Raw genomic sequence first — 70,122 nt, 5'->3', positions numbered from 1 at the left:
AGTTATAGCAAGTGCCCTCTTCCCGGGACCTCCACACATAATTCGAGCAAGTCTTGTCATTTACACAAGGCATATGTTAACTCTCAACATCTCTTCCCCCTTCTTGATTTCCTGAACAAATTTAACCCGTTTATTACATAAGCGATCTCATGTCTTTTTGCAGTTTAATCTTTACACTGGGTTTAACATAAATCTTAATAAACAATATCATATTCATAGTTTCTCACAATCCCCCCTTTTTCTTTTTGTCCTATTATTGTTTATTAGACGTTACTTTCACTTTCGGTACTGTAAGCCAAACTTTTCTCATAATCCCAACATTTATCATAACATTCACAAGGTAATACTTTACAATTACAATATGTATAGTTTTCACGTGGCATAACGTTTTCACAACAATCTTCATCCTCATTAATAGGTACACTCTTATATTTTGCCCCAGACCTCGTAGTTAAAATAAGCAGTTTAGCCATGTCTAACCGTTCTTTAATAAAGTGTAAAATATAGCGTAATATAAAAGGCCCAAATACAAGTCCCAAAATCAACATAATAAGCAGTCCTGCTAAAGCAGACAACAAAGTGGTTAGCCAAGGTGAAACATTAAACCAGTTTTCATACCATGATTTGTTCGCTTCGCGATCCTTTTTACGTTTGTCCAATCTTTTTCGGAGTTCAGACATGGTGTCCTGGACTACTCCCGTGTGATCAGCAAAAGAACAACACTCTTCATTGAGAGCTACACATAACCCTCCCTCCTTTAAAAACAATAGATCTAATCCTCTTCTATTTTGCAGCACTACCTCTGATAAAGATTTTACTGAAGTGGCTAAATTTTGGATAGATTGTTCTATTTTTGCTAAATCCTCATCTACAGCCATCTGCAAACTTTGTAATTCCTGGCCTTTTACTAGGGAGGCTATGCCTGTACCTGCTCCAACTCCGCCCGCTATCAGCAGTGTAGCCAGGGTTACCACTGTAATTGGCTCTCGTTTTTGTCTATTCAGGTCTCCTTCAAAGTGGCGTAGCACTTCCTCAGAGGTATGATAGATCAGACGAGGAACAATAATCACCTGTATGCAAAACTGAGATTGATTAAACACGTTTAGGGATAGGCAGGGCGTTACTCCAATGTCTGAACAAACCCATTTAGCTCCTGGTGTCGGGATAGCCCATTTGTCCCTTTGATTCTTATGTTTCTCTATGTTGGTGTTAGTGACTGTTCGGTTGCACAAAGGCTGGTACTTTTTGGGCACTGTACCTATACATTTTCCTTGGCCTGTTACTAACTGAATAGTGATTCCTTGCGTATGATTCTTCCGGTCATCCCATGGACATTCTCGTGGGTTTGAACCATTAGACCATTGAATCTTACCTGGTTTTCCAATTGCCTCAAAATATGGTGGTCTAACATTATAACATAACCAGCATTCCTTAGTTAAATTTGGTTTGCTTTCATTAAGGGCACAATAAGAGGCTTGCATTAGATTCCATAAGGGGTCTTTGGATTCTGACAACTCTAGATCCCTGGATAAGGAGAATTCAGTCACAGTATCATTAGTTGTTTCCGAAAGAGAGTCTGGAGAAGGGGTTACAACAATTACGGGGGCAACTTTTTCTTCAGAAGAAGTGGGTGGATTCAGGACCAGATTTGGTCCTATCGACAAAGGATCATGAGGAAGTTTTTCTTTAACTATTCTAAAGTAACTTCCCCTATCCGTTCCGTGTTCCCAATATCTAATTCCCCAGATACGGCCAATTAACCATGTGTCATCTTGGGGTTTTTTTATGGTGATTTCCATTCTTTTACAGGACACTTCGACACAGGGTTTTATAGGGTCTCCACTAAAATCATGTGTTGGGGGAGTGCAGCCTGGGGGTCCCCAAGTTACATCTATATATTTATCTCCCTGCGTTTTCCAATTTGAAGCAATAGTTTCACAACCCCAATAGCCACAGTAAAAATGACCTGGATAATTACAATAACTTTTGCCAGGGTTACTTGCTGGACATATATAAAATGCCTTGCATTGGACTTGAAGCATTGCTGTATCTCGGGGGCCCCCTTCTATAGGTATCAGGGAATATAGATGCACGGAGAAGTTCCACTTTCCTGGACCGATCTGAGTTTGAATTAATTTTGATTCTGGTAAATTATATAATTTCCAGGCCATAGGTTCATGAGGGTTTCCATTTGCTTGGGTCATTATCAATAACCAAACTAATGGTATACCAGGAAAAAGGGTGTCTGTCAATTTTGTCAATTTAAGTTTATTTTTACCAGTCCTGGGGAAGTTCGACCATTGCTGCTTTTGTGTCCCATTGTTTTGGTTCTTTTCTCCACAGTTTGTTCCTCCTCTGCCTTGCCCGTCGACTCGGTTGCTTCGAGCCACGGGGTATATCATCTTCTCGGCAGCAAGGGAATTCTTCAGGAGAACAGCTGTTTGGGGCTTTCTGCCTGTTTACATAGGCTTCCCACCTTGCAGCTTTGACTAATGGGACAAAGCAAGACACAGTTAGTATTTCCCTTCTGCACTTTATAGCCAAGATTTCAGCTACAAAGGGGACTGGTTTGTTGGAATGGTAACAATAATATTGTGGGTTTATTCCTTTAGCAAAAAAAATTTTCCACCATTCATGGGATTTTCAAATAATTTCTTGTTTAGACTCTAATTGTTTTAGTTTCCATTCAGTGAGAGTTCTTTGGATTTTTCCAACACTGTGTGCAAACTCCTATAGGAGGGTATTCATATTCACAGTGTGTCCACCATTTATTCTGGCATACCTTACACCTGAAACAAGCAAATGGATAATAATTACAGTTCAAATTATTACACCTAATTCATATATCTAGAGTGCTCAAATTATTTACATTTGTGTATATTCAATATTGTATGGTTGCATAGGTTTAGCAATTTCCTTTAGCACACTTTGTATGTTTCCATATATAGTAGATAAAAAAAGAAGTAATTATAGCAAATATAAACAGCAATATACACTTTACACTAAAAGGTAATGCGGCAAAATAATCAAATAAAGTCTCTATCATGACGTTATCTTTTCAGGGTTATCTTGGTGTCACCTGGAGTACTGATTACCTTCCAGTGGGGTCTCGTCACTGGGCCTTTAATGCGACTAGCATGAGTCCATCCACGTTCAGCAGTCCGGACAGCTGTTTCTGTTGTAAGCAAAACAAGATAAGGTCCCTCCCAATTGGGTTTTAGGGTTTCTTCTTTCCACGTTTTAACCAATATCCAGTCCCCAGGTTTAAAATTGTGAATTTTTAAGTCCAACGGAGGTCGTTGCACAATCAGTCCATGTTCCCAAAGCTTGTTACGATGTTCTGCTAATTGTGAAACATATTCATTAATCACACGATCTCGAATCAAAACATTTGTTTGTGGACTTTCAATTCTATAGGGCATCCCATACACCATTTCAAACGCTGATATTCCTACATCTGCTCGGGGTCTGGTTCTGAGAATTAATAGTGCCATGGGTAGGCACTTAATCCATGATAATTTAGTTTCTATCATTAATTTAGTCAAAATAGTTTTGATTTCCCCATTCATCCTTTCAACTTTTCCCGAACTTTGTGGATGCCATGGCGTATGGTATTCCCACTTAATACCTAAGCTTTCTGTTAGATCTCTAACAATTTTTGACACAAAGTGTGTTCCTCTGTCTGAGTCAATTACATCAGGTACACCATATCGAGGTATAATGTATTCAAGTAATACCTTAGTAACTTGGTTAGCAGTTGCCTTGGAGGTAGGAAAAGCCTCAACATAATGTGTTAAATGATCCACCATTACCAATAAATATTTGTAATGCCCCACCCTGGGTAGTTCAGTAAAATCCACTTGTATGTGTGAAAAAGGTCTGTATGCTGGGGAACGTCCTCCAAGAGGTTTTTGTCTCATGTTGTTTCGATTAACCTTTTGACAGGTCTCGCAGGCTGTCGTGACTGTCTTTGCTATGTTATATACGCCTATACAGGCAAACTGTTGATTGAAATGATCAACTAACGCCTGGGTTCCCCAGTGTGTTTTGCTGTGTATTTTTGAAAATATTTCAAGTGCTATGCCCTTCGGCAAGACTTCTCTCCCATCTGGCAATATGTACTTACCATCCTGTTCCTTAGCTCCCATTTGCTCTAATTTTTCCTTTTCTGCAGACTCAAAGCTCAAATTTTTACTAACAGGTATTTGTTGCATAGTCAAAATCGTATTATAATTGCCTGCCACTCGTTTTGCTTCTGTATCAGCTGCATTATTTCCCCTAACTTGATAACTTGTACCTCGCTGGTGTCCCTTTATATGTACAACTGCTATTTTATTCGGCATTTTCAATGCCCCCAGAACTCGCCGAATTAATCCCGGGTGTATCAGTTCTTTTCCCTGTGAGTTAATAAATCCTCTTTCCTCCCATATTTTTCCAAAGGTATGTACCACTCCAAACGCATAGCGTGAGTCTGTATATATAGTTCCATCCTTTCCCTTCAGTGACACTAATGCTTTCCACAATGCATACAGCTCACAGGCTTGAGCCGACCAGCTGGCACTCAGGGGGCCTGATTCTATTGTTTTAAATTCTCCTTTTTCCAATTTAACGATGGCATATCCGGATAATCGTTTACCTTCCACTATTCGTGATGACCCATCTATAAATAATACTTCTCCACATTGTAGTTCTTCTTCTTCTAAGTCTGGCGTAATGCGTGTCTGCTGTTCAATTGTTTGAAAACAATTGTGCAATAGTTCATTGCCTTCTCCTGGGTATAAAAATTCAGCGGGATTAACTGCTCCAATAGTTTTTAAAGATAGTTTAGGGGATTCTATAAGTATTCCTTCATACTTTAATAATCGGCTATCTGTAAGCCACTTTTCTGCTTTTTGTTGTAGCACTCCCCTGATGTTATGAGGTGTATATAAGACAACTTCTCCATTAAAGGCAATGCGATTCGTTTCCTCAAGTAATAAGGCAGCAGCAACAATGATTTGTAAACAACTTGGCCAACCCCTGCTGACAGGATCCAACAGCTTTGATAAGTATGCCACCGGTTTCTTTTGTCCGGCCCATTCCTGAGTTAATACTCCGAATGCCGTTCCTTCATGTATGTTAACGAATAAATGGAATGGCCGCTTTAAATCTGGGAGGCTTAAAACCGGTGCTTGACTTAGCTCCCTTTTGAGACTGGCAAACTGCTCTTGATCCTGAGGGGTCCACTTGGGTATTTTGTCTTTAGACAGTTGTTCATATAAAAATTTAACTTTAAAACTGTAGTTCTCTATCCATTGTCTACAATACCCAAATAGCCCTAATGCCTGCCGAATTTGCCTCTTAGTGACAGGCATAGGTAATTCTAAAATTCCTTTAATGCGCTCTGGATCTAATATCTTCTTGCCGTTAAACAAATAATGCCCCAAATATTTCACTTTTTCCTCCACAAATTGCAACTTTTCTTGTGATACCCGCAGTCCCTTTTGTACAAGAAAGTTTAGGAGTCGAATGCTTTCTTTTCTTACATCCTCCTTATTATTCCCTGCTATGAGCAGATCATCTACATACTGTAACAGTACGTTTCCTGTTTGTACCTGGTATTCTTTTAAGAGCTCTTCCAGGGCTTGTCCAAACAGATTAGGGGATTCAGTGAACCCTTGGGGGAGCACGGTCCATCTCAATTGCTGTCTACGGCCTGTCTCTATGTCTTCCCATTCAAATGCAAAATAATCACGGCATTCTTCTGCCAGTGGACAGGCCCAAAAAGCATCCTTTAAATCAATCACACTATACCAGGAGTTATGGGGTCCTAGCTTGCTTAGCAGTGTGTATGGATTTGCTACTACAGGGAACCGGGTGATAGTTCTTTTGTTTATTTCCCTTAAATCATGTACAAGCCGATATTTCCCATTTGGTTTCCTTACAGGCAAAATAGGGGTGTTAAAGGGTGACATACAAGGCTCTAAGATTCCTTGTGCTAACAATCGATCAATTTCTGGTTTTAATCCTCTCCGTCCTTCTAGGGATATGGGATATTGCCTCACCCTCACAGGTATGTGGGGTTCGGAGATTTGAATTTTAATCGGTGGGATTTCCAGTTTACTTATTGTGTCCGGAGAGTACCAGACATCAGAGTTAATTTGTTTTTGATCGTCCACAGTTAAAGGATAAGCTGCCACCATTAGCTCTTGGTTTTTTGCTTTAATTTCTAATTGTAATTCGACAATTAAATCCCGTCCTAACAGATTAAATTCTGCTTCAGGGACGAGCAAGAGTTCACCCATTCCAAATTTATTTTCAGTTTCGAACACCACATTTTTGATTTTGCTTACTTTAAAGGGTTCCCCTTTTGCTCCAATTACTTGTACTTTTTCAGGGGAAACTTTACATCCCTCAGGTATTTGCCTAATAGTCGATTTCTCAGCCCCAGTGTCTACTAAAAAGGTGAACTCTTGTTTATGGGGACCTATTTTTAATTTTATCAAGGGCTCATGATGACTCCGGTCCCCTAAGATATAGAGCCCCTGACTCTCCTATTCTGTTTTCAATATTTCCTCATCCCTGATCCTTTCTCTGCAATTCTTCTTTATATGTCCCTTCTTTCCACAGTAAAAACAACATCTCTGTTCCTTCCTTACTACTATGTTCCCTTGTTTCGTTTCAGCAGATTTATGTTCACCGATCTGCCCTTTGCGACCCTCTCTAACCGCTGCTACCATCATTTTTACTTGTCGCTTGCTGCTCTCTTCTTCCCGCCTTACGTAGATTTTCTGAGCTTCCCTTAATAATTCATCCAACCCTCTATTCTGCCAGTCTTCTAACTTTTCAATTTTCTTTCTGATATCTTCCCATGATTTTGCCACAAACTGAGTTTTGAGGAGCGCTTGTCCTAAAGGGTCGTCTGGATTTACCCCAGAGTACAGCTGAAGGGCTTTCCTCAGTCGTTCTAGCCACTCAGTAGGGCTCTCATCTTTCTTTTGCATTTCATTAAATGCTTTATTGATATTCTGGCCACGGGGTACTGCTTCTCTAATCCCCTGAATTACTATAGTTCTCAGGTCCTGCATATGAGTTCTATGCACCGGATCCTGATTATCCCAATTAGGTCTTTGGAGTGGCCATTTAATATCTGCTTGGGGTCCCTGGGCATGCTGAGCATCCCACAGTCTCATTCCTGCTCGTCTAATCATATCTCTTTCCTCGGTAGTAAATAATTGACCAAGGATAGATTGCATCTCATCCCAAGTATAAAGGTTTGGTCCCAAAAATTGATCTAATCTTTCTGCCACTCCGAGTGGGTCCTCAATTAAGTTTCCCATCTCGGTTCTTTTAAAATCTCGCAGGTCAGCCGAGCTTAGGGGTACAGAAATATATCCAATCACAGGTTGAGGTCCCCCCATGGGCATTTCCCTTAGAGGATATATCTGAGCTGCCCCTTTTTGGCTCCTAGTCACACGTCTAGGAGGAAGGGGGGACCCTTGTTCCGACTCTGGTTGGGGAGTGGGCGCTCTGGGGACCTCTGGAGGGGCTGCGGGAGCAGGAGGAGGAATGTAAGGGGGGGGTTAGAAGGGTTTCATCTAACTCTTCCTTCTTTTTCTTTTGTTTAGTTTTTACTTCATTCAGTGGGTAAAGTCTAGCTCCCGGTCTTTCTAGCCACACTTCCGCATACTGACTCTCCTCCGGGTTAAGGGGTTTTTTATTATTAACCCAGAGGTTTAATTGCTGTCTTACCCAATCTTCTTCTGACCCATAGACTGGCCAAAAGACATTTTTAGAAATCTTCTTCCCTCCCCATACCTTAGTACAATATTCTATCATTTTCTGCTTATCTTTCCCTAATGTTCCAGGGAAATATCTCCAATTGTCTAAGATATATGCCAGAGGGGTATTCTTAGGTACAGTGGGTACCCTTCCCATGGGAGTCGAAGGCTTGCTGCCCTTCGCCCCCATCTTCTGGATTATCCACACACACACACTCACTCGCTCCCCTTGTTCCTGGCCCAGTCCCTCGCGGGAGATGGGAAACGCAGTACTTAAGAGTCCACACTCGCTTGGTTCAGTATATCGAACCTCTCATTTGTTATAATCCAGGAAACCCAATCCCGCCCGAACGGCAAACCCGCGAACAAATTCGCAATATACTTACGCGTCCTGCGTCTTCGTCCGGACTCCCGTGCACAGAATTTTTATGGGATTTTACCGGTTTCTCCTTTGCTCACTATTCTAGAATTTAGGTTCGTCGGTAAGGTTGAGGAAGGCTGTCGGTCACGGGGCCGCGGATTGCCGCGGGGCGCCTCCCCGGAGGACAGAAGCCCACCGTTCCTTATCCGAGTCACGGCACCAAGAATTGTCATAAATTGCAACCACAAGGGATCATAATCCAATTAAAATTTTATTAATTATAGCAAGTAGAATATGAGCAAATACAGCGCTGGACGGCAGGGGAGTCTGCGCTCCACCAACTGCCGTAACTTTTGGTTACAGTTACATTCCTTATATACATTTCATGTACCCTTTTCTTGTAAGTCTCCGCCTTGTCCTGTTTCTTCTTTCTTCACTGGTGTAAGTCTGTTACCATGCAGATTCGGTAGATGTTCTCAAGGATGACTGTCCTTTGATATGGAATGTCTTTTGATGTGGAGAAATGCAGCTGTTGTTCTTCCTTTCCTTATCTAGGGAGTCATAGCCATTACTTTTTCCCCCTTATCTAGTAAGTTATAGCAAGTGCCCTCTTCCCGGGACCTCCACACATAATTCGAGCAAGTCTTGTCATTTACACAAGGCATATGTTAACTCTCAACATCTCTTCCCCCTTCTTGATTTCCTGAACAAATTTAACCCGTTTGTTACATAAGCGATCTCATGTCTTTTTGCAGTTTAATCTTTACACTGGGTTTAACATAAATCTTAATAAACAGTATCATATTCATAGTTTCTCACAGTAGCTCGAGACATTTTTGTTCTCCTGTAGAGAAATCTCTCAACTCCGACAGGCACCTGAGACTCCTCCCAGGCATCTCCCACAGTCTTCTGTCCTCTGCTTTACCAACCTAAGGGGTCAGGTAGAAGCCCTAGACTCCTCCAAGGAAGCTACCGTTGAGGTTTTTTTCTTTTTTTCGAGGAGCCTCTGACCTCCGGGATTCCCTGTGATTCCTTCCAGACGTCTCCTAGCGTCTTTTGGGCTTTTCTTATAAGGACCGGAGATCCCAGGTAGCAGCCCCAGACTTGTCTAATGAGGCTACCCTAGATGATTCTTCTCTTTTGCAGGAAGCTCTCTTCTCTGGGATCGACCCAAGACTCCTCCCAGGCGTCATCCCAGAATGTTTTGACCTCTGCGTTTGGGACCGGAGATCCCATCTACCTGCCCCAGACTCCTCCAAGTAAGTAGCTCGAGACATTTTTGTTCTCCTGTAGAGAAATCTCTCAACTCCGACAGGCACCTGAGACTCCTCCCAGGCAGCTCCCACAGTCTTCTGTCCTCTGCTTTACCTACCTAAGGGGTCAGGTAGAAGCCCCAGACTCCTCCAAGGAAGCTACCGTTGAGGCTTTTTTCTTTTTTGGAGGAACCTCTGCCCTCCGGGATTCCCTGTGATTCCTTCCAGACGTCTCCTAGAGTCTTTTGGCCTTTTCTTATAAGGACCGGAGATCGCAGGTAGCAGCCCCAGAATTGTTTAATGAGGCTACCCTAGATGATTCTTCTCTTTTGCAGGAAGCTCTCTTCTCCGGGATCGACCCAAGACTCCTCCCAGGCGTCATCCCAGAATGTTTTGACCTCTGCGTTATGGACCGGAGATCCCAGCTACCTGCCCCAGACTCCTCCAAGTAAGTAGTGTCATAAATTGCAACCACAAGGGATCATAATCCAATTAAAATTTTATTAATTATAGCAAGTAGAATATGAGCAAATACAGCGCTGGACGGCAGGGGAGTCTGCGCTCCACCAACTGCCGTAACTTTTGGTTACAGTTACATTCCTTATATACATTTCATGTACCCTTTTCTTGTAAGTCTCCGCCTTGTCCTGTTTCTTCTTTCTTCACTGGTGTAAGTCTGTTACCATGGAGATTCGGTAGATGTTCTCAAGGATGACTGTCCTTTGATATGGAATGTCTTTTGATGTGGAGAAATGCAGCTGTTGTTCTTCCTTTCCTTATCTAGGGAGTCATAGCCATTACTTTTTCCCCCTTATCTAGTAAGTTATAGCAAGTGCCCTCTTCCCGGGACCTCCACACATAATTCGAGCAAGTCTTGTCATTTACACAAGGCATATGTTAACTCTCAACATCTCTTCCCCCTTCTTGATTTCCTGAACAAATTTAACCCGTTTATTACATAAGCGATCTCATGTCTTTTTGCAGTTTAATCTTTACACTGGGTTTAACATAAATCTTAATAAACAATATCATATTCATAGTTTCTCACAATCCCCCCTTTTTCTTTTTGTCCTATTATTGTTTATTAGACGTTACTTTCACTTTCGGTACTGTAAGCCAAACTTTTCTCATAATCCCAACATTTATCATAACATTCACAAGGTAATACTTTACAATTACAATATGTATAGTTTTCACGTGGCATAACGTTTTCACAACAATCTTCATCCTCATTAATAGGTACACTCTTATATTTTGCCCCAGACCTCGTAGTTAAAATAAGCAGTTTAGCCATGTCTAACCGTTCTTTAATAAAGTGTAAAATATAGCGTAATATAAAAGGCCCAAATACAAGTCCCAAAATCAACATAATAAGCGGTCCTGCTAAAGCAGACAACAAAGTGGTTAGCCAAGGTGAAACATTAAACCAGTTTTCATACCATGATTTGTTCGCTTCGCGATCCTTTTTACGTTTGTCCAATCTTTTTCGGAGTTCAGACATGGTGTCCTGGACTACTCCCGTGTGATCAGCAAAAGAACAACACTCTTCATTGAGAGCTACACATAACCCTCCCTCCTTTAAAAACAATAGATCTAATCCTCTTCTATTTTGCAGCACTACCTCTGATAAAGATTTTACTGAAGTGGCTAAATTTTGGATAGATTGTTCTATTTTTGCTAAATCCTCATCTACAGCCATCTGCAAACTTTGTAATTCCTGGCCTTTTACTAGGGAGGCTATGCCTGTACCTGCTCCAACTCCGCCCGCTATCAGCAGTGTAGCCAGGGTTACCACTGTAATTGGCTCTCGTTTTTGTCTATTCAGGTCTCCTTCAAAGTGGCGTAGCACTTCCTCAGAGGTATGATAGATCAGACGAGGAACAATAATCACCTGTATGCAAAACTGAGATTGATTAAACACGTTTAGGGATAGGCAGGGCGTTACTCCAATGTCTGAACAAACCCATTTAGCTCCTGGTGTCGGGATAGCCCATTTGTCCCTTTGATTCTTATGTTTCTCTATGTTGGTGTTAGTGACTGTTCGGTTTCACAAAGGCTGGTACTTTTTGGGCACTGTACCTATACATTTTCCTTGGCCTGTTACTAACTGAATAGTGATTCCTTGCGTATGATTCTTCCGGTCATCCCATGGACATTCTCGTGGGTTTGAACCATTAGACCATTGAATCTTACCTGGTTTTCCAATTGCCTCAAAATATGGTGGTCTAACATTATAACATAACCAGCATTCCTTAGTTAAATTTGGTTTGCTTTCATTAAGGGCACAATAAGAGGCTTGCATTAGATTCCATAAGGGGTCTTTGGATTCTGACAACTCTAGATCCCTGGATAAGGAGAATTCAGTCACAGTATCATTAGTTGTTTCCGAAAGAGAGTCTGGAGAAGGGGTTACAACAATTACGGGGGCAACTTTTTCTTCAGAAGAAGTGGGTGGATTCAGGACCAGATTTGGTCCTATCGACAAAGGATCATGAGGAAGTTTTTCTTTAACTATTCTAAAGTAACTTCCCCTATCCGTTCCGTGTTCCCAATATCTAATTCCCCAGATACGGCCAATTAACCATGTGTCATCTTGGGGTTTTTTTATGGTGATTTCCATTCTTTTACAGGACACTTCGACACAGGGTTTTATAGGGTCTCCACTAAAATCATGTGTTGGGGGAGTGCAGCCTGGGGGTCCCCAAGTTACATCTATATATTTATCTCCCTGCGTTTTCCAATTTGAAGCAATAGTTTCACAACCCCAATAGCCACAGTAAAAATGACCTGGATAATTACAATAACTTTTGCCAGGGTTACTTGCTGGACATATATAAAATGCCTTGCATTGGACTTGAAGCATTGCTGTATCTCGGGGGCCCCCTTCTATAGGTATCAGGGAATATAGATGCACGGAGAAGTTCCACTTTCCTGGACCGATCTGAGTTTGAATTAATTTTGATTCTGGTAAATTATATAATTTCCAGGCCATAGGTTCATGAGGGTTTCCATTTGCTTGGGTCATTATCAATAACCAAACTAATGGTATACCAGGAAAAAGGGTGTCTGTCAATTTTGTCAATTTAAGTTTATTTTTACCAGTCCTGGGGAAGTTCGACCATTGCTGCTTTTGTGTCCCATTGTTTTGGTTCTTTTCTCCACAGTTTGTTCCTCCTCTGCCTTGCCCGTCGACTCGGTTGCTTCGAGCCACGGGGTATATCATCTTCTCGGCAGCAAGGGAATTCTTCAGGAGAACAGCTGTTTGGGGCTTTCTGCCTGTTTACATAGGCTTCCCACCTTGCAGCTTTGACTAATGGGACAAAGCAAGACACAGTTAGTATTTCCCTTCTGCACTTTATAGCCAAGATTTCAGCTACAAAGGGGACTGGTTTGTTGGAATGGTAACAATAATATTGTGGGTTTATTCCTTTAGCAAAAAAAATTTTCCACCATTCATGGGATTTTCAAATAATTTCTTGTTTAGACTCTAATTGTTTTAGTTTCCATTCAGTGAGAGTTCTTTGGATTTTTCCAACACTGTGTGCAAACTCCTATAGGAGGGTATTCATATTCACAGTGTGTCCACCATTTATTCTGGCATACCTTACACCTGAAACAAGCAAATGGATAATAATTACAGTTCAAATTATTACACCTAATTCATATATCTAGAGTGCTCAAATTATTTACATTTGTGTATATTCAATATTGTATGGTTGCATAGGTTTAGCAATTTCCTTTAGCACACTTTGTATGTTTCCATATATAGTAGATAAAAAAAGAAGTAATTATAGCAAATATAAACAGCAATATACACTTTACACTAAAAGGTAATGCGGCAAAATAATCAAATAAAGTCTCTATCATGACGTTATCTTTTCAGGGTTATCTTGGTGTCACCTGGAGTACTGATTACCTTCCAGTGGGGTCTCGTCACTGGGCCTTTAATGCGACTAGCATGAGTCCATCCACGTTCAGCAGTCCGGACAGCTGTTTCTGTTGTAAGCAAAACAAGATAAGGTCCCTCCCAATTGGGTTTTAGGGTTTCTTCTTTCCACGTTTTAACCAATATCCAGTCCCCAGGTTTAAAATTGTGAATTTTTAAGTCCAACGGAGGTCGTTGCACAATCAGTCCATGTTCCCAAAGCTTGTTACGATGTTCTGCTAATTGTGAAACATATTCATTAATCACACGATCTCGAATCAAAACATTTGTTTGTGGACTTTCAATTCTATAGGGCATCCCATACACCATTTCAAACGCTGATATTCCTACATCTGCTCGGGGTCTGGTTCTGAGAATTAATAGTGCCATGGGTAGGCACTTAATCCATGATAATTTAGTTTCTATCATTAATTTAGTCAAAATAGTTTTGATTTCCCCATTCATCCTTTCAACTTTTCCCGAACTTTGTGGATGCCATGGCGTATGGTATTCCCACTTAATACCTAAGCTTTCTGTTAGATCTCTAACAATTTTTGACACAAAGTGTGTTCCTCTGTCTGAGTCAATTACATCAGGTACACCATATCGAGGTATAATGTATTCAAGTAATACCTTAGTAACTTGGTTAGCAGTTGCCTTGGAGGTAGGAAAAGCCTCAACATAATGTGTTAAATGATCCACCATTACCAATAAATATTTGTAATGCCCCACCCTGGGTAGTTCAGTAAAATCCACTTGTATGTGTGAAAAAGGTCTGTATGCTGGGGAACGTCCTCCAAGAGGTTTTTGTCTCATGTTGTTTCGATTAACCTTTTGACAGGTCTCGCAGGCTGTCGTGACTGTCTTTGCTATGTTATATACGCCTATACAGGCAAACTGTTGATTGAAATGATCAACTAACGCCTGGGTTCCCCAGTGTGTTTTGCTGTGTATTTTTGAAAATATTTCAAGTGCTATGCCCTTCGGCAAGACTTCTCTCCCATCTGGCAATATGTACTTACCATCCTGTTCCTTAGCTCCCATTTGCTCTAATTTTTCCTTTTCTGCAGACTCAAAGCTCAAATTTTTACTAACAGGTATTTGTTGCATAGTCAAAATCGTATTATAATTGCCTGCCACTCGTTTTGCTTCTGTATCAGCTGCATTATTTCCCCTAACTTGATAACTTGTACCTCGCTGGTGTCCCTTTATATGTACAACTGCTATTTTATTCGGCATTTTCAATGCCCCCAGAACTCGCCGAATTAATCCCGGGTGTATCAGTTCTTTTCCCTGTGAGTTAATAAATCCTCTTTCCTCCCATATTTTTCCAAAGGTATGTACCACTCCAAACGCATAGCGTGAGTCTGTATATATAGTTCCATCCTTTCCCTTCAGTGACACTAATGCTTTCCACAATGCATACAGCTCACAGGCTTGAGCCGACCAGCTGGCACTCAGGGGGCCTGATTCTATTGTTTTAAATTCTCCTTTTTCCAATTTAACGATGGCATATCCGGATAATCGTTTACCTTCCACTATTCGTGATGACCCATCTATAAATAATACTTCTCCACATTGTAGTTCTTCTTCTTCTAAGTCTGGCGTAATGCGTGTCTGCTGTTCAATTGTTTGAAAACAATTGTGCAATAGTTCATTGCCTTCTCCTGGGTATAAAAATTCAGCGGGATTAACTGCTCCAATAGTTTTTAAAGATAGTTTAGGGGATTCTATAAGTATTCCTTCATACTTTAATAATCGGCTATCTGTAAGCCACTTTTCTGCTTTTTGTTGTAGCACTCCCCTGATGTTATGAGGTGTATATAAGACAACTTCTCCATTAAAGGCAATGCGATTCGTTTCCTCAAGTAATAAGGCAGCAGCAACAATGATTTGTAAACAACTTGGCCAACCCCTGCTGACAGGATCCAACAGCTTTGATAAGTATGCCACCGGTTTCTTTTGTCCGGCCCATTCCTGAGTTAATACTCCGAATGCCGTTCCTTCATGTATGTTAACGAATAAATGGAATGGCCGCTTTAAATCTGGGAGGCTTAAAACCGGTGCTTGACTTAGCTCCCTTTTGAGACTGGCAAACTGCTCTTGATCCTGAGGGGTCCACTTGGGTATTTTGTCTTTAGACAGTTGTTCATATAAAAATTTAACTTTAAAACTGTAGTTCTCTATCCATTGTCTACAATACCCAAATAGCCCTAATGCCTGCCGAATTTGCCTCTTAGTGACAGGCATAGGTAATTCTAAAATTCCTTTAATGCGCTCTGGATCTAATATCTTCTTGCCGTTAAACAAATAATGCCCCAAATATTTCACTTTTTCCTCCACAAATTGCAACTTTTCTTGTGATACCCGCAGTCCCTTTTGTACAAGAAAGTTTAGGAGTCGAATGCTTTCTTTTCTTACATCCTCCTTATTATTCCCTGCTATGAGCAGATCATCTACATACTGTAACAGTACGTTTCCTGTTTGTACCTGGTATTCTTTTAAGAGCTCTTCCAGGGCTTGTCCAAACAGATTAGGGGATTCAGTGAACCCTTGGGGGAGCACGGTCCATCTCAATTGCTGTCTACGGCCTGTCTCTATGTCTTCCCATTCAAATGCAAAATAATCACGGCATTCTTCTGCCAGTGGACAGGCCCAAAAAGCATCCTTTAAATCAATCACACTATACCAGGAGTTATGGGGTCCTAGCTTGCTTAGCAGTGTGTATGGATTTGCTACTACAGGGAACCGGGTGATAGTTCTTTTGTTTATTTCCCTTAAATCATGTACAAGCCGATATTTCCCATTTGGTTTCCTTACAGGCAAAATAGGGGTGTTAAAGGGTGACATACAAGGCTCTAAGATTCCTTGTGCTAACAATCGATCAATTTCTGGTTTTAATCCTCTCCGTCCTTCTAGGGATATGGGATATTGCCTCACCCTCACAGGTATGTGGGGTTCGGAGATTTGAATTTTAATCGGTGGGATTTCCAGTTTACTTATTGTGTCCGGAGAGTACCAGACATCAGAGTTAATTTGTTTTTGATCGTCCACAGTTAAAGGATAAGCTGCCACCATTAGCTCTTGGTTTTTTGCTTTAATTTCTAATTGTAATTCGACAATTAAATCCCGTCCTAACAGATTAAATTCTGCTTCAGGGACGAGCAAGAGTTCACCCATTCCAAATTTATTTTCAGTTTCGAACACCACATTTTTGATTTTGCTTACTTTAAAGGGTTCCCCTTTTGCTCCAATTACTTGTACTTTTTCAGGGGAAACTTTACATCCCTCAGGTATTTGCCTAATAGTCGATTTCTCAGCCCCAGTGTCTACTAAAAAGGTGAACTCTTGTTTATGGGGACCTATTTTTAATTTTATCAAGGGCTCATGATGACTCCGGTCCCCTAAGATATAGAGCCCCTGACTCTCCTATTCTGTTTTCAATATTTCCTCATCCCTGATCCTTTCTCTGCAATTCTTCTTTATATGTCCCTTCTTTCCACAGTAAAAACAACATCTCTGTTCCTTCCTTACTACTATGTTCCCTTGTTTCGTTTCAGCAGATTTATGTTCACCGATCTGCCCTTTGCGACCCTCTCTAACCGCTGCTACCATCATTTTTACTTGTCGCTTGCTGCTCTCTTCTTCCCGCCTTACGTAGATTTTCTGAGCTTCCCTTAATAATTCATCCAACCCTCTATTCTGCCAGTCTTCTAACTTTTCAATTTTCTTTCTGATATCTTCCCATGATTTTGCCACAAACTGAGTTTTGAGGAGCGCTTGTCCTAAAGGGTCGTCTGGATTTACCCCAGAGTACAGCTGAAGGGCTTTCCTCAGTCGTTCTAGCCACTCAGTAGGGCTCTCATCTTTCTTTTGCATTTCATTAAATGCTTTATTGATATTCTGGCCACGGGGTACTGCTTCTCTAATCCCCTGAATTACTATAGTTCTCAGGTCCTGCATATGAGTTCTATGCACCGGATCCTGATTATCCCAATTAGGTCTTTGGAGTGGCCATTTAATATCTGCTTGGGGTCCCTGGGCATGCTGAGCATCCCACAGTCTCATTCCTGCTCGTCTAATCATATCTCTTTCCTCGGTAGTGAATAATTGACCAAGGATAGATTGCATCTCATCCCAAGTATAAAGGTTTGGTCCCAAAAATTGATCTAATCTTTCTGCCACTCCGAGTGGGTCCTCAATTAAGTTTCCCATCTCGGTTCTTTTAAAATCTCGCAGGTCAGCCGAGCTTAGGGGTACAGAAATATATCCAATCACAGGTTGAGGTCCCCCCATGGGCATTTCCCTTAGAGGATATATCTGAGCTGCCCCTTTTTGGCTCCTAGTCACACGTCTAGGAGGAAGGGGGGACCCTTGTTCCGACTCTGGTTGGGGAGTGGGCGCTCTGGGGACCTCTGGAGGGGCTGCGGGAGCAGGAGGAGGAATGTAAGGGGGGGGTTAGAAGGGTTTCATCTAACTCTTCCTTCTTTTTCTTTTGTTTAGTTTTTACTTCATTCAGTGGGTAAAGTCTAGCTCCCGGTCTTTCTAGCCACACTTCCGCATACTGACTCTCCTCCGGGTTAAGGGGTTTTTTATTATTAACCCAGAGGTTTAATTGCTGTCTTACCCAATCTTCTTCTGACCCATAGACTGGCCAAAAGACATTTTTAGAAATCTTCTTCCCTCCCCATACCTTAGTACAATATTCTATCATTTTCTGCTTATCTTTCCCTAATGTTCCAGGGAAATATCTCCAATTGTCTAAGATATATGCCAGAGGGGTATTCTTAGGTACAGTGGGTACCCTTCCCATGGGAGTCGAAGGCTTGCTGCCCTTCGCCCCCATCTTCTGGATTATCCACACACACACACTCACTCGCTCCCCTTGTTCCTGGCCCAGTCCCTCGCGGGAGATGGGAAACGCAGTACTTAAGAGTCCACACTCGCTTGGTTCAGTATATCGAACCTCTCATTTGTTATAATCCAGGAAACCCAATCCCGCCCGAACGGCAAACCCGCGAACAAATTCGCAATATACTTACGCGTCCTGCGTCTTCGTCCGGACTCCCGTGCACAGAATTTTTATGGGATTTTACCGGTTTCTCCTTTGCTCACTATTCTAGAATTTAGGTTCGTCGGTAAGGTTGAGGAAGGCTGTCGGTCACGGGGCCGCGGATTGCCGCGGGGCGCCTCCCCGGAGGACAGAAGCCCACCGTTCCTTATCCGAGTCACGGCACCAAGAATTGTCATAAATTGCAACCACAAGGGATCATAATCCAATTAAAATTTTATTAATTATAGCAAGTAGAATATGAGCAAATACAGCGCTGGACGGCAGGGGAGTCTGCGCTCCACCAACTGCCGTAACTTTTGGTTACAGTTACATTCCTTATATACATTTCATGTACCCTTTTCTTGTAAGTCTCCGCCTTGTCCTGTTTCTTCTTTCTTCACTGGTGTAAGTCTGTTACCATGCAGATTCGGTAGATGTTCTCAAGGATGACTGTCCTTTGATATGGAATGTCTTTTGATGTGGAGAAATGCAGCTGTTGTTCTTCCTTTCCTTATCTAGGGAGTCATAGCCATTACTTTTTCCCCCTTATCTAGTAAGTTATAGCAAGTGCCCTCTTCCCGGGACCTCCACACATAATTCGAGCAAGTCTTGTCATTTACACAAGGCATATGTTAACTCTCAACATCTCTTCCCCCTTCTTGATTTCCTGAACAAATTTAACCCGTTTGTTACATAAGCGATCTCATGTCTTTTTGCAGTTTAATCTTTACACTGGGTTTAACATAAATCTTAATAAACAATATCATATTCATAGTTTCTCACAGTAGCTCGAGACATTTTTGTTCTCCTGTAGAGAAATCTCTCAACTCCGACAGGCACCTGAGACTCCTCCCAGGCATCTCCCACAGTCTTCTCTCCTCTGCTTTACCAACCTAAGGGGTCAGGTAGAAGCCCTAGACTCCTCCAAGGAAGCTACCGTTGAGGTTTTTTTCTTTTTTTCGAGGAGCCTCTGACCTCCGGGATTCCCTGTGATTCCTTCCAGACGTCTCCTAGCGTCTTTTGGCCTTTTCTTATAAGGACCGGAGATCCCAGGTAGCAGCCCCAGACTTGTCTAATGAGGCTACCCTAGATGATTCTTCTCTTTTGCAGGAAGCTCTCTTCTCCGGGATCGACCCAAGACTCCTCCCAGGCGTCATCCCAGAACGTTTTGACATCTGTGTTCGGGACCGGAGATCCCATCTACCTGCCCCAGACTCCTCCAAGTAAGTAGCTCGAGACATTTTTGTTCTCCTGTAGAGAAATCTCTCAACTCCGACAGCCACCTGAGACTCCTCCTAGGCATCTCCCACAGTCTTCTGTCCTCTGCTTTACCAACCTAAGGGCTCAGGTAGAAGCCCCAGACTCCTCCAAGGAAGCTACCGTTGCGGTTTTTTCTTTTTTGGAGGAGCCTGTGCCCTCTGGGATCCCCTGTGATTCCTTCCAGACGTCTCCTAGCGTCTTTTGGCCTTTTCTTATAAGGACCGGAGATCCCAGGTAGCAGCCCCAGACTTGTCTAATGAGGCTACCCTAGATGATTCTTTTCTTTTGCAGGAAGTTCTCTTCTCTTGGATCGACCCAAGAGTCCTCCCAGGCGTCATCCCAGAATGTTTTGACCTCTGCGTTCAGGACCGGAGATCCCAGCTACCTGCCACAGACTCCTGCAAGTAAGTAGCTCGAGACATTTTTGTTCTCCTGTAGAGAAATCTCTCAACTCCGACAGGCACCTGAGACTCCTCCCAGGCATCTCCCACAGTCTTCTGTCCTCTGCTTTACCTACCTAAGGGGTCAGGTAGAAGCCCCAGACTCCTCCAAGGAAGCTACCGTTGAGGTTTTTTTCTTTTTTGGAGGAACCTCTGCCCTCCGGGATTCCCTGTGATTCCTTCCAGACGTCTCCTAGCGTCTTTTGGCCTTCTCTTATAAGGACCGGAGATCCCAGGTAGCAGCCCCAGACTTGTCTAATGAGGCTACCCTAGATGATTCTTCTCTTTTGCAGGAAGCTCTCTTCTCCGGGATCGACCCAAGACTCCTCCCAGGCGTCATCCCAGAACGTTTTGACATCTGTGTTCGGGACCGGAGATCCCATCTACCTGCCCCAGACTCCTCCAAGTAAGTAGCTCGAGACATTTTTGTTCTCTTGTAGAGAAATCTCTCAACTCCGACAGCCACCTGAGACTCCTCCTAGGCATCTCCCACAGTCTTCTGTCCTCTGCTTTACCTACCTAAGGGCTCAGGTAGAAGCCCCAGACTCCTCCAAGGAAGCTACCGTTGAGGTTTTTTCTTTTTTGGAGGAGCCTGTGCCCTCTGGGATCCCCTGTGATTCCTTCCAGACGTCTCCTAGAGTCTTTTGGCCTTTTCTTATAAGGACCGGAGATCCCAGGTAGCAGCCCCAGACTTGTCTAATGAGGCTACCCTAGATGATTCTTCTCTTTTGCAGGAAGCTCTCTTCTCTGGGATCGACCCAAGACTCCTCCCAGGCGTCATCCCAGAATGTTTTGACCTCTGCGTTCGGGACCGGAGATCCCAGCTACCTGCCCCAGACTCCCCCAAGTATGTAGCTCGAGACATTTTTGTTCTCCTGTAGAGAAATCTCTCAACTCCGACAGCCAGCTGAGACTCCTCCCAGGCATCTCCCACAGTCTTCTGTCTTCTTCTTTACCTACCTAAGGGGTCAGGTAGAAGCCCCAGACTCCTCCAAGGAAGCTACCGTTGACGTTTTTTTCTTTTTTTTGGAGTAGCCTCTGACCTCCGGGATTCCCTGTGATTCCTTCCAGACGTCTCCTAGCGTCTTTTGGCCTTTTCTTATAAGGACCGGAGATCCCAGGTAGCAGCCCCAGACTTGTCTAATGAGGCTACCCTAGATGATTCTTCTCTTTTGCAGGAAGCTCTCTTCTTCGGGATCGACCCAAGACTCCTCCCAGGCGTCATCCCAGAATGTTTTGACCTCTGCGTTCGGGACCGGAGATCCCATCTACCTGCCCCAGACTCCTCCAAGTAAGTAGCTCGAGACATTTTTGTTCTCCTGTAGAGAAATCTCTCAACTCCGACAGGCACCTGAGACTCCTCCCAGGCATCTCACACAGTCTTCTGTCCTCTGCTTTACCTACCTAAGGGGTCAGGTAGAAGCCCCAGACTCCTCCAAGGAAGCTACCGTTGAGGCTTTTTTCTTTTTTGGAGGAACCTCTGCCCTCCGGGATTCCCTGTGATTCCTTCCAGACGTCTCCTAGAGTCTTTTGGCCTTTTCTTATAAGGACCGGAGATCCCAGGTAGCAGCCCCAGAATTGTTTAATGAGGCTACCCTAGATGATTCTTCTCTTTTGCAGGAAGCTCTCTTCTCCGGGATCGACCCAAGACTCCTCCCAGGCGTCATCCCAGAATGTTTTGACCTCTGCGTTCGGGACCGGAGATCCCATCTACCTGCCCCAGACTCCTCCAAGTAAGTAGCTCGAGACATTTTTGTTCTCCTGTAGAGAAATCTCTCAACTCCGACAGCCACCTGAGACTCCTCCCAGGCATCTCCCACAGTCTTCTGTCCTCTGCTTTACCAACCTAAGGGCTCAGGTAGAAGCCCCAGACTCCTCCAAGGAAGCTACCGTTGAGGTTTTTTTCTTTTTTTCGAGGAGCTTCTGACCTCCGGGATTCCCTGTGATTCCTTCCAGACGTCTCCTAGCGTCTTTTGGCCTTTTCTTATAAGGACCGGAGATCCCAGGTAGCAGCCCCAGACTTGTCTAATGAGGCTACCCTAGATGATTCTTCTCTTTTGCAGGAAGTTCTCTTCTCTGGGATCGACCCAAGAGTCCTCCCAGGCGTCATCCCAGAACGTTTTGACCTCTGCGTTCAGGACCGGAGATCCCAGCTACCTGCCCCAGACTCCTCCAAGTAAGTAGCTCGAGACATTTTTGTTCTCCTGTAGAGAAATCTCTCAACTCCGACAGGCACCTGAGACTCCTCCCAGGCAGCTCCCACAGTCTTCTGTCCTCTGCTTTACCTACCTAAGGGGTCAGGTAGAAGCCCCAGACTCCTCCAAGGAAGCTACCGTTGAGGCTTTTTTCTTTTTTGGAGGAACCTCTGCCCTCTGGGATCCCCTGTGATTCCTTCCAGATGTCTCCTAGAGTCTTTTGGCCTTTTCTTATAAGGACCGGAGATCCCAGGTAGCAGCCCCAGACTTGTCTAATGAGGCTACCCTAGATGATTCTTTTCTTTTGCAGGAAGTTCTCTTCTCTGGGATCGACCCAAGACTCCTCCCAGGCGTCATCCCAGAATGTTTTGACCTCTGCGTTCAGGACCGGAGATCCCAGCTACCTGCCCCAGACTCCTCCAAGTAAGTAGCTCGAGACATTTTTGTTCTCCTGTAGAGAAATCTCTCAACTCCGACAGGCACCTGAGACTCCTCCCAGGCAGCTCCCACAGTCTTCTGTCCTCTGCTTTACCTACCTAAGGGGTCAGGTAGAAGCCCCAGACTCCTCCAAGGAAGCTACCGTTGAGGTTTTTTTCTTTTTTGGAGGAACCTCTGCCCTCCGGGATTCCCTGTGATTCCTTCCAGACGTCTCCTAGCGTCTTTTGGCCTTGTCTCATAAGGACCGGAGATCCCAGGTAGCCGCCCCAGACTTGTCTAATGAGGCTACCCTAGATGATTCTTCTCTTTTGCAGGAAGCTCTCTTCTCTGGGATCGACCCAAGACTCCTCCCAGGCGTCATCCCAGAATGTTTTGACCTCTGCGTTTGGGACCGGAGATCCCATCTACCTGCCCCAGACTCCTCCAAGTAAGTAGCTCGAGACATTTTTGTTCTCCTGTAGAGAAATCTCTCAACTCCGACAGGCACCTGAGACTCCTCCCAGGCATCTCCCACAGTCTTCTGTCCTCTGCTTTACCTACCTAAGGGGTCAGGTAGAAGCCCCAGACTCCTCCAAGGAAGCTACCGTTGAGGCTTTTTTCTTTTTTGGAGGAACCTCTGCCCTCCGGGATTCCCTGTGATTCCTTCCAGACGTCTCCTAGAGTCTTTTGGCCTTTTCTTATAAGGACCGGAGATCCCAGGTAGCAGCCCCAGAATTGTTTAATGAGGCTACCCTAGATGATTCTTCTCTTTTGCAGGAAGCTCTCTTCTCCGGGATCGACCCAAGACTCCTCCCAGGCGTCATCCCAGAACGTTTTGACCTCTGCGTTCGGGACCGGAGATCCCAGCTACCTGCCCCAGACTCCTCCAAGTAAGTAGCTCGAGACATTTTTGTTCTCCTGTAGAGAAATCTCTCAACCCGACAGCCACCTGAGACTCCTCCTAGGCATCTCCCACAGTCTTCTGTCCTCTGCTTTACCTACCTAAGGGCTCAGGTAGAAGCCCCAGACTCCTCCAAGGAAGCTACCATTGAGGTTTTTTCTTTTTTGGAGGAGCCTGTGCCCTCTGGGATCCCCTGTGATTCCTTCCAGACGTCTCCTAGAGTCTTTTGGCCTTTTCTTATAAGGACCGGAGATCCCAGGTAGCAGCCCCAGACTTGTCTAATGAGGCTACCCTAGATGATTCTTTTCTTTTGCAGGAAGTTCTCTTCTCTGGGATCGACCCAAGAGTCCTCCCAGGCGTCATCCCAGAATGTTTTGACCTCTGCGTTCAGGACCGGAGATCCCAGCTACCTGCCCCAGACTCCTCCAAGTAAGTAGCTCGAGACATTTTTGTTCTCCTGTAGAGAAATCTCTCAACTCCGACAGCCAGCTGAGACTCCTCCCAGGCATCTCCCACAGTCTTCTGTCCTCTGCTTTACCTACCTAAGGGGTCAGGTAGAAGCCCCAGACTCCTCCAAGGAAGCTACCGTTGAGGCTTTTTTCTTTTTTGGAGGAACCTCTGCCCTCCGGGATTCCCTGTGATTCCTTCCAGACGTCTCCTAGCGTCTTTTGGCCTTTTCTTATAAGGACCGGAGATCCCAGGTAGCAGCCCCAGAATTGTTTAATGAGGCTACCCTAGATGATTCTTCTCTTTTGCAGGAAGCTCTCTTCTCCGGGATCGACCCAAGACTCCTCCCAGGCGTCATCCCAGAACGTTTTGACATCTGCGTTCGGGACCGGAGATCCCAGCTACCTGCCCCATACTCCTCCAAGTAAGTAGCTCGAGACATCTTTGTTCTCCTGTAGAGAAATCTCTCAACCCGACAGCCACCTGAGACTCCTCCTAGGCATCTCCCACAGTCTTCTGTCCTCTGCTTTACCTACCTAAGGGCTCAGGTAGAAGCCCCAGACTCCTCCAAGGAAGCTACCGTTGAGGTTTTTTATTTTTTTCGAGGAGCCTCTGACCTCCGGGATTCCCTGTGATTCCTTCCAGACGTCTCCTAGAGTCTTTTGGCCTTTTCTTATAAGGACCGGAGATCCCAGGTAGCAGCCCCAGACTTGTCTAATGAGGCTACCCTAGATGATTCTTTTCTTTTGCAGGAAGTTCTCTTCTCTGGGATCGACCCAAGAGTCCTCCCAGGCGTCATCCCAGAATGTTTTGACCTCTGCGTTCAGGACCGGAGATCCCAGCTACCTGCCCCAGACTCCTCCAAGTAAGTAGCTCGAGACATTTTTGTTCTCCTGTAGAGAAATCTCTCAACTCCGACAGCCAGCTGAGACTCCTCCCAGGCATCTCCCACAGTCTTCTGTCCTCTGCTTTACCTACCTAAGGGGTCAGGTAGAAGCCCCAGACTCCTCCAAGGAAGCTACCGTTGAGGCTTTTTTCTTTTTTGGAGGAACCTCTGCCCTCCGGGATTCCCTGTGATTCCTTCCAGACGTCTCCTAGCGTCTTTTGGCCTTTTCTTATAAGGACCGGAGATCCCAGGTAGCAGCCCCAGACTTGTCTAATGAGGCTACCCTAGATGATTCTTCTCTTTTGCAGGAAGCTCTCTTCTCTGGGATCGACCCAAGACTCCTCCCAGGCGTCATCCCAGAATGTTTTGACCTCTGCGTTCGGGACCGGAGATCCCATCTACCTGCCCCAGACTCCTCCAAGTAAGTAGCTCGAGACATTTTTGTTCTCCTGTAGAGAAATCTCTCAACTCCGACAGCCACCTGAGACTCCTCCCAGGCATCTCCCACAGTCTTCTGTCCTCTGCTTTACCTACCTAAGGGCTCAGGTAGAAGCCCCAGACTCCTCCAAGGAAGCTACCGTTGAGGCTTTTTTCTTTTTTGGAGGAACCTCTGCCCTCCGGGATTCCCTGTGATTCCTTCCAGACGTCTCCTAGCGTCTTTTGGCCTTTTCTTATAAGGACCGGAGATCCCAGGTAGCAGCCCCAGACTTGTCTAATGAGGCTACCCTAGATGATTCTTCTCTTTTGCAGGAAGCTCTCTCTCTGGGATCGACCCAAGACTCCTCCCAGGCGTCATCCCAGAATGTTTTGACCTCTGCGTTTGGGACCGGAGATCCCATCTAACCTGCCCCAGACTCCTCCAAGTAAGTAGCTCGAGACATTTTTGTTCTCCTGTAGAGAAATCTCTCAACTCCGACAGCCACCTGAGACTCCTCCTAGGCATCTCCCACAGTCTTCTGTCCTCTGCTTTACCTACCTAAGGGCTCAGGTAGAAGCCCCAGACTCCTCCAAGGAAGCTACCGTTGAGGTTTTTTCTTTTTTGGAGGAGCCTGTGCCCTCTGGGATCCCCTGTGATTCCTTCCAGACGTCTCCTAGAGTCTTTTGGCCTTTTCTTATAAGGACCGGAGATCCCAGGTAGCAGCCCCAGAATTGTTTAATGAGGCTACCCTAGATGATTCTTCTCTTTTGCAGGAAGTTCTCTTCTCTGGGATCGACCCAAGAGTCCTCCCAGGCGTCATCCCAGAATGTTTTGACCTCTGCGTTCGGGACCGGAGATCCCAGCTACCTGCCCCAGACTCCTCCAAGTAAGTAGCTCGAGACATTTTTGTTCTCCTGTAGAGAAATCTCTCAACTCCGACAGCCACCTGAGACTCCTCCCAGGCATCTCCCACAGTCTTCTGTCCTCTGCTTTACCTACCTAAGGGCTCAGGTAGAAGCCCCAGACTCCTCCAAGGAAGCTACCGTTGAGGCTTTTTTCTTTTTTGGAGGAACCTCTGCCCTCCGGGATTCCCTGTGATTCCTTCCAGACGTCTCCTAGAGTCTTTTGGCCTTTTCTTATAAGGACCGGAGATCCCAGGTAGCAGCCCCAGAATTGTTTAATGAGGCTACCCTAGATGATTCTTCTCTTTTGCAGGAAGCTCTCTTCTCCGGGATCGACCCAAGACTCCTCCCAGGCGTCATCCCAGAATGTTTTGACCTCTGCGTTCGGGACCGGAGATCCCAGCTACCTGCCCCAGACTCCTCCAAGTAAGTAGCTCGAGACATTTTTGTTCTCCTGTAGAGAAATCTCTCAACTCCGACAGGCACCTGAGACTCCTCCCAGGCATCTCCCACAGTCTTCTGTCCTCTGCTTTACCTACCTAAGGGCTCAGGTAGAAGCCCCAGACTCCTCCAAGGAAGCTACCGTTGAGGCTTTTTTCTTTTTTGGAGGAACCTCTGCCCTCCGGGATTCCCTGTGATTCCTTCCAGACGTCTCCTAGCGTCTTTTGGCCTTTTCTTATAAGGACCGGAGATCCCAGGTAGCAGCCCCAGACTTGTCTAATGAGGCTACCCTAGATGATTCTTCTCTTTTGCAGGAAGCTCTCTTCTCTGGGATCGACCCAAGACTCCTCCCAGGCATCATCCCAGAATGTTTTGACCTCTGCGTTTGAGACCGGAGATCCCATCTACCTGCCCCAGACTCCTCCAAGTAAGTAGCTCGAGACATTTTTGTTCTCCTGTAGAGAAATCTCTCAACTCCGACAGCCACCTGAGACTCCTCCCAGGCATCTCCCACAGTCTTCTGTCCTCTGCTTTACCTAGCTAAGGGGTCAGGTAGAAGCCCCAGACTCCTCCAAGGAAGCTACCGTTGAGGCTTTTTTCTTTTTTGGAGGAACCTCTGCCCTCCGGGATTCCCTGTGATTCCTTCCAGACGTCTCCTAGCGTCTTTTGGCCTTTTCTTATAAGGACCGGAGATCCCAGGTAGCAGCCCCAGACTTGTCTAATGAGGCTACCCTAGATGATTCTTCTCTTTTGCAGGAAGCTCTCTTCTCTGGGATCGACCCAAGACTCCTCCCAGGCGTCATCCCAGAATGTTTTGACCTCTGCGTTTGGGACCGGAGATCCCATCTAACCTGCCCCAGACTCCTCCAAGTAAGTAGCTCGAGACATTTTTGTTCTCCTGTAGAGAAATCTCTCAACTCCGACAGCCACCTGAGACTCCTCCTAGGCATCTCCCACAGTCTTCTGTCCTCTGCTTTACCTACCTAAGGGCTCAGGTAGAAGCCCCAGACTCCTCCAAGGAAGCTACCGTTGAGGTTTTTTCTTTTTTGGAGGAGCCTGTGCCCTCTGGGATCCCCTGTGATTCCTTCCAGACGTCTCCTAGCGTCTTTTGGCCTTTTCTTATAAGGACCGGAGATCCCAGGTAGCAGCCCCACAATTGTTTAATGAGGCTACCCTAGATGATTCTTCTCTTTTGCAGGAAGTTCTCTTCTCTGGGATCGACCCAAGAGTCCTCCCAGGCGTCATCCCAGAATGTTTTGACCTCTGCGTTCAGGACCGGAGATCCCAGCTACCTGCCCCAGACTCCTCCAAGTAAGTAGCTCGAGACATTTTTGTTCTCCTGTAGAGAAATCTCTCAACTCCGACAGCCAGCTGAGACTCCTCCCAGGCATCTCCCACAGTCTTCTGTCCTCTGCTTTACCTACCTAAGGGGTCAGGTAGAAGCCCCAGACTCCTCCAAGGAAGCTACCGTTGAGGTTTTTTTCTTTTTTGGAGGAACCTCTGCCCTCCGGGATTCCCTGTGATTCCTTCCAGACGTCTCCTAGCGTCTTTTGGCCTTCTCTTATAAGGACCGGAGATCCCAGGTAGCAGCCCCAGACTTGTCTAATGAGGCTACCCTAGATGATTCTTCTCTTTTGCAGGAAGCTCTCTTCTCTGGGATCGACCCAAGACTCCTCCCAGGCGTCATCCCAGAATGTTTTGACCTCTGCGTTCGGGACCGGAGATCCCATCTACCTGCCCCAGACTCCTCCAAGTAAGTAGCTCGAGACATTTTTGTTCTCCTGTAGAGAAATCTCTCAACTCTGACAGCCACCTGAGACTCCTCCCAGGCATCTCCCACAGTCTTCTGTCCTCTGCTTTACCTACCTAAGGGCTCAGGTAGAAGCCCCAGACTCCTCCAAGGAAGCTACCGTTGAGGCTTTTTTCTTTTTTGGAGGAACCTCTGCCTTCCGGGATTCCCTGTGATTCCTTCCAGACGTCTCCTAGAGTCTTTTGGCCTTTTCTTATAAGGACCGGAGATCCCAGGTAGCAGCCCCACAATTGTTTAATGAGGCTACCCTAGATGATTCTTCTCTTTTGCAGGAAGCTCTCTTCTCCGGGATCGACCCAAGACTCCTCCCAGGCGTCATCCCAGAATGTTTTGACCTCTGCGTTCGGGACCGGAGATCCCAGCTACCTGCCCCATACTCCTCCAAGTAAGTAGCTCGAGACATTTTTGTTCTCCTGTAGAGAAATCTCTCAACTCCGACAGGCACCTGAGACTCCTCCCAGGCATCTCCCACAGTCTTCTGTCCTCTGCTTTACCTACCTAAGGGGTCAGGTAGAAGCCCTAGACTCCTCCAAAGAAGCTACCGTTGAGGTTTTTTCTTTTTTTCGAGGAGCCTCTGCCCTCCGGGATTCCCTGTGATTCCTTCCAGACGTCTCCTAGCGTCTTTTGGCCTTTTCTTATAAGGACCGGAGATCCCAGGTAGCAGCCCCAGACTTGTCTAATGAGGCTACCCTAGATGATTCTTCTCTTTTGCAGGAAGCTCTCTTCTCTGGGATCGACCCAAGACTCCTCCCAGGCGTCATCCCAGAATGTTTTGACCTCTGCGTTCGGGACCGGAGATCCCATCTACCTGCCCCAGACTCCTCCAAGTAAGTAGCTCGAGACATTTTTGTTCTCCTGTAGAGAAATCTCTCAACTCCGACAGCCACCTGAGACTCCTCCCAGGCATCTCCCACAGTCTTCTGTCCTCTGCTTTACCTACCTAAGGGCTCAGGTAGAAGCCCCAGACTCCTCCAAGGAAGCTACCGTTGAGGCTTTTTTCTTTTTTGGAGGAACCTCTGCCCTCCGGGATTCCCTGTGATTCCTTCCAGACGTCTCCTAGAGTCTTTTGGCCTTTTCTTATAAGGACCGGAGATCCCAGGTAGCAGCCCCAGAATTGTTTAATGAGGCTACCCTAGATGATTCTTCTCTTTTGCAGGAAGCTCTCTTCTCCGGGATCGACCCAAGACTCCTCCCAGGCGTCATCCCAGAATGTTTTGACCTCTGCGTTCGGGACCGGAGATCCCAGCTACCTGCCCCAGACTCCCCCAAGTAAGTAGCTCGAGACATTTTTGTTCTCCTGTAGAGAAATCTCTCAACTCCGACAGCCAGCTGAGACTCCTCCCAGGCATCTCCCACAGTCTTCTGTCTTCTTCTTTACCTACCTAAGGGGTCAGGTAGAAGCCCCAGACTCCTCCAAGGAAGCTACCGTTGACCTTTTTTTCTTTTTTTTGGAGTAGCCTCTGACCTCCGGGATTCCCTGTGATTCCTTCCAGACGTCTCCTAGCGTCTTTTGGCCTTTTCTTATAAGGACCGGAGATCCCAGGTAGCAGCCCCAGACTTGTCTAATGAGGCTACCCTAGATGATTCTTCTCTTTTGCACGAAGCTCTCTTCTCTGGGATCAACCCAAGACTCCTCCCAGGCGTCATCCCAGAATGTTTTGACCTCTGCGTTCGGGACCGGAGATCCCAGCTACCTGCCCCAGACTCCTCCAATAAGTAGCTCGAGACATTTTTGTTCTCCTGTAGAGAAATCTCTCAACTCCGACAGGCACCTGAGACTCCTCCCAGGCATCTCCCACAGTCTTCTGTCCTCTGCTTTACCTACCTAAGGGGTCAGGTAGAAGCCCCAGACTCCTCCAAGGAAGCTACCGTTGAGGTTTTTTTCTTTTTTGGAGGAACCTCTGCCCTCCGGGATTCCCTGTGATTCCTTCCAGACGTCTCCTAGCGTCTTTTGGGCTTTTCTTATAAGGACCGGAGATCCCAGGTAGCAGCCCCAGACTTGTCTAATGAGGCTACCCTAGATGATTCTTCTCTTTTGCAGGAAGCTCTCTTCTCTGGGATCGACCCAAGACTCCTCCCAGGCGTCATCCCAGAATGTTTTGACCTCTGCGTTCGGGACCGGAGATCCCATCTACCTGCCCCAGACTCCTCCAAGTAAGTAGCTCGAGACATTTTTGTTCTCCTGTAGAGAAATCTCTCAACTCCGACAGCCAGCTGAGACTCCTCCCAGGCATCTCCCACAGTCTTCTGTCCTCTGCTTTACCTACCTAAGGGGTCAGGTAGAAGCCCCAGACTCCTCCAAGGAAGCTACCGTTGAGGTTTTTTTCTTTTTTTCGAGGAGCCTCTGACCTCCGGGATTCCCTGTGATTCCTTCCAGACGTCTCCTAGCGTCTTTTGGCCTTTTCTTATAAGGACCGGAGATCCCAGGTAGCAGCCCCAGACTTGTCTAATGAGGCTACCCTAGATGATTCTTCTCTTTTGCAGGAAGCTCTCTTCTCTGGGATCGACCCAAGACTCCTCCCAGGCGTCATCCCAGAACGTTTTGACATCTGTGTTCGGGACCGGAGATCCCATCTACCTGCCCCAGACTCCTCCAAGTAAGTAGCTCGAGACATTTTTGTTCTCCTGTAGAGAAATCTCTCAACTCCGACAGCCACCTGAGACTCCTCCCAGGCATCTGCCACAGTCTTCTGTCCTCTGCTTTACCAACCTAAGGGGTCAGGTAGAAGCCCTAGACTCCTCCAAGGAAGCTACCGTTGAGGTTTTTTTCTTTTTTTCTAGGAGCCTCTGACCTCCGGGATTCCCTGTGATTCCTTCCAGACGTCTCCTAGCGTCTTTTGGCCTTTTCTTATAAGGACCGGAGATCCCAGGTAGCAGCCCCAGACTTGTCTAATGAGGCTACCCTAGATGATTCTTCTCTTTTGCAGGAAGCTCTCTTCTCTGGGATCGACCCAAGACTCCTCCCAGGCGTCATCCCAGAACGTTTTGACATCTGTGTTCGGGACCGGAGATCCCATCTACCTGCCCCAGACTCCTCCAAGTAAGTAGCTCGAGACATTTTTGTTCTCCTGTAGAGAAATCTCTCAACTCCGACAGCCACCTGAGACTCCTCCCAGGCATCTCCCACAGTCTTCTGTCCTCTGCTTTACCAACCTAAGGGCTCAGGTAGAAGCCCCAGACTCCTCCAAGGAAGCTACCGTTGAGGTTTTTTCTTTTTTGGAGGAGCCTCTGCCCTCTGGGATCCCCTGTGATTCCTTCCAGACGTCTCCTAGAGTCTTTTGGCCTTTTCTTATAAGGACCGGAGATCCCAGGTAGCAGCCCCAGACTTGTCTAATGAGGCTACCCTAGATGATTCTTCTCTTTTGCAGGAAGCTCTCTTCTCTGGGATCGACCCAAGACTCCTCCCAGGCGTCATCCCAGAACGTTTTGACCTCTGCTTTCGGGACCGGAGATCCCAGCTACCTGCCCCAGACTCCTCCAAGTAAGTAGCTCGAGACATTTTTGTTCTCCTGTAGAGAAATCTCTCAACTCCGACAGCCAGCTGAGACACCTCCCAGGCATCTCCCACAGTCTTCTGTCCTCTGCTTTACCTACCTAAGGGCTCAGGTAGAAGCCCCAGACTCCTCCAAGGAAGCTACCGTTGAGGTTTTTTTCTTTTTTTCTAGGAGCCTCTGCCCTCCGGGATTCCCTGTGATTCCTTCCAGACGTCTCCTAGCGTCTTTTGGGCTTTTCTTATAAGGACCGGAGATCCCAGGTAGCAGCCCCAGACTTGTCTAATGAGGCTACCCTAGATGATTCTTCTCTTTTGCAGGAAGCTCTCTTCTCCGGGATCGACGCAAGACTCCTCCCATGCGTCATCCCAGAACGTTTTGACCTCTGCGTTCGGGACCGGAGATCCCATCTACCTGCCCCAGACTCCCCCAAGTAAGTAGCTCGAGACATTTTTGTTCTCCTGTAGAGAAATCTCTCAACTCCGACAGCCACCTGAGACTCCTCCCAGGCATCTCCCACAGTCTTCTGTCCTCTGCTTTACCTACCTAAGGGGTCAGGTAGAAGCCCCAGACTCCTCCAAGGAAGCTACCGTTGACGTTTTTTTTTTTTTTTTGGAGTAGCCTCTGACCTCCGGGATTCCCTGTGATTCCTTCCAGACGTCTCCTAGAGTCTTTTGGCCTTTTCTTATAAGGACCGGAGATCCCAGGTAGCAGCCCCAGACTTGTCTAATGAGGCTACCCTAGATGATTCTTCTCTTTTGCAGGAAGCTCTCTTCTCCGGGATCGACCCAAGACTCCTCCCAGGCGTCATCCCAGAACGTTTTGACATCTGCGTTCGGGACCGGAGATCCCAGCTACCTGCCCCAGACTCCTCCAAGTAAGTAGCTCGAGACATTTTTGTTCTCCTGTAGAGAAATCTCTCAACTCCGACAGGCACCTGAGACTCCTCCCAGGCATCTCCCACAGTCTTCTGTCCTCTGCTTTACCTACCTAAGGGGTCAGGTAGAAGCCCCAGACTCCTCCAAGGAAGCTACCGTTGAGGTTTTTTTCTTTTTTTCGAGGAACCTCTGCCCTCCGGGATTCCCTGTGATTCCTTCCAGACGTCTCCTAGCGTCTTTTGGGCTTTTCTTATAAGGACCGGAGATCCCAGGTAGCAGCCCCAGAATTGTTTAATGAGGCTACCCTAGATGATTCTTCTCTTTTGCAGGAAGCTCTCTTCTCTGGGATCGACCCAAGACTCCTCCCAGGCGTCATCCCAGAATGTTTTGACCTCTGCGTTCGGGACCGGAGATCCCAGCTACCTGCCCCAGACTCCTCCAAGTAAGTAGCTCGAGACATTTTTGTTCTCCTGTAGAGAAATCTCTCAACTCCGACAGCCACCTGAGACTCCTCCCAGGCATCTGCCACAGTCTTCTGTCCTCTGCTTTACCAACCTAAGGGGTCAGGTAGAAGCCCTAGACTCCTCCAAGGAAGCTACCGTTGAGGTTTTTTTCTTTTTTTCTAGGAGCCTCTGACCTCCGGGATTCCCTGTGATTCCTTCCAGACGTCTCCTAGCGTCTTTTGGCCTTTTCTTATAAGGACCGGAGATCCCAGGTAGCAGCCCCAGACTTGTCTAATGAGGCTACCCTAGATGATTCTTCTCTTTTGCAGGAAGCTCTCTTCTCTGGGATCGACCCAAGACTCCTCCCAGGCGTCATCCCAGAACGTTTTGACATCTGTGTTCGGGACCGGAGATCCCATCTACCTGCCCCAGACTCCTCCAAGTAAGTAGCTCGAGACATTTTTGTTCTCCTGTAGAGAAATCTCTCAACTCCGACAGCCACCTGAGACTCCTCCTAGGCATCTCCCACAGTCTTCTGTCCTCTGCTTTACCAACCTAAGGGCTCAGGTAGAAGCCCCAGACTCCTCCAAGGAAGCTACCGTTGAGGTTTTTTCTTTTTTGGAGGAGCCTCTGCCCTCTGGGATCCCCTGTGATTCCTTCCAGACGTCTCCTAGAGTCTTTTGGCCTTTTCTTATAAGGACCGGAGATCCCAGGTAGCAGCCCCAGACTTGTCTAATGAGGCTACCCTAGATGATTCTTCTCTTTTGCAGGAAGCTCTCTTCTCTGGGATCGACCCAAGACTCCTCCCAGGCGTCATCCCAGAACGTTTTGACCTCTGCTTTCGGGACCGGAGATCCCAGCTACCTGCCCCAGACTCCTCCAAGTAAGTAGCTCGAGACATTTTTGTTCTCCTGTAGAGAAATCTCTCAACTCCGACAGCCAGCTGAGACACCTCCCAGGCATCTCCCACAGTCTTCTGTCCTCTGCTTTACCTACCTAAGGGGTCAGGTAGAAGCCCCAGACTCCTCCAAGGAAGCTACCGTTGAGGTTTTTTTCTTTTTTTCTAGGAGCCTCTGCCCTCCGGGATTCCCTGTGATTCCTTCCAGACGTCTCCTAGCGTCTTTTGGGCTTTTCTTATAAGGACCGGAGATCCCAGGTAGCAGCCCCAGACTTGTCTAATGAGGCTACCCTAGATGATTCTTCTCTTTTGCAGGAAGCTCTCTTCTCCGGGATCGACCCAAGACTCCTCCCAGGCGTCATCCCAGAACGTTTTGACCTCTGTGTTCGGGACCGGAGATCCCATCTACCTGCCCCAGACTCCTCCAAGTAAGTAGCTCGAGACATTTTTGTTCTCTTGTAGAGAAATCTCTCAACTCCCACAGCCACATGAGACTCCTCCTAGGCATCTCCCACAGTCTTCTGTCCTCTGCTTTACCTACCTAAGGGCTCAGGTAGAAGCCCCAGACTCCTCCAAGGTAGCTACCGTTGAGGCTTTTTTCTTTTTTGGAGGAACCTCTGCCCTCCGGGATTCCCTGTGATTCCTTCCAGACGTCTCCTAGCGTCTTTTGGCCTTTTCTTATAAGGACCGGAGATCCCAGGTAGCAGCCCCAGACTTGTCTAATGAGGCTACCCTAGATGATTCTTCTCTTTTGCAGGAAGCTCTCTTCTCCGGGATCGACGCAAGACTCCTCCCATGCGTCATCCCAGAACGTTTTGACCTCTGCGTTCGGGACCGGAGATCCCATCTACCTGCCCCAGACTCCCCCAAGTAAGTAGCTCGAGACATTTTTGTTCTCCTGTAGAGAAATCTCTCAACTCCGACAGCCACCTGAGACTCCTCCCAGGCATCTCCCACAGTCTTCTGTCCTCTGCTTTACCTACCTAAGGGGTCAGGTAGAAGCCCCAGACTCCTCCAAGGAAGCTACCGTTGACGTTTTTTTCTTTTTTTTGGAGTAGCCTCTGACCTCCGGGATTCCCTGTGATTCCTTCCAGACGTCTCCTAGAGTCTTTTGGCCTTTTCTTATAAGGACCGGAGATCCCAGGTAGCAGCCCCAGACTTGTCTAATGAGGCTACCCTAGATAATTCTTCTCTTTTGCAGGAAGCTCTCTTCTCCGGGATCGACCCAAGACTCCTCCCAGGCGTCATCCCAGAACGTTTTGACCTCTGCGTTCGGGACCGGAGATCCCATCTACCTGCCCCAGACTCCCCCAAGTAAGTAGCTGGAGACATTTTTGTTCTCCTGTAGAGAAATCTCTCAACTCCGACAGCCACCTGAGACTCCTCCCAGGCATCTCCCACAGTCTTCTGTCTTCTGCTTTACCTACCTAAGGGGTCAGGTAGAAGCCCCAGACTCCTCCAAGGAAGCTACCGTTGACGTTTTTTTCTTTTTTTTGGAGTAGCCTCTGACCTCCAGGATTCCCTGTGATTCCTTCCAGACGTCTCCTAGCGTCTTTTGGCCTTTTCTTATAAGGACCGGAGATCCCAGGTAGCAGCCCCAGACTTGTCTAATGAGGCTACCCTAGATGATTTTTCTCTTTTGCAGGAAGCTCTCTTCTCCGGGATCGACCCAAGACTCCTCCCAGGCGTCATCCCAGAATGTTTTGACCTCTGCGTTCGGGACCGGAGATCCCATCTACCTGCCCCAGACTCCTCCAAGTGAGTAGCTCAAGACAGTTTTTGTTCTCCTGTAGAGAAATCTCTCGACTCCGACAGCAACCTGAGCCTCCTCTCAGGCATCTCCCACAGTCTTCTGTCCTCTGCTTTACCTACCTAAGGGGTCAGGTAGAAGCCCCAGACTCCTCCAAGGAAGCTACCGTTGAGGTTTTTTCTTTTTTGGAGGAACCTCTGCCCTCCGGGATCCCCTGTGATTCCTTCCAGACGTCTCCTAGAGTCTTTTGGGCTTTTCTTATAAGGATTGGCGATCCCAGGTAGCCGCCCCAGACTTGACTAATGAGGCTTCCCTAGATGATTCTTCTCTTTTGCAGGAAGCTCTCTTCTCCAGGATCGACCCAAGACTCCTCCCAGGCGTCATCCCAGAATGTTTTGACCTCTGCGTTCAGGACCAGAGATCCCATCTACTTGCCCCAGACACCTCCAAGTAAGTAGCTTGAGACATTTTTGTTCTCCTGTAGAGAAATCTCTCAACTCCGACAGCCACCTGAGACACCTCCCAGGCATCTCCCACAGTGTTCTGTCCTCTGCTTTACCTACCTAAGGGCTCAGGTAGAAGCCCCAGACTCCTCCAAGGAAGCTACCGTTGAGGCTTTTTTCTTCTTTGGAGGAGACTGTGCCCTCCGGGATCCCCTGTGATTCCTTCCAGACGTCTCCTAGCGTCTTTTGGCCTTTTCTTATAAGGACCGGAGATCCCAGGTAGCAGCCCCAGACTTGTCTAATGAGGCTACCCTAGATGATTCTTCTCTTTTGCAGGAAGCTCTCTTCTCCGGGATCGACCCAAGACTCCTCCCAGGCGTCATCCCAGAACGTTTTGACCTCTGCGTTCGGGACCGGACATCCCATCTACCTGCCCCAGACTCCCCCAAGTAAGTAGCTCGAGACATTTTTGTTCTCCTGTAGAGAAATCTCTCAACTCCGACAGGCACCTGAGACTCCTCCCAGGCATCTCCCACAGTCTTCTGTCTTCTGCTTTACCTACCTAAGGGGTCAGGTTGAAGCCCCAGACTCCTCCAAGGAATCTACCGTTGAGGCTTTTTTCTTTTTTTTTGGAGTAGCCTCTGACCTCCGGGATTCCCTGTGATTCCTTCCAGACGTCTCCTAGCGTCTTTTGGGCTTTTCTTATAAGGACCGGAGATCCCAGGTAGCAGCCCCAGACTTGTCTACTGAGGCTACCCTAGATGATTCTTCTCTTTTGCAGGAAGCTCTCTTCTCCGGGATCGACCCAAGACTCCTCCCAGGCGTCATCCCAGAACGTTTTGACCTCTGCTTTCGGGACCGGAGATCCCATCTACCTGCCCCAGACTCCTCCAAGTAAGTAGCTCGAGACATTTTTGTTTTCCTGTAGAGAAATCTCTCAACTCCGACAGGCACCTGAGACTCCTCCCAGGCATCTCCCACAGTCTTCTGTCCTCTGCTTTACCTACCTAAGGGGTCAGGTAGAAGCCCCAGACTCCTCCAAGGAAGCTACCGTTGAGGTTTTTTTCTTTTTTGGAGGAAGCTCTGCCCTCCGGGATCCCCTGTGATTCCTTCCAGATGTCTCCTAGAGTCTTTTGGCCTTTTCTTATAAGGACCGGAGATCCCATGTAGCAGCCCCAGACTTGTCTAATGAGGCTACCCTAGATGATTCTTCTCTTTTGCAGGAAGCTCTCTTCTCCGGGATCGACCCAAGACTCCTCCCAGGCGTCATCCCAGAACGTTTTGACATCTGTGTTCAGGACCGGAGATCCCATCTACCTGCCCCAGACTCCTCCAAGTAAGTAGCTCGAGACATTTTTGTTCTCCTGTAGAGAAATCTCTCAACTCCGACAGCCAGCTGAGACTCCTCCTAGGCATCTCCCACAGTCTTCTGTCCTCTGCTTTACCTACCTAAGGGGTCAGGTAGAAGCCCCAGACTCCTCCAAGGAAGCTACCGTTGAGGTTTTTTCTTTTTTGGAGGAGCCTGTGCCCTCTGGGATCCCCTGTGATTCCTTCCAGACGTCTCCTAGCGTCTTTTGGCCTTTTCTTATAAGGACCGGAGATCCCAGGTAGCAGCCCCAGACTTGTCTAATGAGGCTACCCTAGATGATTCTTCTCTTTTGCAGGAAGCTCTCTTCTCCGGGATCGACCCAAGACTCCTCCCAGGCGTCATCCCAGAACGTTTTGACCTCTGCTTTCGGGACCGGAGATCCCAGCTACCTGCCCCAGAGTCCTCCAAGTAAGCAGCTCGAGACATTTTTGTTCTCCTGTAGAGAAATTTCTCAACTCCGACAGGCACCTGAGACTCCTCCCAGGCATCTCCCACAGTCTTCTGTCCTCTGCTTTACCTACCTAAGGGCTCAGGTAGAAGCCCCAGACTCCTCCAAGGAAGCTACCGTTGACCTTTTTTCTTTTTTGGAGGAGCCTCTGCCCTCCGGGAGCCCCTGTGATTCCTTCCAGACGTCTCCTAGAGTCTTTTGGCCTTTTCTTATAAGGACCGGAGATCCCAGGTAGCAGCCCCAGACTTGTCTAACGAGGCTACCCTAGATGATTCTTCTCTTTTGCAGGAAGCTGTCCTCCAGGATCGACCTGAGAGTCCTCCCAGGCATCTCCCAGAATCTTTTCGCGTCTGCTTTTCAGACCTTAGATCCTAAGAAAAGATACCTATGAAGAGGCCAAAAGGCTCTGGAGATGCCTGGGAGGAGACACAGGTGGATCCCAAAGGGGCGAGCTTGCTCCAAAAAAAGAAAAATCTCAAGGGTAGTTTCCTTTTAGGAGTCTGGGGCTGCTACCTGAGATCTTGCACGAGCAGCAGGCAGTAACCTAGCCAAAACGGAGCGGAGGAGGCCTGACAAGTGGTCCTGCTCAGTGCTGCAGAGGAAGGCAAAAACTCCTGGGGCCCAGTGCCAATCTGCGCCAGGGTAAAATTCCTTCCTGACCCCAGAGCTGGCAATCGGCTATTCCCTGAGCACGTGTGAGCAAGACCTGCCTCCTGGTCCCGCAGGCCGGTCAGGCCCCCCAGAGGATGCCCAAGCCCTGTTCTCCCTGAACCTGGAGCCATCTTGGGGCTTCCAAGAGTGGCCAAGTGCCCCCGGCCTGATTGACCTTGGGGGTAAGAATCCTTCCCGCGCCTTTGGGCCACCAGCGGGTGCTCCAAAGCACTGGGAGCCCTGGCAACATCTCTGCATCCCACTTCTTACGGCTGCTGCCACTGGTTCTGCAGGGAGTGAGGACGGCGAGCTCTGCAGTGCTCCTCAAGAAGACATTCCCTTGGTCTTGCCACAGCTCTCCATGCAAACAAGCCTGATGGCCTCGGGCACCTCCAGGGCTTGGTGGTTCTTCATGTCTCTAGCAGCCTGGTCCAGCCTCTGGTCTTCCTCCCTCAGCACTGGGCAAGGAATTCCAGCGGCTCCTCACGGACTTCCTCTGGGATGTGTCTGGGCCGCCTGCCAGGCAGACTGGCAGTGGGACAGGGGAGGCTGCCCCTTTTATAGTGCCCCGGGGCATTGTGACTGCTGCGTTGCCGGGTGGTGGCATTGTGACATGGGGTGGGGGGTGAGGGGGCCCCCTGTGCGCAGCGCTGCCTGCCGCCCCTCGGCCCAGCATCCTTGGGAGGAAGGCCTTTGGGGTGCCAGCCCCGCGGGCTGTGTGGCGTTACTGAGTCCAGAAGTTTGGCAGAAAATAAACTGCCTTGCATTCCAGCTTATCCTCAGATGTCAGAGGGGCTGGGGACGGCTAGGTTTAATTTCTTTCTGAGCGATGTCCAATTCGACGCTCTAAGGGCGGTCGCGTTCAATATGCTGAGCTATCACAATGAGGGATGCCCTTAATAGCGCACTGTACTCTCGGCTTAGCTGTCTTCAATGCACGAGAATGACCAGACTTAGGGAGTTTGATTGCACGAACGAACTATCACGACTAGATTAATGAGCAGCGCACTTTATTAAAGCAACGGTACAGGTGCTTTTGGATTGCCTGTGATAAATAGACTGTCTGCAAAGCACGTGCAGGTGGCATTACAGTCGCTTATAAGCGCATGAAATGATGAAAGAAAAGAGCTCTGAAGAATTCTAAGTTAGAATTATAATTCTAATTAGAATTCTACTTCTAATTCATTTCTGTTGTAGGTACCCGTTGCTTTGGCTCCAACCACCCCTGAGAGCGCGGCAGAGCCCCTGGTGCGCCCAGAAGAGCTGGCAAACCTGTCAGAGGAAAGATGGTAAAACGAGCTCGCTTTGGTTAAAATCAGAACCGACTCCAGTGGGTCGTGCCTTTCCCTACCTCATACCGCTGTGGGATGAAAAGGTTTGCAGGCTCTCCCCAGGACAAGGAGAAAAAGAAAAAACGAAAGAGAAAACAGGTCTGGGGAGAGAAGAGTGACAGACACGCAGAAAAGAGGAGGAGGAAGAGAGAAAACGTTTTTGGGGACGGACCGGTGAAAAGATGCAGGAAGGTCCAGCAGTTCAGGAAGCCCAGGTGTGTACCAGGCTCTGCTGCCCATCTTTCCCAACTCTCAGCGCTGCTGCAAGTCAGTCCGACCTGCTGGCAAGGGACGGTGCTGCGCGGGGCTTGGAAATAACTCCATGGCCGCTCCCCAGGGGCTCCCCATCGAGCCCTGCTGCGTGGCACAGGGGCCCTGTGCATCTGTGCATGCATGCAGGTCTCTAAGGGCATTTCCCGTGGGCATAAGGCGCCAGAGCCGTGCCCTGGTTGATGCCAGCCATAGCTCTCTCTTCTGGGCTATGAACAATTCCTCGTCAACGGTGTTCCCTAAAGAAAGGGGAAGCGAGTCATGCCTATTCCTGCCTTCATGGGTTTATCAGTGCTCTCTGACTCTGTCGTTGTAGGTGCCGTTTCCCTGTTACTGGCTGAAGCCCTGTGACTCCCAGGCCCGCCCCCCGCCGCAGTTGATGTTTGCAATAAAAGGATCTTTTCTCTCTTCTGAGTGTGTCTGCCATACGATATTCTGGAGTAGGTAGATGGGTTTTTGTGATGAGTCCTCGGGGAGGAGTCTGGGATCTTGCCTTGTCCCAGCATCCTTTCCCGCAGGCATCAGGGCTGAGTTCAGGTGCTTTAGGAGTGAAACCAAAGCACGGACTCACACAGGAGGGTGGAGGTTGGAAGGGACCTGTAGAGTTCCTCTGGTCCAACCTGCCTGCTCAAGCAGGCTCACCTAGAGCAGGTTGCCCGGGACAATGTGCCCTTGGGTTTTGAACATCGCCAAGGACGGAGACTCCGCAAACTCCCTGGGCAACCTGTGCCAGTGTTTGACCACGTTGACAGGAAAAAGTTGTTTTCTCATGTGCAGCTGGAGCATATCATGTGTTTTAATTTGTGCCTGTTGCCGCTGGTGCTCTCACTGGGCACTCTTGAGAAGAGCCTGGCTCCCTCATCTTCATTCCCTCCCAGCAGGGATAGATAGATGATAGATTGATAGATAGATAGATAGATAGATAGATAAGAAACCCCCCGGCTTTCTCTTCTCCCCACGGCAGTGTGCCAGCTTAAAAGCACCAGGGCAAAGTTGGCTTCCTTGAGGCTCCTTGTTTTGCAGGTGACTTGGAGACGTGGAGGTGCGTGAGGTTCCCCTGCCAAGAGAGGCAGAGGGCTGGAGGGCACAGCTGGACTCCTGCTCCTGCAACAGCAGGGACTCGCTGGCCAGAAATGGCCCCGAGGACCCCGGCAAGGGGCTGTGCTCAGTGCTGCAGAGGAAGGGGAAACTCCCCCCGGGAGCTGTGCCAATCTGCCCGGGGGAAAAAAACTCCTTCCTGAGCCCAGCCCTGGTGCCCCGAGCAGGGTCCGGGGAGCTCCTGCGGGGGAGCGCGTTTGGGGTCGGCAGCCAGGGACCTTTTCCAGCCTGTTTGGTGCAAAGGCACGGGTGGGCATGGGGCATCAGTCCCGGGAGAGCCGTGGCTGACTCCTCTTTCCCGGGAAGGGCAGGTCGCTCTCGCCGTGTCTCTGTCCTGCGCCCACCCGGGTTTCTTTGTCCTGCCAGCTGCTGCCCAGCGAGGAGGATTCGGCTGAGCTCAGCAGGGATGTCCCGGGACCCGCTGAAGGAGAGCTCCTGCTTGGTCAGCATCCTGACCGCTAGCCCCGCTCTCGGGACGGCACGTCCCGTCCCACGCGTGAAGCGGTGCCTGGGCTTGCCCTGGGAGCGGCACGACTCGGGAGCATTCTCCGGCTGCTGCGGCTCCCGTCCGTGCGATGGACGGAGGCGGCGGTTTCCCTGGCGGCTCTCCGCTGGTCTCGGCCCGCGACCCCTCGGGCTCCCTTTGGGCAGCCCTGCCCCGCACCCTGGGGATGGAAAGCGGCGCGATCCTGCTGCAGCTGCAGCTGCAGCTGCTGCGGGGACAAAGCCACGGGGGAGTGAGCGAGCGAGCAGCCTCGTGGTGCTTGGTCGCCAGCTGGGCTGAAACCACCACAGTCCTTTTTTGCTGACATCATCGCAACTGGGGAGAGAAAGGGCTGAGCTACCAGGGCCACTGCCAGCAGACTGTCATTAGGCACCAGAGTCAACGTTGACTCGAGAGGCCTGGGCAGAGCCCAGACCCCCCTGAAAGCAGCTGCAAGACCTGCCACGAGGTACAGGCCAACTCCTCTGATGCTTCGGGCTCACGCTGGAACCCCAAGCGCTCCAAGCCCCAAAATGCAGCTGCCTCTGCAGCGCAGCAGCAGCAGCAGCCAGTGCCGAGCAGCGTGGGGAGCTGGAGCAGAGGGCTCCGGGCCGGGCTCGGCTCCCTTCGGCTCATCTCGTTTCTGTTCGGCTCCCTTCGGCTGGGCTCGGCTCCTCTCGGCTGGGCTCGGCTCGGTTCGGCTCCTCTCGTTTGCGCTCGGCTGCCCTCGGCTCCGTTCCGGCCGCAGCCCCGGCCCGGCCCCGCCTGAGGCAAGGGCGGGCGGCGGGCGAAGCGGGGCCGGTGGCCGTGGCGGGGGCTCCTCCCCGTCCGTGGAGCGGTGGGCTGCCCGGCGGTCGCCAGCGCCGAGGCTGCCCGGGGGCCTCGCAGGCCGGCAGCGGGGCTGAGGCGGCGGCGGCGGCGGTGGCGGCGGTGGCGGCGGCATCTCCCCTCGCGGCAGGCCGGGGCGCCGGGTCCCGGCCTTCCCCCCGCAGGCCCGGCCAGCCCCGGCCCCTCCCTGCCGCCCCCGGGGCTGCGGGGGCAGCAGGGGACTGCCTGCCGCTGGTGGCTGTCCAGCGGAGGCCGGCGGGCACCGCGGAGACGTGCGGCTGTGTGTGGAGAGAAAGGAGTTTCTGCCGGCTGTCCCCGCAGGGAAGGGACCCGCAGCCGCCGGGGGTCTCCCTCCCTCCCTCCCAGCCTGGCATGGGTGGCGGGCTGCGACACAGTCCTGCCCGGGCGTTCTTGGCAGCCCCCGGGGCAAGAGGCCCTGGAGGGAGCTTCAGGGAGGTCGGCAGTGGCGTTTCCAGAGCAGTCGCGTCCCGTTGGCTCTGCTGCTTCCTTCCCTCGGCTGGGAGAACGGAGGACGTCCTCGACAGCAGGTACCTACCTGTCGGTTGCCTGAAACCAGGAGGTTCCTAGGTTCCTAGGAGACCCTCAATTCGGACGGGACTGGGGGGGCTGCTCTTTTCCTGCCCTCTTTCACTGACCGTGAAAGCGGTCGCTTCCGAGGGGCTACTGCGCTTGCACGGGAGTGTAATGGGAGTAATGGGAGCTGTAAAAAGCGCTCCTGTTCCAGTGCCGTGCGTGGGTTTCGTGCTTCAGTGGGAAAAGAGGCTGGTTTTACTGACGGTGTTTTGAAATGTTGTTTAAAGCGTTCAGCTGAGAAGCTCTCGAGCCTCTGTAGTGGTTTAACCCCAGCCGGCAGCTAAGCCCTGCACGGCCGCTCGCTCGCTGCCCCGCAGTGGGAGGAGGGAGAGGATCGGAAGGGTGAATCAACTCGCGTGTTGGGATAAAGATGGTTTAACAAGTAAAAGCTGTGCACGCGAGCAAAGCCAAGTCAGGAATTCAGTCACTGCTTCCCATTGTCTGGCAGGTGTTTAGTTTGCAGGAAAGCAGGGTTCCATCATGCCTAACAGTTACTTGGGCATGTCCCCCCTTCCTCCTTCTTCCCCCAGTTATATTGCTGAGCGTGACATCCTGTGGTCTGGAATATCCCTTGGGTCAGTTGGGGTCAGCTGTCCCAGTTTTGTGCCCCCCCTAGCTTCTTGTGCACCCGCAGCCGACTCCCTGGTGGGGTGGGGTGAGGGGCAGAAAAGGCCTTGATGCTGTGTAAGCACTGCTTTCAGCACAAATCCAAAACGTAGCCCCGTGCAAGCTACTGTGGGGAAAATTAACTCTCTGCCAGTCAAAACTAGCACAGCCGTGGAGCTCTGTACGCAAAGTATGTCCTTCTTTCTTGGGCTGTCTGCTGGTAGCAATGTGCCTTTTGCTGGCCTGGCAGTCTGGCGCTCAAGTGTGGATGTGGAAAGAGTCTTTGGAAACTCTCAGTGGCAGCAGTTGTTTGTTGTGCTCTTGGGATTTTTTCTTTCACGAGGTTCCCCTTGCGCTGCCACTCCTCTTTCCGACGTCTTTGTGACAAACCTGTCCTGTTGTTTGGAAAGAAGAGCATGCCTCTGCTGCAGGCAGAGGGGCTGAGCAGGCCTTTTAGGATAACTGCTGCTCTCAGTTTCTAGAAGGCACTGTAGTGTCAAGCCTGAGAAAGGAGAGTGAAGGGAGAGTGTTTTAGTCTGTGGTACTGCTGGCATGCAAGGCAGAGAAAGGAAAGCGGCCTTTGGGTGTGCAGGGGACAATGAATAGGAAGGTTGTGGGAGGTAACAGTTGTGTGGTAAGGCTGCAATGGGAAGTTTGAGTTAGCAGCCAGCAAAGTAACTAAAGCACAGGGTGCTGAGCAGCCTGGTCAGCTGGGGAAGATGTAAAACAAGTGAGGAGGATGGTCCTTTAGAAGTGAAAAAGAGACTTTCCCTGAGGGTGTTGCCCTGGAGGAATCTGCTTGTGTCTGCTAGTCAGGCAGGCAGACAGAGATGATGGGCAAGTGCTTCTGTGAGTGGGCAAAACCTTGACCAGCTCAGTCGAGGAGCTCTGGAGCTTTTAGTTTGAGAGGGGACTGGGAATTGCCGGAGGCTGCGATCTGTAATAATTCCAGAAGTTTGAGGTGCTCTGAAAAAGGAGCTGGAGCTGCTTAGGTTTAAGGGTTGTATTTTTAAGCAGGTGCCTCTAGATTGGGTCCTGCTGAAGGAGTGTTCTGTAGGGCTCAAACTTGGTCTGAAACTTTATGAGTTGTTGTTGGTGTCTCAGCCTCTGATAAAAAATGAATAATGATAGTATTCATGAGTATTAATAAAAAAGCCGTGGCTCAGCATAATCTGGCTCCCTGTGTATGTTGTTGCAAGGGTGTGATCATCATCAGACAGCAGTTCAAGGTTGATGCCCTCAGAGGCTTTTGGAAAATGTTCTGAACTGTTGAGGTTAAGTCTCTTTTCAGGTGGTGGCACCCGTGCAGAAACTAGGACTGAGATCCTTTTGAGCCAGGAAAGTATCCCTGCATCAGAGGAACAGAACAGTGTCGTGGCATCCCGAAAGGGCTGTTTTCATGCCAGTGAGGTTGCAGCAGGGCTAAAATGCCATAGGCAATGACTCAAGCCTCTGCCTAGAGAGTGGTTTTATGAGTGTGAGTGAATTTGCTTTGGCAATGAGATGTGCACAGGCATTGCCAGGGCCTGGCTTTACTCTGGAAGTGACTGTTGTTAGCTGCTGCAGAATTGAAGAGACTGTGCTATGAACACCACGCCAATTAGGCTGTCTCCAGACCTGAAGCTGCATTAAATCTCGTGCCACACTAGTCTCCTTTTTCCTTTGGAGAAGTAGGCCGAGTCTTTGAAATTCTGCTGCATGACTTTATTTTGGGATGAATTGAAACGCAGTTGTTTCTTTAGCTTTGCTTATTAGCATTCTGCTGGAATAGCGTCAGATCTAGGAGGATTAACCTTCCTCCTTGTTTTGTTCTCTGTGTTGATTTTGGAGAGGAAGGTGTGTTGTCTGTCTTGTGGTGTCGTGTGGTGTTCAGAAGATGCTTGAAATGTTGCTCTTGTCTGTGACCAAGCTCTTTCCCTCAGCGTAATCCCTTTGGACAGTGCTGCCAGTAGTGTGCGTACGTTTCTGAGCAGCCTGCAGGTGTTTGATCTCCTGATGGTACAGAGAGCACTGCATTTGTTTGAGTTTGGCAGCCTGTCATCGCCCCTTGCTTTCTTCCATTCTTTCCACCCTCTTCAGCGTCCCTTCCTGAATCGTACTTTTGTGTCCCTGGTGATTCATGAAGGCTTCATGACCACAGCGTGAGTCTTGGGTGGGTGATATCTGTCCTTCTGCTGTGGCGCGCTGTGTAACTCCTTTCATTAACTTGTTCCATATTAAGCGAGGAGAGGGCCTTTCTGAAGAGGAAGGAGAGTTCTCATCTCTGACCGAGTTCTGGCTGGGGCCCCTGAATGTGGAGGATATGAGAATGGCTGCCTGCCAGACCATATACCAGAGAACACTTGCATGCCGTAATTCCTTACACTCCACCCTATTTCCTTATTTCCAAGTGACACTTGTGCGACATTTGTTTACTTATGAATGGGTTCAGCTTTCCTTTGAGACTTTCTCTCTCTGTGGATTTTATTGTTGGCCGATACCTGGCAGTGAACAACTTTTGAGAAGCTGGCTTACAAAAGATGTAGTTAATAGTTGGGAAGCTGTGGAAGCCAGGGGACGTTCTTTTAATGACGCCATTACTTTGTGGCCAAGCTTGGTGACAGCTGATGAGTTCTGTTGTTGTCATCTTCTTCCTGAGACAGAAGAAAGCCCCTGCCGTTCCCGAGGAAATGAGACCAATATACTGCCTGTTTAAAAATGCTCCTGTTAGTTAAGTTGAAACAAATCTTCAGAGTACAGTAGTAGCATTGCAAATATTATTGAAGAAAATGTGCTGATTGTAACTGATACAGAAAATTATTGGTTAATTTCTCTTTCTGTTTCAATTTTGAAAATACTGAAAGGTATTCCTAGAAAAAGTTTCCCGTTTATAAAGCAGGAGTTTGTTGGGGCTGAATTACAGTTCCTTTGTAACTGAATTGGGTCAATATTCCGAAAAAGGGGAATATGTTTATTTTTGAAACAGGTCAATACTGCATGTGTTGTGCTGGCAAGGAGGAGGCTTCTTAAATGTAGAACTTGTTAAATTTAAAAGCACACCTCCACTCTCCATAGTATTGCTTCTATGTTAATTCAGGGTTAAGATATTCGTTCACTTCAGTTTCTGTGAATCTGTTAGGGCAGCGTGCTCTAAGGTGATGGGAGGGAGCAGGGGGAAGAAGGGGAGGAGGAAAAGCAAAATATCTGGAACCTGCTCTTCCATGACTCCTGCAAACTGTAATGTTATTTTTTTTTCCCAAGCCTGAAAACTGTACTTGGCGGTGGGATTGTGGCTATCTTGTTAATATTCTTCCTTCCTTTCTTGTTTTGGCCTCTCCAGGAAGCGATTCGAGTAATCCTTGGAAATCTTGATGATTTACATCCATTTTCTACAGACCACTATCTTTCTGTGTACCCTTTCTTTCCTACTTGTAAAAGAAAAGGTCCAATGACTTGTATATTTTGGGCATTGCTTAATTTGACATTCCTGCCTAGTAGTGCGCAGATCTTTAGCTGGAGTACGACTCCTCTGAGCTTCGCAGTTTTACATTAGCTGAAGATCCTCCTCAGTTGTTGCCTTCACCAGAGAACTGATGTATGTAAAAAGAATGTTTTGCAGTGTTTTCAGATGGCCACCCCTGCGTTCCAAATCTGATTTAGCCAGAGAAAACGAACGTGCATATATAAAGTCCCAGGAAGCCCACGTAATGCGATTGCAAGGAAAGCTAGTGCGTTGTTTCAAAAGGTTAATAAAACGTAAAGCGCTCCTTACAGGCGCAGCAGCGTTGGCCCTCTAGTAGAGAAGACCGCAGTAGTTTTCTTGTAAGGTACATTAGGATTAAGTATTGTAGTTGCTGTAGTGTAAAGGGTTACGGAGAAGTTACTCTCCTGAGGCTGTTGTTGCAGAGAAAAGTAAGTTAGTGGAAGGAGAAGCCTTTTCAGTCCTAAGGTGCGTCAGTTTGTGAATCGGATCAGGCCCTTCGGCATCATCTCCTCCCGTGATTCCGAGTGCCCAGGAGTAATGAACACCCGCGTGTTTCCGCCTCCAAGGCATCCCCTTCCAGTCTCGGCAGACTGCGTTATTGCCACCCCTGGTCCTAGCAGGCAAGAACGAGATCATCCTCTTTCTCTGTCAGAAGCTGGTAGGTATGAGAGCAACTTATTCCTGTTGCTGCCAGGAAGAGAAAGTAGCCCAGAGCATCGTCAGACAGGAGGCACCCAAACATAGGAAGCCTCGTTGTTGGTTTGCTTCGCTAAAGCGCAGCCAGTTTTGCCTGCGTGCTTGAGGAGGGTTTGATTCACGAGCTTGTATTTCTGGAACTGGGAAGTCCATCCACCTGCTCAGGCAGCACCGGGCCCTGCGGAGAACTGCAAGCTCAGAGGCCTGGCGTGATGAGTTGTCCTGCAGTCTGTGTGTCGGGCTCCTCGCTGTAGCATACCTCTTAGTTAATCGCCAGCTGTGGGAGTCCTTGAAGCCAAACTCAAACGAACAATTTCATCCCTTAAAGGAACTGACTGTGTCATCTAGGCAAATCTTGGGCTTCATCTCTGGTCCTCAGGATGCAAATGGAGTAAAAGTATTCATGTTACCTGTTTCTTCCTGAGGTCAGAGGCACGTAAGAAGGCTGCTGCCTGGCGTCACCCATTCGTGCATGCATGAGCTCCTAGGTGTGCGAACTGCACCCCCAGGAAGGAACGTCTGTAACTGTGGCGTTTGTCATGTCAGTTATCTTTTGTCCTCCCATTTTGAGGAGGACTGTGAAGTGAATGTAATGACGCTAGTCCTGTGAATCCTAGTCCTTTTCAGGTTTAAAAATAATATTTAAAAGAATTACTTTTTAGTTAGGAAAGCTGATGAGGTTTTCTTCACAGGGTTGGGAGAGCCTGGCATGTTGTTTTTTGCGGGAAGATGTCAGGACTGAAGCCAGATGCAGTTAAGGAAACCCAATGCTATGAATGCAAGCAACTGATGGGAGAGTGTCACCTGGATGAGTGTTTCTTGTAAGGTGTTACTAGCGTATGGTGTCTCCTCACATCTCATTTCTCCGCTGTGTAGTTCGATGTGTCACTTGTTCAGCTGCTGCTGCTCATTAAATATAAATCTCCATTGGCAGGAGCAGTTACAGGGTCGTGGATCTTGGACCAAGATCCTCAAAACCCCCTAGCTATGCGAGGTTTCCCTGCCGCACGTGCACTGCCTTTGTGTCCTGACGCTCTGTTTCTCCAGGAATGTCGGTATTTGCGTGGGGAGTTTCAAGGACCTGCCTGTGGACGCGACGGCCCCTACACCCCTGATGTATTCTTCTGGTGCTGCATCCTCTTCTTCGCCACCTTTGCCCTGTCAGGCTTCTTGAAGAAGTTTAAAACCAGCCGCTGCTTTCCAACCAGAGTAAGTAGAAGGAGGTGGCCAGCGTCCATCTCCACACTCGTTTCCCAAAATGGCTTTCCTGGAGCACTAAGCAGTATTTGCCCTGCCTTGGTCAAGCTGGGAAATGTTGGCCTTGTAGGCCAAGCTCTCCAAGAGCTTGGATGTCCCGCACTCATTTCCATGAGTGCAAAATCATCATAGCGTTTCCCACATGCCTTGTGACCTGCCCCAGATTGAAGATTTTTGGGGTTTGATTTTTTTTATATGTTTTTTCTCCTCAGGTAGTAGGAAGTCAGGTTTCCAAAAGTTTTGGGGTTGGGGTTTTCGGTTTATTTTTTTCCCCCTACCTTCTGCGCATTATGTGCACGAGCGGAAAGTAGATTCGAATGAGGAGCTTCCTTTTGAGGACTAAAGGATGCCTCAGTGCCTTGTTGCCATTGTAGCTGTGAATGTAGCTGTAGTGGCAGACATCTCTTTTCTTAATTTTAATATTATTTTTAGGTTTTGACTTAAACCAACCCTTGTCGGCCTAGTTAAGCTTTTTTTATTGTCTGACCCCAGATCTCACAGGGACAAACACAGCAGCAGTAGCTAAGCAAGGGATCAGGCTGCATGTGCTCAGAGGGGTGGTGGGATTTGGTTAAGCAGCCTTAATGTTGTGGATGTCTGCAACTCTTGCATCTCACCTTAGGGCCCTGTTTGCCATGCCCCTCTCACCTCTGGTTTCTCGCCCCAGGTACGGTCCACAGTGAGCGACTTTGCTGTTTTCCTCACCATCGTCATCATGGTGCTCCTTGACTTTGTGGTTGGGATCCCATCGCCAAAGCTCCAGGTCCCCCATGCGTTCAAGGTAACAGGGTGTTTTGGCACGTGGGGGTGCCACAAGGTGATGCCAGGGCAGGGCAGGGCTGAGTCTGGAAGAGATGCTGGTGGTGTGACCATCTCCTCTTCCACCTCCAAGTGCCTTGCTTCCTCCTGGAAACGAGAAGATGGCCCCAAAACTAGATACCTACAGGGGAAGTATCTAGAGCTGCTTGCAAGGAGGAGACTGGCACTGCTGAAGCCCCCGGGAGAGGGGGACATGAAGCCAGGGCTGGGAGGTGCTCTGACGCAAGGAGGGAGGGGAAAATGAAAGCCAGTGGAGTGCCTGGGCTGGGAGACAATGCTGATGTGTGGGCTTTGTTGCAGCCTACCAGAGACGACCGCGGGTGGTTCATCAACCCCATAGGACCCAACCCTTGGTGGACGGTGTTGGCTGCGCTCGTCCCAGCTCTGCTCTGCACCATCTTGATATTCATGGACCAGCAGATCAGTGCCGTTATTGTGAACAGGAAGGAGCACAAGCTGAAGGTAAGGGCCTGCGAGAGATGACTCCAGCCCCTTCTGGGCTGCAGGTCTGGGGGGAAGCTCTTATTCCCGATGCTTTCTGAAGGCATTGGTTTGGGACAAGGTCAGGCTGCGTGGCAGGATGCTCTCCTGGATTAACGATGATGCAGGGAGCAAGTGACAGGGCAGTTCAGATGAGCAACCTTTTGGAGGAGCAAATTAATCTTGGAGCAATAGAGAACTGCGTTTTTGTTTTAAAATGGCAGCAGCAGCAGGTGTGGGGAATGAATTGTTTTGATGCGCTGCCAGGGATAACTCAGAGTCACACCTTCCTTGCAAGTGGTACAGTTTTCTTTGTGAGTGGAAAAAATGGTTTGGTGCTTTTGGGTTGTGGCTTGTTGTTTTTTGGAGAAGTATTTAATGCACAAGCTCTGCATATCCATTGTGTCTGAACTCCTGCCAGATTTTCATGCCAGGTGCTTGTGCAAATCCTGCATACACCCTTCCTTGTTTCCATTTCTTGTTTTGAATTCTGAAGAAGTTGACTTGTGCTCGAGCAGGGTTTGAGTCTGACTTGCGACGTTATCCTTGCTCTTGTGCTATGGGATGCTCTGTTTCTTGTTTTCCTGCCTGCAGAAAGGATGCGGGTACCACCTGGACCTTTTTGTGGTGGCCGTGATGCTCGGGGTGTGCTCTGTGATGGGGCTGCCCTGGTTTGTGGCTGCGAGACCGTCCTGTCCATCACCCACGTGAATAGCCTCAAAGTAGAGTCTGACTGCTCAGCTCCAGGAGAACAACCCAAGTTTCTGGGGATACGAGAGCAGAGAGTCACTGGCTTGCTGATCTTTGTGCTCATGGGCTGCTCTGTCTTCTTCACTTCTGTGTTAAAGGTGAGAGGAAAATGCAAACCACCCAACAACCGCGAGCTTGTTGGATGTTACAGACAAACAGTCCCTTCTCTGCAGGCCTGAGTAGTTAGTTGTGGAGCGGAGGAGAAGGAGGTGGTCCCAACCCTTGGGGCTTGACCCACGGTGGGAATCAGCCTCAGTTAGGCTTTGCAGCCCTTCAGGCCCCCGTTTGGTGTGCTCGAGGTGAGCGAGCAACGCAACTGCTTGAATTTTTGGGTGTCTTTCAGGCCCACCCATGTTTATGGGTTACAGTTGACCATATTCAGACCAGCACATCTGCTGTCTTTCAAACAGGCAGCCCTTTAGTGGCTGCAATTTGCTCCCCAAATGCCGCGGAGCAGCCGTTCCCAGGAGCTAAACACACTGAGGTCATCCCCGTGGTCTTCCTTGCACGTTCCTCCCACAAAGTAATCTCATCTCTAGGCTAGGAGGAGGCCTGTGGCCTTTGCCTGTTGCCCCAAGAATAGGCAGAAGTGTTTCTTCTACCGCCAGAGAATGCAGCATAGGGTAGCATGGGTGAAATCACCTATTTTCCTCCAACCTTTCTGGAAAATAGGATTATTCTGAGGAGAGATAACTCCCAAGTTCAGCCTAAAGCAGAGCCTTAGCTCACTCGTGCGCACAAAATGGCAAAAAAATGGTTAAAATCTGACCCATCTCTAAGCCTGAATGGAAGCTGGAAAGCTTCAAGCAATTTTAGGCAGTGCCTGTGGAAGAGGGTGGTAATACGGAAAATGCAATACAGAAAAAGAAACGATTGCATTCTTTCTTTTTTTTTTCTTCCCCCCCCCCCCCAGTTTATACCGATGCCTGTGCTTTATGGTGTCTTTCTCTACATGGGTGTGTCGTCGCTCAGAGGAATTCAGGTACGGACTGTTTTACAGCGTGCAGCATGTCAGCTCCCTGGTATTTTGTCTCCGTAGCAGCAGGGAAAAAAGCAATGGCATGGGAAAAACTTCTCGCAGAGCAAGCAATGAAACTCTTTTGTCTAAGAAAAAGATTGCTGGAGGCACAGGAGGTATAGAGGGCTGGGAGGACCAGGCAAGTTCAGCGCTCTCTGTTGCAGGGTTTAGGGCAGGTCAGTGTTTGGTTACGTGAAAAGCGGGGGAATTTGGTGCAAAGGGAAGGCAGTTTCTACCACTGGTGGAAATCCTCGCGGGGGGGATTCAGTGGGCCGAGAAATGCTAATAATGGAATGGCATGGAATAGTTGCCGTTTGGTGGACAGCTCTCAGGGGCAAGCCGGTTGCTAGATGGAACAAAGGGAAAATGGGTGCTGCTCCCAGGAGGAACGCGGTGGGATCCAGGATTTCTGACGGCAAGCGAGATGCTGCAAAGTGCCTCCACGTCTCGAGAGGGCCAGCAACTTGCCGCAGTCCCAAGGTGGCAACCTTTCCCTTTTATTTTGCAGTTCTTTGATCGCTTGAAGCTGTTTTGGATGCCGGCGAAACACCAGCCGGATTTCATCTAACTGCGGCACGTGCCCTTGCGAAAGGTTCATTTCTTCACGGCGATCCAGCTGACCTGCCTCGTCCTGCTCTGGACCATCAAGGTGTCCCGTGTCGCCATCATCTTTCCCATGATGGTAAGAGCTGCCACCGCTCGGCAGCGGGGTGTTTGCAGCGTTGTTGTGAGAGGTGGCATCGTCTCTGAGCTCACCGCATCTTCCCTCTTATTCGTGAAGGTTTTGGCTCTCGTATTTGTCCGGAAAGCGATGGATTTCTGCTTCTCAAAGTGAGAGCTCAGCTTTCTGGATGACCTTATGCCAGAAAGGAAGAAGAAGTTGGACGATGCCAGAAATGAAGCCGGAGAAGAAGAGGTAAGGCTTGCTGTGTCCTCGGGGCTGGACATCTCCGTGTGTCTGTGAGATTGCCTGTTTCTCTTACAGCTTGTCTGGAAACGTTGGGGGAAGATCAGCACTCAATCGAAATAGATCCCAATAGCCTGTAACTTTTGTAACCTTTGTTTCCTCAAGTAGCAGTGAGCTGAACGCTTGAATACAGGTGTAATTTTTAAAACGAGTCGTTTTTCACAAAGGTCATTATCATTATGATGATTATTATTAGATGCTGCTGCTGCTGCTGCTGCTGCTGCTGCTGGCAAGACTTGCTCATAATCGTGTTTTGAAGACACAACCCCCCTGCCCCGAAATCTTTGGAGTGAACGGTTTCTCCCCTGCTGCACTAATACCTATAGCTGCCAAGGGGCAGAAGGGAAGGGCATACTGCTAAGTTTGTGCTGGGCATTCAGCTTATCTCCACTTTGATCAAAGACAGAGAACGTGATTTGTCCCTTTTTTACATCAGGAGTCCAGGAGCGTGATGGAAGCTGCTGCTGCTGCAAGTTCAGTTCAGCTGAACGTGGGGAAGACCAGTGACGTGGATATCCCAAAGCAAAGCAGTGACGGGTAAAGCCCCACCAAGCGCCAGGACCCCCGGCAAGATTAGCTTGAAGGTGTTTGGCAGAGTTTTCTCCACTTGCCTCTTTGTGGGGCATCCCACAGAAACCAGCAGGCAGCTTGGTGGGAAAATCAAATTCGGGGGCAGGGCTGCAGGAGGCAATTGCAGGGCTCTGACCCCAAGCAGAGTGGCTGCAGCACTCGCGTTTGACCCCCAAACCTTGCCTCATCAGTGCCTTTACGGTAGCTGGAGATCCTCATACTTACACATGAGGAGTTGCAGGCGTGATCTGTACCAGCAGTGGCTTAGGAACCCGGACCGGGGCTAAGCCCCAGCAAGAGCCTTTGCACAGAGCTGTTGCTCTGCAGCTCCCCGGCTTGCCTCCCAAAACTCCTCATCCAGCAAAACCTCCCACGCTTATGCGGAGCTTTGATTCTCGGGGCTCCGCTGTTCCTCTTGCTGATGCTAATGCCCTTGGTGGCATCAGTTCCCATAATCACGGATTGCTATGTAAAATATTTATTGCAGGACTGATCCTTCTGAGATTGTTATCCTGGATGAAATGTCACAAATGACCGTATGGAAGGCTCTCACTTTGAAGACAGAAACCCTTTGAATCCAGGGAGGAAAAAGGTAAAGGATTGCACGTGAACATGACCGTGCTCCTCTGCAAGCTACGGCGCACACCTACGCTTTTCCCACGCTTTGGCCGGCAAGGCTGAGCAAACGGCCTGTCCCTGGGAACAGGCAGGGAGGACCGTGGCATGCAAACCAGCTCCTCTCTGCTGGGGTGGTCCCCCGAACAGGGCTGAATCAGCAGCAGCTGGCAGGTCTTCCACTGATGATGCTCTCCCTCTTTTTCTCTTCCCTTCGCCTTTCCCCACTCCCGCTTTTCACGTTTAGGAATCTTGACTTTGAAGGAGAGGAGTGAGAGCGTGACTCAGGGATGTGCCAACGCAGACAGAGGGAGAAAGCGCTTTGTTTCAGTTGGAGGATTCCCATTAAAGCCATGCAGATGTTTTCAGTTATCCTTGGTGTGCTTCAGGCATTCAGTATCTCTAGACCAGCAAGCTGAGGGGAACGTCACAGTCACGGGGAGTTTGGTGGTGTTAAGTCTGTGTGCGTACGTGCGTGTGGGGGTGTGGGTTTGTAGTGGTAGAGGGACTGCTACTGCTTTATCATTCAGTGCTCTTCATTTAATACCCAATTCCTCCTCTTTTTTTTTTTCCTCTTTTTTCCAAATGTAAACTGGGAATGTCCAAAATAAATTTTCTGTTATATTTGATGCATTCTCCACTTCCTTCTTGATCACGACTGGGTTTTTGGTCTGGTTTGGGGTCCTGGCTTTAATTCACTCTTATGTCTCTTACTGGTACGGGAGGGATGCCCTCTGTGGCAGGGCAGCATAGAAAGCATCCAAGCAGTTGGCCTAAGGTGAAAGAAAAGCATTTGCTCCCTGCGCTCCAGTTTTACCTCTCTTGGTTGGTTTGGTTTGGGGTTTGTGTTTTTTCGCTTTGGCTCTGCCATCAGCCTGGGAGCTGCAAAATGCAGAACTGCCACCTTCTTGTCCCCTGGCTGTAAACTGCATCTAAGGGAGCACTTCAGGTATTTGATTTTGAATACACTGTATGGTCACAGGAGCAGCCAGATGAGACCTGGGGCTCTGTGTCCCTGGGCTGCCCCCTCTGTTGTTCCTCCACTTTCCTTCTGTATTGGATCTGGCTGAGTTGGAGTTCCTTTACCCCACAGCAGCCCTCGTAGTGCTGTGCTCTGTACTGGTAGCTAGAAAGCTGTTGATAACACAGCAGTGTTTTGGCCATGGCAGACAGCCAGAGCACACCCAGACACCCAGGCATCCTCCACATGGAGGCCACTTCCCACCCCGGCTGGCCAACGCAACACGCTGCCTACCTTCTTCAAGGACGTCAGCGGTTTGATGCTGACGAAGCCCATCTTGTTCTTCTGGACATGTTTCAGGAGGAAAGCATCCTTGGCCAGGTTCTCGTCAGAGAGGTGGAATTCCACCCTGGACACAACCCTCCTGGCCAGCTGCCGGTCAGGGACAGAGTAGCTGCAGTCCAAGAGATCAGCCCCCAGAACATCGCTCGCATCGCAGAAGCTCCCGGCAAAGCAGCAGGGACACGGGTGTGACTTGGTGGCCTTTGGGATGTGCAGCACTGCCCAGTCCCAGCCACAGCGGTGCAGATGGCAGAGTCTTGAGGAGCGGGGTGGCTCAGCTGCGCTCTGAAATGAAATGGAGTTTTATGGTTTTAGAAGCGCGCTTGCCTTCACGCCCCCAAGCATCGGTCCCTGCCACAAGTTACGCAGCACATGGCCTTGCACAATCTTGCAGCCAGAGGTGCCTCACGAACAGAGCACAATCTCTTTGATTACCAGGATACAGGCCAGGAGAGATCTTTGGCCTCCGGTTCACGGCAGTTGTCCCGACTCCCCCAGGCCACACACTGTTCACACAGCGGGAGCGAGAGGCCTGTGTCCTTGGTACCCTTGGGGTGTCCTTGCTAGCGCCGAATCCTCCAAGCACGAGGAGGGGATGTACTAACCCCATCCCTGGGATCCCGTAGAGCGCAAACAGCCCCAGCGCCCCGACACCGGACGTTGGGCAAAATCCAGTCCTTTTCTGGGAGCACGCGGTGGCGGGTACCGTCTCCTCCGGGGTGTCACGCACCCAGGGAAAGGGCCACCCCCTCCCAGGGGGATCCAGAGCTGCTGCTTTTCCCAGCAGGAGACTGAAAGACCTGACAGCACTACTGGAGCGAGGGCTGGGGGAAAGCGTGCCACCAAGCGACACCGCGTGACCTACCTTCGTGCCCTCGAGGTCCTTTTCCTATTTCTGCCTCGCTCCGGTCAACGCAGTGAACAGAAGCGCGGGCAACGGTCACAAACGCATTTGCCATCTGGCGCAAGGAGGCTGTGGCTGCAGCTTGGTGCCCACTCGGCTCGGCTGAATCAACTTGTTCTTCTTCCCCCACCGGAAAAATACTGTTGAAAGCCAAGAGCATTTGCACCCGCAGACCCCGAGAGCCGCCTGTAGGCCCCGGGGCCACCCCAGCCTCCCTTAACTCTTTCCCTCCCCAGGAGGAGCTGGGGAGGCTCTTGGGGGTGGGGCGGAACACAGGGAGCCCCCGCATTCCTTCCGGGGAGACGCCAAAGAGTCCTTGGCAGCTAACAGCCAGAAGGGACCATGGCACGGCCACCAACGCAGCTCCCACTGCCTGGGCCCTGGGGCCCCCCAGCGCTCCAGCTTTTCCAGCCATTCGTGCTCCCCAAAACTTTCTACCCTTGAGGTAGGGACCGACCCCAACCCCTGCAGCCCAGGGATGCTCTTGGAGGACAAGAGCAGAGGTGACCGCCGGCCATCGCTCCTGTCTCATTCTCTCAGGCTCAGCCAACCTATGCCGCCTGCCCGCACGGGAGCAGCCCTTCCCTGCAGCCTGGGCCCCCCAGGCACCACCAGCAGGTATGGCACCCCAGTCTGCTCTGGCCCCTTCGCCATCCCCATCACACCCGTTCCCCCGGCACTTTTCGCATGGGGGTTCAGCAAGCCCCGGTGAGCATCCTTGCCCTCGCCGGAAAAATACTGTTGAAAGCCAAGAGCATTTGCACCCGCAGAGAATCTTGCAGCCCATCTGCAGAGAATTCCCCAAATATTTGGGGCCACCTCTCCCCTTTCACCTCCTAGATGCGAGTCTCCTCCCCGATTTGCAACCCCGTCCCACCGGCACAGCGGCTCACCCCGTGGGGATCGCCACGGCCACAAGCTCCCCACGCCCCTGGCCCAGAGGTGGGGGATGTCAGCCATCGGTGCCAGCTCGGCGGGTGCCCCTGGACAGTCCCCCCGGCCCAGCACGGCTCCCCCCTCACCCACACAGGTCTGCAGAGGGCTCCATGTGGCTGCCTCTTTGACCCCCGGGTCTTCCGCATCCAGTGGACAACCACCGACCTGCCTCCACCGGCCACCGCCACGCTCAGCCAAGGCGCCGCTTCTCTGCCAGGTGCTGCCCTGTGGGGTGCCGGGGGCTGCGGGGCCCCCCAGGGCCAACCATGATACCTCACACCCTACAAAAATCAGAGGAGTGGGGTGGCCCCAGACACTCTGGAGCTGCCAGTGTCCATCCCTGGCTACCAGCACAGCGAGGGGCAGCTGGCACAGATCAACATCCCCAGCACGGCCACCCCTGTGGGAGCAGCCCCGGGCGGCGATGTCCACACCAGCCCCTGCGCTGCCACCAACAACAAAGCCCTTGGGGACACTGCAGGCGACCTTGCAGTGTCCGAGGAGATGGTCCTGGAAGAGGCCCTAAGGCTCTTCGGTTGCTCCCTGGATGGAGTGGGGGTCAGCCAGGATGCTCCCAGCAGGAGCTCCGTGCCCGAGGACGCTGGTGACACCAGCACAGACACCCCAGACCGCGACTTCAGCTCGCTCTCGCTGCCTGAGGAGATGCTCACCCCCGACTACTGCATCCCCGAGCTCAGCGACGCCATGCTGAGCCTCAAAATAGTCAACGGCGGCGGGATGGAGCCCCAGGAGCCGTGGCAGGGTGCGGGGATGGACCTGCCACCGTCCCCACCTGCCACGGCCGGCAAGCAGAGGAAGAGGCAGGCGCAGAGCTCCTTGCCAATGGCACCCAGCAAGCGCAGGGCTCTGGCAGCCAACGTGAGGGTGTGTGTGGGGGTGGGGATTAGACAGGGGTGAGAGGGATGGAGATGGGGGGAGTGGGGGGGGTGGGAGAGGAGGGGTGGGGTATATGGCGGGGGGGTGGGCGGGGGTGGCTAGGGAGGGGTTAGACCAGCTTGGATGGGACCTTTTCTCTTGTCTTTTCAATTAAAAGCTGTTTCTCTAGAACCGCTCGGTGCCTATGTGGGAGGGGGAGGGAGCACAGGGGGCATCAAGAAACAGCCCCCAAGAGGTGCAAAAGCCCCACTGAGCCCCAAATCCGAGCCAGCAAGCCACGAGGGGAACCCAGCCACCCCCAGGGCCCAGTCACCACCAGCGGGGCAGGCGATGGTGGGGGGGGGACGGGAACGGGAACAACTCCCCTCTCCCCTTCCCCAGGGGAAGCAGCCCTTTGGTGGGGAAGCCAGGACAGACAGGTCCCTGCAGGACTCACGGACACGGCCCCATGCAGAAAGCAGCACAGTGCCCCTGCGACAACGACAGACCTTCGGGGCCGGGGGGGACACGGGCACACACGTCAACAAGGGCTGCAAGGCCTTCGTCTTGAACACCACCAGCGTCCCCTCCAGTGGGGACAGGGCTCGGTGCACAGCCCTTCAAAGCCTCAAGACCATCACGGCCTTCCTCGGGTCCCACTGACCTCAGCCCCCAAGAGCCCAGCTTTGCCTCACTAACACAGCAAAATAACCCCAAATCACCCTAAGAATGGCGAGGGAGGGAGCTGCAGGCCAGGCAGGGACGCTCCTCCACTTCTCTGGCTGCACCTTGGGCAGCTGTAAGACCAGCAAGGAGGGAGAAAAAATCAGAAGGAAAAAAAAAATAAAATCACTGCACCGGCCAGAAAGTGCCTGAAAACTTCATCCCTCTTCATTGCCCATTTCCCATGCGAGCTCCACAACCTGGGAGCAACGCAGCCAATAGAACCTTCGAGAAGCAGACTCACAGCCTGCTGCAGCTGGCCCTGCTCGAGCAGCCGAGGTGGGCTGGATGATCTCTAGAGGTCTCTTTCAGCATCCATTCTGTGCTGCTGTGACTCTGTCTCTATCATGGTTTAAGCTATAAAAATGAGAGCTATAAAAATGGAACGCTGTGTTAAGAGCACAAGGCTCTGCTAGCAACGACCTTGCTGTGGCTCCTTGCTGTGCTGAGCCCAACCGCGTTTTTAAGAGTAGATTCTTAGTGTGAGCAAAAGTGTGATTATTTTATTTTGTAATTTATGTAAATAAAGTGTGTTTGGTTTGTTTTTTTTTTTAAATAAGACTCTTCCAGAGCTCAGGTCAGGCTGAACCTGAGGGAAAGGGGCAGACCCTTGCAGAGGGCAGAGCCACATCATGATAGGGGGGCCAGCAGGATCAGGGGGCCATGCGACACCCCCTGCTCACGTCCTGCCGGCTCCAGGAAGATGGTTGCACAAAGGACTCGGGGCGCAGCTCCAGGGACAGGGGTTTGGTGACCTGGCTCCAGCGCCTCTGGGGCCAGGGGCTAGGAGCTGTCGGGGGCTTCGGAGCTGTCGGGGGCTTCAGGGCTGTCAGGGGCTTCGGGACTGGGGGCTGCAGCCCTCCGCTTCAGAGGGACGATGCAGACGCTGTTCTTGGCCTCTTTGACTCTCCACCACCGGCCAAGCCTGCAGATGAGAGAGATGGGGGCTACCCTCCGCCGAGCCCTTGGAGGAGCAGGGGGGGGCTGTGCCCCTGGGCAGCACCAGGGAGGGGGGACAGTACCGGTGCTGCTGTCCAAGGCCAGCCACCAGGAAGTCACCGGCTGCAGAGAACTTGAGGCTGTTAACAAAACCCACCTGGAAGGGACAGGGCAGGGTGAGGGGCTCTGGCAGCCTCCTCCTGCCGCCCAGGGAGGGGAGCCCCTGCCCAGAGATGCCCCAAGCCCAGCTCCAATCCCCCACCTCCCCATCCATACCAACGGGATGTCCCAGAGGGGCTCCAGCTTCCGAAATCCCTCACCGCACTTCCAGAGCTTCACGCTGGCGCTGTGGGAGCCTGGGGCAGAGAGAGAAGACTGCCATGCACTCCCACCCAGGTAAGGGAGCAGGACGCCCCCCTCTCCACACCCCCACTCCAAAGCAGCTGCCACACACCTGTAGCCAGGAGGTCCCTGTTGCGCAGGGCGGCCACTGCTGAGATCCAGTATGGCTGCTGCAGGCCCTGGGCATCCTGCATGCCATGTGCCTGCCGGGCCAGTGCCAGCGGCTTCTTTTTCGTTAGCCCCCACAGGGCTAGGGACCTGCCAGGGAGGGAAGGGGCGAGGGGGCCGAGGGGGGCACCGCCTGCGCACTCCAGGCACCACCCCGGCCCTGTGCTCACCCGTCATCGGCGCCTGACACCATGTGCTCCTCACTGATGAACTGGATACAATCGATGGAGCCCCTGTGAAGAGAAGGGGCAACTGCCATCAGTTATGAGCATGCTTTGGGATCCTATTTAGGAGACAAGGGCTCACCGGGGCATCAGCATCCCCACAGTGCCGGCAGGCTCCTAGTGATGCTTGGCACCTGCACACCGCTGCCCCAGCCTGACCCCCCTGCCTCCCCCTGCCTGCAGCCCCCTCTCCCGCCCCAGACCTACTGGTGCCCGTAAAACACAAGCTGCGACTCCTCCGGGATCTTCCAGAGCCGCACGGTACCGTCCCGGCCCCCTGCCGTCACACAGCACTCCCGGCTCAGGCTGTCCAGCCCCGTGATGACATCCTGGTGCCCGAACCTGGAGAAGGAGATGGCAAAGTGCTGTGGCAAGCAGGGCCCTCTGCTACCACAACTCCCCCGGGCCTGCTGGCTCTTGTGACTTCTGACATCCCCAGGCAGGAGTGGCTGCGCAGCTTGCGGTGCGGGCAGGAGGCAGAGCTGCCCTTCCTGCTGGGGACGTGGAGGGGAGGATGCTGCTGGAGTCAGAGCATTGGTGGCTTTGTAGCTCCCGAGCTCGGCCACGTCAGCCCAAAGCAGCACAGGATCCTTGGACGGTGGGAGGCAGAAAAAGGGATTCGCCCCGGCGTGGCCCCGCAGAGGGGAGGGAAGGCTTCAGTTTCAACTTTGGCTTCAGCTTTGGCGTGGCCTTCTCCTTCCCTCTGTTTCAACAGCCCAGCAGAGCAGCTGGTGCTTTGTGGCAAAGATGAAGCGCGTGGACAGGCGTTGTCCTAGACCACTGGAAAGAGTGGCTGTCCTGCCACTCTCCGGAGGCTGCCGGGTCCTCCTCCAGCTGAGGTGTCTCCTTTCCTGTTAGACCTCAGGAAGAGGAGATACCCCAGCCTGCAGAGCATCCTAGGGCTGGGGCTCCAGCGTTGTCTCTGCCTGAGCAGAGTCCTCGCTGGGAACTGAGTGTGACCTCATCCGTGCCCTTGTCATCTGTAAACTCAGCCGTGGTAGGTTAAACCTCGACTTCAGCCTTCCTCGTCCCAGGATGAGGAGTGTCTGAGTTGCCAGGGAGGAGACCAAGGGGCTGGTGTCTTTGCTTGGGCCTTGAAGGACTGTGGGGACAAAGCAGCAGAGGTGAGGTGACAGCCCCATATCCCTTCCAGGCAGGGCACATTGCACCTCACGATTCCCAGGGCCAGGAGGGAACCAGGGGGCAGATGGCTCAGCTGGAAGCTGCTGGTTAGGAATACGCCCCTCCCGAAACACCCCTCTTCCCACAGATGTGCTGGGAGCAGAGCCCCCCTTGCCCAGGCTGGGGGGGGAGCTCCATGCCAAGGTCCTTCCTCCTCCCCGCTGCCCTCACTCACTCTCTCTGATGTACTTGTGCTCGTTCTTGTGCTCATCCACATCCCGTCCAAGGAGTCCTGGGGGGACACAGCATGTCAGGGACCCACTGGCCATCAGGGACCCACCAGCCAGCCTGTCTGGCCACACAGCTCCCTGGGGAGGGCTGACCCCAGGGTGCAGCATCGGGGAGGGGATGGATGAGCCTCCTGCCAGCCCTACCTGTACAGGCAGGAGTGGGAGAGAGTGAAGGGGTGCCCCACAGGTCCTGCACTGGGACACAGGGACCCTGGCAGAGAAAGGGACCCTGGGGCTAGGGGCTCACCGATGAACCTGACAGCCTCCAGCCGCAGGGACTCCTGCGGGCTCCGCAGGTAGGTCTGGCTCTTCCACAGGTAGTACGTGGCCCTGCTCCTCTTCCTGGCCAGCTGGAGAGAAGGGTGCAGAGTTGGCACAGAGATGGCCCCCCCGTTGGGCCATCCCTCCACCAAGGACCACCCTTCTTCTCCCCAGCAGGACATTCCCAGCTCTCCGCTCTCCGCATTGGGGTTTGGAGGGAGCAGAGGGCTCCCAGGCAATGCTAGGGTGCCATCCTGGTGGCGGGGTCCCCTTTGGGACCCCGGAGGTGAGGACAGCCTGGAGCAGAGCCTGTTCCAGGAGGGTGCATGCAGCTGTGGGGACACTGCCCTTGGTCCCCTCTGCTGGGCACGGGCAGGGCTTACCCAGGGCAGATCCCAGGGGTGTTCGGGCTATGCTTACCAAGCACTCGCAGATCCTCCATGCCTGCGCCGTCTCGGCCGGTCGCACCAGCTGCCTCCACTTCAGGAACTGGCCAGCGCTGCGGAGGGCTTCCTGGGAGGCCTGGTGAGCAGCACAGATGCTACCACCACCATGGGGGGCACAGGACCCTGTGTCCTCCCTCCTGGTGGGGCTCAGAGCCTGTCCTGGCCCATGCAGGGAAGACGCACCAGCTGGGGACTGATGCTGCCAGCAGGTTCAGCACCCCAGGGGAAGAGGAGGGCAGCCACCCTCTCTGGCTGGAAGCCTGTCGGGGCTTCAGCGTTTCAGCTTTGGTGGCCCCAGGCTGCTGCGGAGCCGTAGTCCAGTCTCTGGGGCTGCAGGGACCCATGCCAGGGGCTGTGTGGAGGGAGCTGGGTGGGAAAGGGACCCACCTGCCCATCCACCAGGCAGCAGGAGGAAAAAGGCAGCAGTGGGCAGGGAGGGGGGCTCTGCCTGTTCCTAGGGACTCAACAAGCTAGACCTCACAGTGCAGTGTCAGCATTGCCCTCCCCAAAGGACCAGTCAGGTTGGGAATCCCACCTTGGCCACACTCTCGTCCTGGTCATGCAGGTGAAAGAGCAGCGGCAGCAGGCTGTCCCACACCACCTTCTTCATCTTCTTCTTTTCAGCACCCACCACGAGCCCCATTGCAATTTGGAAGAGATGGATGGAGAGCTCCCGCACCGTGTCCAGCTCCTGGGGGAAGAGGGGAGGAGGACCTCAGCCACAAGCCCATGGCAAGCAAGGGGCTGACATGGAGACAGACATCCCCAAAATGGCTGCAGGCAGCCCTGCTGCAAAAGGCAGCGAGCTGCGGCAGGCAGATGGTCTGCCCAGGGAGACTGGGGTCTCCGGGGCTGAGGGCCAGAGAGGGAGGCCCTGCAGAAGGCTGGAGGATGCTGCCAGAGCAGGGTGTGCATTGGTGGGGCTCAGCACGCCTGCTGCCATCCTGCCACCACTGTCCCCCGCTGCGGCAGGGAGGCCGAGCCGGAGTGAGTCCTTGGTGGGGGGTTTGTGACACAGCACGGAGCCACCAAGGGCAGCAATGGGGTCTGGGGACTGCAGGGCAAAGCATCCCCCTGCAGAGCACAGGGGCTGCAGTGGGAGGCGTGAATGGAGGTGCCCAGGAAGGGGGACATGGGGCTCTCCCCCAGCCTTACATTGTTGAAAAGCAGCAGGAGCTTTCCAGCCAGTGCCAGGGCAGTGAGGCTGAGTCTCTTCCCCTCCAGCAGCCAGAGCATGTTGCCAAGCACGGGCAGGGCCGCGGCGCTGGCATCACTGTCATCATCCAGCAGCTGGTCCATAACGTACGGCAGCAGGATAAGGGCTTTCCTTTCCTGTGTGAGACATGCCACCTCCTTTTTGTAAAGGAGCCACCGATCACAGGGGTGAAAACCCTCTCCACGAACACCGGCCTCCCCACTGGGTTCTCTGCAGGCAGTGCAGGTTACGAGGGCAAGGTCCCGGCAGACAGGGCTCACCAGCATGCCCATGGGAAGAGCAGGGCACAGAGGGGGAGGACAGACAGCACTGGCTCCTTGCCAGCCCTTCGGCTGCCCCCTTCTCCACCAGACCCCCCTGGATAGGCTGGTGGGTGACTGGCGCTGCCTGGAAAGCTGCCCAAGCTGCCAGCAGCCCCTGCCATGGCTGCTGTGTTTCACCCTGGGGCTCAACACCTCATGGCCAGGCCCTGCAGACCCCACGCTCAGGCCGGTTGCTCTGCCGCCAGCATCCCTGCTGGGACGTGCTGGCAGTGGGAGCCCGTTCCCGTCAGCACTGCTGCTTCTCTCCTTGGCATGGCACAGCCATGGGGCAGAGGGCCGGGGAGGCAGGAGAGCTGGCAGCAGCCAGCACAGCCCACAATGCCCAGGAAAGCCTGAGCTGCCACGTTACCCACTGTTCCACCCTGGGCTGCTGTCCCGGCTGCCCCCTACTCACTGTGTCAGGCCTCTCGGTGAGCCTGAGGATGGCCCTGAGCACCAGGCTGGGCATCCCCAGGCACTGGCTCTGCAGATAAATGGGGAAGATTTCCAGGGCACGGACCAGCTCTTCACTGATGTTGGTAAAGTCCAGCATCTGAAACACAGGCAGTGGGAGCTGCTGAGGTGTGGTGCTGGCTCCAACCATCAGCTCAGGACAAGGACGCAGGGCAAGACCAAGCCCAGACAGAGAGAGGCAGCAGGGATTGCAGAGAGTCCCCGTGCCCCACACCACAGCACATTGCTTGCTCATCTGCTCCTCCATGGTACCAACCAGAGCCCACCCACTGCCCCAGCTTTCCCCACAGTGGTGGGCATGGGAGAACCGAGCATCGGGGGGAGCTTGGAGTGGTGCCATCAGGCTCACCTCAATGAAGAAGACCATAGCGACCATCTGCCAGGTGGGGTCCTCTGTCCTGAGGAGCTCTACCAGATGGCAGAAGATGGCGGAGCGCAGGCGCCTTGGCATCTTCATCATCTCCCTGACGGGGAAGGAGGCACTGTCAGGCCTGAGCCAGGCAGGCACATCTTTTGGGGGTTTGCACCAGCCTGGACATCGCCAGTCTGTACCACTTTCTCCAAGTAATGGGGACCCCACTGCCATCAGCCCCAAGGGAGGGGGTGGCATGGGGTACCCTGTCCCCAAGGAGCAGGGAGAAGGGGCTCTCACCTGGCGATAATGCGCACTCCCATGAGGTGGGTCTGGGAGCTGAGCAGGGTGTCCCAGCCACCCTGCGCCTCGATGGCCAGTACCTGGTTCTCAAAACCCATGCTGCAGAGCAGCACATTCATGGACTGCACCGCAGACCTGCACAAGGAGAAATGCTTAGCTCCCACCCTGGCTTGGCTCCGGGTGGTTGGCAGGGATGAGAGGAAAGGGATGGAGCACCTGATGGGAGTGAGCTGATCCTGTCGGTGCTCCGTCCAGAAGATGTGCACTTCCTGCAGCGTCAGCTCCGTGGTGAATGACGCTTGGAAAAGCAGCGCCAGGAAAAGCTGGGGGAAAATTGCCTCCACCTGCCACAGGCAGACAGACTGCAGGAGGATCTCGCTTATCGCCCTGGTTGCCTGCAGAAGACACCCGGACGCTAAGATGTCCCCTCATCCCTGGGGAGGTCAAGCCTTGGGGCGGGCAGGGAAGGGGAGCAGGGGCCCCGGACAGCTGAGATCAGCCCCGGAGGTCAGCAAGGCTTCGTCCAGCAACTCACAGCCAGGGAGAGGATGCGCGGGTTGTCCTTGGTGGAGGTGGAGGTCTTGCGCAGTGACTGGTTCACCAGCAAGCTGAGCAGCTCCCTCAGCACCTTGTCCGCAGCCCGGAGGTCAGACATCATCGCCCTCCACATGGCCCTGGCGACACTGCAGGGACACGGGGCTCTGTCAGCAGGGACACCCCAGAGGATGGCCGGGCTGAAATCCCTCGGGAGGGTCTTGGGGCCCCTCTCCTAGTGTGAGAGGAGCCCCCAAAGGCTGGTGGTCCCCTTACCGGGTGCATGTCGGGGAGCACTGCAGCAGGCTGGCCACCAACTCCCTGGGGTGTTTGCGCACAAGCACCACCAGGGCCCTGTCCAGGCTTTTGCGGGCTACCACCGCCCTGACGGAGGGCCGGCTTCTGTAGATGGCCCACACGACGTTCAGCACCTGGAGGGGAGACACGGGTGGGAGTGGGGATGTCAGCATGGTGAGCGCGGCCATTTCCCCAGCTCCTACTGGGAGCTGCTTCCGTTCCTAGTGCGGTATGCCAGCTCGAGACGGCATCAGTGCTAGCCAGGCACAGAGCCAGGGGAGGAACAGTCCCCCAGTGGGCTGGAGCATCAGCTGTGCCACCCATGGGCTATTCACCTGCCCCGGCTGGAAGGCACGGTCCGCCACAAGGACATCCACCATGTGGGCAGCCAGCCTGATGCTGTAGGCGCTTGGGTGTCTCAAGCTCTTGATAGCCATGAGGATGATGTCTGCCTGGTCGGAGGACTGGAGGTATTTTGTGAACATCTGCAGGATGAAGGAGAGGAGGGGAGATTTGTTGCCTCACCCAGAGCATCACCCAGAGCATCTTGACTGTGCAGTGAGAGCGGGGCACGGAGCCAGGCTGCGCTGGGGAGGAGACTGATGGTGGGCATCAGGGTCCCGCAGGGGACTGAAGCTCCCTGAGGGCCTTTGCCTAGCCCCTGCTCAGGAACAGCATGAGCCCCTGTCATCCCCACGCATCGGGTGTCCCTTCACTCACACTGAGCCAAAGGCACTTCTTACCAAGAAGATTTTGCGGGTGTGGCTGATTTTCAAAAGCTGCCAGGGCTTCATTGCTTGCCAGTCCTCCTGGAGCTGCAGCTGCTCTGTGCCATGCAGCCAGGGCCACCTGCCTGGGGGGGAGCAAAAACGGGGTGCTTAGAGAGAGGGTGCAGAAGTGGAAGTGCAGTCTGAGAGCATTGGGCAGAAAAGTTGCTGGCAAAGAAAAAGGGCACCAGCAGATACCCAGGGAGGGTCCAGGGCTATTGTGAGCGGGGGCAAGGCAAAATGACTTTTCAGACTGCAGGCAGGCAGGCAGGTTGGATAAGGCTTTCTCTCGTCAAGGAGAGTGGCCCCTGACTGCCCATGCCTGGGGGATCCAGCCTGACACAGCTTGTCTTACTTCTCTGCTGCAGGACAAATGTGTGCAGGTGATAGAGAGCTTCTGCAGCCTCAGGACGCATCCCCTTGTCCTTGCAGGTGCAACAGAGGGTGAGGTGCCCCACCAGCTTCCCCAGCATTACAAACTGATGTGTCTTGGAGCACTGATGCCTGCGGACTGTGGCTTGGGCAAAGCAGGGGCAGACCTGGGGGAAGAGAGGCAGTGTGAGCACAACGGGAGCCCCAGCTGCTCCCAGAGCAGCTAGGCAGCAGCCAAGAGCAGGGCAGGGCTGCCGGACCCAGGTTCCTGCCTGTGCCCGGGGCAGCCCTGCCCTGCCCTGCCCTGCCCTGCCCTGGGAGAGAGCATCGATGCCCGGGGCAGCCCTGCCCTGCCCTGCCCTGCCCTGCCCTGGGAGAGAGCATCGACAGGACAGGGGCAGGGCAAAGACCCCTGCTCCCGACCTGCTGGCTGGGTGCCCAGCTTCCCTGGGAGGTGCCGGGGCTCAGGGGCACAGGGACAGGGCACTGGGGCTGCCCAGACCAGGAGCTCGGTACCTGTGGCAGGGAGTAGGTGGTGATGAAGTTCACCAGCCTGGCGATCCGTGCCATGGCCCTCTCCTGCACCTCTGCCAGCTGGGAATCGGTGAAGGGCAGCAGCAGCTGGGAGGAGAAAAGCTGCTGGTGTGCCAGGGAGGTGGCATGGCACAGCATGGCACAGCCAGGCTTGCTCTGGCGCAGTGCCTGGTATGGGGCATGTGTCCTTCTTGCCCCTCACAGCAACCTGCTGCGGGCAGGCAGGTCACTGCATCCCGCTTCTGCTGCTGCCTCTGCTGCCTTCCATTCACTCCCCACCAAAAAACATCCCTCTGCCTCCCACCCAAGGACTCCAAGGCTTTGGGGTGACCACCTCACTGGGGACCTGTGGTGGGGGCTCTGGGATATGGCCCATGGTGAAGCTGGAGGGGGAAAGCCCCAGGGCTGGGCTCCCCTTGCCAGACAGGCAGGTCCATCTGGGAGGCAGTGTTGGGGAGGACGGGCAGCGGGCAAGGCTGCAGAGGTGGCGTGGGCTGGGGCAGGAGAAGGGGCTCTGGCGGGAGCCAGGAGGCAGGGGGGTGGGGGGGGGGCATGGCTGGTAAGGAGAGACATTCCCTGCCCCCCTCCTTGCACCAGGTGCTGGGGGTGGGCACCGCTCAAGCCAGGGGTCACTGCCCATGGGGACCCTGTGCCAAGGTCAGACCTCCAAGATGTTCTGCAGCTCCACGATGCCAAGGGTGCCGGCACTGCGTACCAGCACCTGCAGCATGCTGTCCATCGTGGCCAGGGTCTGTGAGGGGGACAGAGTCTTGGGGGCAGCCCTGGAAGCCTGGCAGGGGACGGCCGTGGCCCTGCGGTGCCCAGGAAGGGGCCTCGCAGACAGGGAACTCCCCATGGTTCACCCCCTGGCACACCTTGGAGTAGAGTGAAGCATCAGGGCCCTGAGTGTCCTCCTGAGGAGGCAGGTGGAAGATGTTGCAGAAGCAGGCATACAGGAGGCTGTTCTTCTTCTCCTGCAGAAGCAGCCCCGCTCTGCTGCGGGGACAGAGGAGGAGGCAGACCCTGGGCTTAGAGACCTGAGCTGAGCCCCATGCCATGGGGGACCCCTCAACCCTCCATCACACTGGCACTTGCCTTTGCGGGGAAAACCCTGTGGCACCCCCTGCCCTGTTCTCTGCCTCCCTCTCAGACCCAGGACTGGGGATGCCCCCCACCTGGGACCGGTGCCATCGGGGCCACCAAGCTGGGGGCTGGGGCAGGTACCTCATGGAGATGATGGCCAGCATGGCTTGCTGCTGCACCATAATGCCCTGGGGGCCAGCGGGCTCCTCTTGCAGCAGCACCTGGGGAGCACAGCAGCGTGGGACAGCTCAGGATGGGGCAGTTTCCTTCGCCCAGCAAGAGCCTGTGGGGCTGGCAGAGCCCAGGTGCCCCCATCCTGGCACCCAGTGGTCCCAAGCCCCATGGCTGGAAGGGCTGTGCCCGTCACAGAGCCACAGGCTGGCCAAGGGACCTGCAAACATCCAGCCAGGCCGCCCAGGTGGCTTTGGAGCATCTCCAAGGATGGAGACCTGGAGCAGTGCTCATCCGCAACCCCCCTGCCTGGCCAAGCTCTCATCTGCCCCCGGGGCTGTGTCGCTGCCTGCTGCCCCTGCCCCTGCCCCTGCCCCTGCCTCAGCCTGACTGGCCGTCCCCTCACCTCGATGGTCTCCACCACCTCCGGCTGGCAGAAGTAAAGCATGTCCCACGCAGCGGAGTCCACGCTGGTGGTGCTGCAGACGGTGCAGATG

General features: G+C 51.4%; 3 long non-coding RNA genes across 8 annotated transcripts; 2 read left to right on the top strand and 1 right to left on the bottom strand.

Moving 5' to 3' along the window:
- The first annotated feature begins 24,326 nt into the window (after positions 1-24,326).
- Positions 24,327-27,970, top strand: LOC126037095 (uncharacterized). Its single transcript, XR_007505491.1, has 3 exons — positions 24,327-24,436; positions 27,416-27,529; positions 27,858-27,970. It is a non-coding gene; the product is annotated as an uncharacterized LOC126037095 (long non-coding RNA).
- Positions 27,971-31,840: 3,870 nt separating this feature from the next.
- On the top strand, positions 31,841-40,919 carry LOC126037094 (uncharacterized). Of its 6 annotated transcripts, none has more exons than XR_007505488.1 (6): positions 31,841-31,950; positions 34,349-34,607; positions 36,267-36,379; positions 38,037-38,149; positions 40,038-40,386; positions 40,758-40,919. It is a non-coding gene; the product is annotated as an uncharacterized LOC126037094 (long non-coding RNA). The 6 variants fall into 6 exon arrangements; XR_007505486.1 differs by lacking the exon at positions 31,841-31,950 and adding an exon at positions 34,055-34,164; XR_007505489.1 differs by lacking the exon at positions 34,349-34,607.
- A 21,145-nt stretch (positions 40,920-62,064) lies between these two features.
- On the bottom strand, positions 62,065-63,792 carry LOC126037096 (uncharacterized). The gene is made up of 5 exons (XR_007505492.1): positions 63,756-63,792; positions 63,195-63,296; positions 62,761-62,863; positions 62,459-62,515; positions 62,065-62,203 (listed from the first exon to the last, which is right to left on the bottom strand). It is a non-coding gene; the product is annotated as an uncharacterized LOC126037096 (long non-coding RNA).
- Positions 63,793-70,122: the final 6,330 nt, after the last annotated feature.

This window comes from Accipiter gentilis, unplaced genomic scaffold, assembly GCF_929443795.1.
Source record: "Accipiter gentilis unplaced genomic scaffold, bAccGen1.1, whole genome shotgun sequence".
Lineage (NCBI taxonomy): Eukaryota > Metazoa > Chordata > Aves > Accipitriformes > Accipitridae > Astur > Astur gentilis.
The sequence above is the reverse complement of the archived record's forward strand: the minus strand, read 5'-3'. Positions and strand labels throughout refer to the sequence as shown.